The sequence below is a fragment of the Lottia gigantea genome, assembly GCF_000327385.1.
Source record: "Lottia gigantea unplaced genomic scaffold LOTGIsca_35, whole genome shotgun sequence".
NCBI lineage: Eukaryota > Metazoa > Mollusca > Gastropoda > Lottiidae > Lottia > Lottia gigantea.
The window spans coordinates 1,412,427-1,467,324 of NW_008709190.1; the positions used below are offsets into that span (position 1 = coordinate 1,412,427).

At 31.6% G+C, this 54,898-nt stretch overlaps 4 protein-coding genes across 4 annotated transcripts; 3 read left to right on the forward strand and 1 right to left on the reverse strand.

Moving 5' to 3' along the window:
• Nucleotides 1–2,234: 2,234 nt before the first annotated feature.
• LOTGIDRAFT_162697 (hypothetical protein) lies at nucleotides 2,235–4,126 on the forward strand (the record flags this gene model as incomplete). Its single annotated transcript, XM_009058697.1, has 4 exons — nucleotides 2,235–2,286; nucleotides 2,542–2,598; nucleotides 3,213–3,407; nucleotides 3,879–4,126. 4 exons carry the CDS (start codon nucleotides 2,235–2,237, stop codon nucleotides 4,124–4,126), a joined length of 552 nt encoding a protein of 183 aa, XP_009056945.1.
• A 6,058-nt stretch (nucleotides 4,127–10,184) lies between these two features.
• On the forward strand, nucleotides 10,185–12,285 carry LOTGIDRAFT_162698 (hypothetical protein; the record flags this gene model as incomplete). The annotated part of the gene is made up of 4 exons (XM_009058698.1): nucleotides 10,185–10,211; nucleotides 10,626–10,944; nucleotides 11,479–11,673; nucleotides 12,038–12,285. 4 exons carry the CDS (start codon nucleotides 10,185–10,187, stop codon nucleotides 12,283–12,285), a joined length of 789 nt encoding a protein of 262 aa, XP_009056946.1.
• A 2,764-nt stretch (nucleotides 12,286–15,049) lies between these two features.
• On the forward strand, nucleotides 15,050–28,030 carry LOTGIDRAFT_162699 (hypothetical protein; the record flags this gene model as incomplete). The annotated part of the gene is made up of 12 exons (XM_009058699.1): nucleotides 15,050–15,133; nucleotides 17,257–17,260; nucleotides 17,649–17,851; nucleotides 18,328–18,432; nucleotides 18,848–18,989; nucleotides 19,376–19,454; nucleotides 19,943–20,132; nucleotides 25,403–25,496; nucleotides 26,361–26,566; nucleotides 26,946–27,089; nucleotides 27,297–27,449; nucleotides 27,980–28,030. The coding sequence occupies 12 exons, from the start codon at nucleotides 15,050–15,052 to the stop codon at nucleotides 28,028–28,030; spliced, it is 1,455 nt and encodes a 484-aa protein (XP_009056947.1).
• A 4,081-nt stretch (nucleotides 28,031–32,111) lies between these two features.
• Nucleotides 32,112–35,212, reverse strand: LOTGIDRAFT_120770 (hypothetical protein; the record flags this gene model as incomplete). Its single annotated transcript, XM_009058700.1, has 6 exons — nucleotides 32,112–32,233; nucleotides 32,772–32,894; nucleotides 33,316–33,432; nucleotides 33,640–33,762; nucleotides 34,531–34,647; nucleotides 35,092–35,212. Coding segments are annotated over 6 exons (723 nt in total), but the record flags the coding sequence as incomplete, so codon positions are not given.
• Nucleotides 35,213–54,898: the final 19,686 nt, after the last annotated feature.

The following is a 54,898-nucleotide window of genomic DNA, read 5'->3' on the forward strand; positions in this document are numbered from 1 at the left end:
CGAATGACACAACATGAACCTTTGTACTCTTTTTATAATAATGCTATCGTCTTTCTTAAGTAAGTTTAACGCTTCACGTTCCACTCGTGTGAGATTAGGCTTTTCGTGTGTTATGGAAAGGTTCACTATTTGGCTATTCATACTCGCAAATGCTTTCAATATTTCAGGATGGATGGCGGCCTGAGGGGGTGTCCACGTGGATTTAGGAATAAACATTGTTCTAGCACCACGTGGGGGGTGGTTTCGAAAAAAATATTTGCAGCTAAGATTTCGTTGAAATCGTTCAATGGATGGTCGGAGATAATTCAAGTTAGCTATCTTTGTTGTGGGAATAAATTTAAGTCCACGGTCTAAAATTGAATGCTGAAGGGGTGTGAGAATTTTGCGGCTCAAGTTAACTACAGTTTGGCCTAGCGGTGGCCTCTCAGTATTTTTATCCCCAGTAATTAGTTTAAAGACTCAAAACAGTCCAAAATGGCGGCTTAACATCCATGCATAAAATAACAAGGTTATATATTAGGTTTTAGTTTGCTTTTCATAAAATTCATCAAAAGCCGGTGTCTTCTCACAAAAGAATTATTTCTTAAGACCTTCTTAATGGTTTTCTTGACAATAGCATGATAGATTTCTAAACTATAGACTAATGGATCTGATTTACCACCAGGCATTAAACCCAAATTAGAATTACGATGATGTTAGAATATATAGGTCTATATATAAATTTTCTTAAGTTTTCATATAATCCTTAGTTCTTTATTTTCAAAAATTCTATTTACAATATTATGCATTTCATGGAAGTTTATAACTTTTAGATTTTATAGATTTTACAGTAATCTATAGTTAGGTTTTTATCCTTTACATCAATATGTTTATAATCAACATTTTACAGTCATCTTAGTTAGATTTATATCCTTTACACCAATGTTTATAATCAACATTTTACAGTAATCTTAGTAATGTATATCCTTTACATCAATCTGTTTATAATCAACATTTTACAGTCATCTTAGTAAGGTTTATATCTTTTACATCAATCTGTTTATAATCAACATTTTACAGTAATCTTATTAGGTTTATACTTTTTACACTAATCTGTTTATAATCAACATTTTACATTAATCTTAAAATATCTGAAATTGTCCGAATTTCTAACCTTTGAGATTTTTGCTTTCAGGGTTGTCCCTCTGTCTACCCCCTATGCCCCCTCCACTTTGGCTTCGCCACTGGCAACGCTCTGTTAATAATCAACATAATACAGTCATCTTCTTTAGGATTCGGATAGAAGTGGATTGAATGGAAACTACCGTTTAGAGTGAAAAGCAAATTTACTCATACTTGGCCGATAACCGATAAATCTATAGACAAAGTAATCATTATCCATACACTAAAAATATTCTTCAATAATATTCTGGTGAATATAATCTACTCTTGTGAGCCAAGTTTGAGAATTAAAATTTTATTTTTGTTCTAAAAAGGTAGCATTTCTTTAAAATCAATATTTTAATGATCAATATTATATTCTAAGTTCCTTAGTACATATTAATCTGAAAAGTCCATTATCATTTTATAATAGTTCTGGGTGAATAAAACAATTGCTGGAATTATTATAATTTACATAGGCTTTGACTAGCTTGGCAGGTAAGCATGTCTATGTAATAATTTTAGTGATAATTAAGTTTCATTACGTCTGTCATCTCACAAAACTTTTTGATTTCTTTGCATTGTAAAGATGAAAATCGGAAAACGTATAGAGCAAATGTTTTGATCCGACCCTTCTGCTTATAGTCTGCCGATCTGCAAATCAAATAAAATTGCATATTTTTCGTGAGATTTTTGGCAAGATCGTCCTCAAGTCTATAACTGGAACATTTTAAATTTCGACCTAATTTTTCTAAAATTTGATTTGCTAAAACTGAAATTTGGTGTGATACATTGCTAATTTTAATTGAACCGTATTATATAGTAAATTTAGTAATTTTTTTATACGCCCACATCTCTCTATGTGGACGTATATTGTCGGCACCCCTGTCGGTCCGTCCGTCCGTCGGTCCGTCCGTCCGTCAACATTTGCTTGTAAACGCTCTAAAAACTAGATTTTTTGATGGAATCAAATGAAATTCGGTATGTGTATACATATTCATAAAACGAAGATCAAGTTCGAATTTGAGCTATTTTCGACCGTAAGAAGCAGAGTTATTGCCCTTGCCCCAAAATCTTTATTATTTACCATTCGCATGCCGTGGTGGGCGTATATGGCTGTGGTCCCCTATCTTTTTTATTTTTCAGGTAATATGAAGTTAATAAGTGAAGTGTTGTGTGTTTTTATTTTGTCACTGGTACATTTATGCTCGTCAAACCAATTGACAGGCCATTATTTCAAAATATACCGCAGAGATAAACTTATACAAAAGTTTTATGAAAAAAGTGTTAAAAGGTCGAAACTAGAGTGTGATTTAGTTTGTTCGAGTACGACTGGATGTTTTGCGTTTGGATTCCATAAAATAAGAAAAGATTGTTTCCTTTATGATCATTTTCCTGCAGATTGTGAAAACGTTTCTCAGGACAGTGGTATGTTACTCTTTATACCCAAAGAAGAAAGTAAGTAGTATTTACAGTGTATGTAATCTTCCGAAAGCCTGCGAGTACTCGGACAGTTCGACAGCTCACTTTAAGACTTGATATTCGCAAATTTGAAATCGCGTTAGTAGCAATAAAAATTTGGAATGTTCTTATTAGGTATGATGAAACGAAACAAGAAATAAATGTTGTCATTTTTCAATATTCACGGTAACCTAAGTTAAAATTGCCAAATTGTAGAGAATTGTATATTCTACTTATTTTACGTGTTTTTAGGGCGTTAACAGCCAGTTTTACTATAATTAGTTTAAACTGCTTAATATTATCTAATAAGCAATTGGTAAACCTATGATTTTTAACTTTATTTAAATACGAATAAATTTTATATCTAAGAAACCTTGTGTAATATACAACGTTTTCATCTAAAAACATACATAGTTGAGTTAAAGTTGACAAAAAAGCAAGGTATCCCTTCTTCTTTAGACTATTTATGTCTAGTTCTTCGTATGTCTCAAATTTTAATAGTAAAACGTCCATGTGGAAGCAAACATTGCTATGTTGGCATGAGTTATCTTGTCTGACAAGCTAATTATTACACGAGCCTCTGTGTGTAATTTTTATTTCTATCTATTCAGATAAAGAAAATGTAGCCATAGGAAAGCCAACAGGGATATCTACTATAAAACACAATATGCCGTCATGCAGAGCCGTGGATGGTGATTTTACGACCTTTTTTCATACTCATAAAGTAACTTTCTCTTGGTGGTGCGTGGATTTATTGAAATATTATGATTTTACAAAGATCACCATTTATAACAGAGACGATCCAAGTACGTTCTTTTTTATAGATAAAGTCATTTTTAATTCGCAAAGTTTTTTCTGAATGTAGGTAAATCTGTCACAAAGTAAAACAGTTACGGTGGTAAATTGGTCACTGTCGTCATGAAGTTGTGAAACAAACTTCTGTGCCTATAACACAAGCATAGCCTAATAAGTGAATAGCTAAACAAGATCTGTATACAAATAGAAAGTCTTCTAGTATCCAACATTATTTTACAACTTGTTCGTGACCAATTTACCATGAGGCCGATTTGTTTTGTGACTAATTTACCCTGCGACCGATTTACCTGAATTCAGACAATATTTTGCAAGTACCAATTTGTAGTATGCATAAGAAATTGTTTCTTTCCACAGCAATACACATGTATATGTTTAATTTTTCTTTAAAAGTTTAGCCTTATAAATCAAATTAGTTTTACAAATGTTTAATGCATCTGTTCAAAGACTTTTTTCTTTTTTAGATACGGAACCTAATAGAATAAAAACTTTTGAAATTGGATTTAAAAACGAAGGAAGCTGTAACAATGCAACCTATCTGGCAGCTACTTGGTGTTATAAAGACGACCAACAAGTTCAAACAGTTTACCATATAACCGGATGTAACATGTCACCAATCCAACCTTTTGGTTCCCGCTTCATCTTTGTCAAGTTAGAAAGAGTTCCAATATATCCTTTACATTTTCGGGAGATGATTGTTTCAGTTTCTTAACTATATTCCAATCAAGCGGTTGCGCCTGTGGGGGCCAAGTGAGTGAGGAGGGTTGACATTGTACCCCCATTTCCTTTCCGAGAATATGATTTTTTACCCTTTCCCCAGATATGAGTCCAAATGCATCAAATCAATTTTATTTTTCCGAGTCAAAACCTCCTCAGAACCTCCTTGGTGGGTTTCAGGCTAAGTGACTCCCTTTTTGGACTCTCAATCCTTACATTAACCCCATAAAGTCAGTCTGTGCCCTTATTTGCACCCCCAGTTTCAGATGGTGGGCGCCGCCACTGATTCCTTCAAGAGAAATGGGTGCAACTATATTGTTGTTTTGATTATTTGTAACTGTTTAAATCACGAGAGACTATGTTATACTGGACTACATGTATTTCTACAATCTAAAATTGTAGATATAATATATTATATTATATTGCAATTATCTTTTAAGTGTTTACGAACTAATTCTAACGTTACCATTACATGTGGAATATACATCAAATTTATGCCCCCTGCAACGCTGGGATTTTGTGACGCGAACAAATGGTGCATAATTCAGTGACTATTGCTATTCTCGGAATACACCTTTTGTTCGCGTCAAAAAATCCCAGCTTTGGAGAGGGCGGAAATTTGATTGGCTGGCAGTATTATCAAACTGACCAGTGTTCAACAGGCCTGTCGTTAGACCCTAAAGAATTAAAGTGGTTGGATTTTAAAAAAAACACTAATAAAAACGAAATTAAAGTTTGGTCTAGTTTTAATTTGACTGGTTTATAATTCTTTCCAAATATCTCTATATATATTTATAATTTTATTATTATATTATATGTAATATTTTTAATGTTTGTATAATTGTATAATGTTTCTATAATTGTATAATGTTTGTATAATTATATAATGTTTATGTAATTGTATAATGTTTGTATAATTGTATAATGTTTGTATAATTGTATAATGTTTGTATGATTATGTATTGAGACTGCTAATTAATTTATATATTATTAAATTATTTATCTATATCTTCATTATTTACCGTTTGTGATCTATTTAAAGGAACAAGTGGGCCATTTTGGGGGTTGATTTTAGTCTTGATTATAATGCAAATAGTCTTCAGAAGTACTAGAAATATACTAAAATCACATAATTCCTTTAAAAGTACTTCAAACTTAGGAAATTTTACTCACTATTTCTATATATGTCTTTTCTTTATATCACAGAGTAACTTAAATTGACGAGTCGTCGTTTTAACATTCAAACGCAGATAATTTTGGACAAACATGGATTTGAAGGCTCGAATTTCGACGGTGATCTGTGAATACTATTACTGATTACCACAGTTTCTGAGACTGAAGTATGATTCGTCCAAAAATGGCCTGCCTGTCCCTTTAACTATATCTATTTATATTTGATATGTAATCTTCATTTTTAGATGAATAAAAGAGTATAAATCAGTAATCTTAGTAAAGTTTATATCATTTACATCATCTGTTTATAATCAACATTTTACAGTAATCTTAGTAAAGTTTATATCCTTTAAATCAATGTGTTTATAATCAACATTTTACAGTAATCTTAGTTAGGTTAATATCCTTTACATCAATCTGTTTATAATCAACATTTTACAATCATCTTAGTTAGGTTTATATCCTTCACATCAATCTCTTTATAATCAACATTTTACAGTAATCTTAGTTAGGTTTATATTCTTCACATCAACGTTTATAATCAACATTTTACAGTCAGCTTAGTTACGTTTATATTCTTTACATCAATCTGTTTATAATCAACATTTTACAGTCATCTTAGTTAGATTTATAGTCTTTACATCAATCTGTTTATAATTAACATTTTACAGTCATCTTAGTTAGATTTATATTCTTTACATCAATCTGTTTATAATTAACATTTTACAGTCATCTTAGTTAGATTTATATTCTTTACATCGATCTGTTTATAATTAACATTTTATAGTAATCTTAGTTAGGTTTATATTCTTTACATCAGTCTGTTTATAATCAACATTTTACAGTTATCTTAGTTAGGTTTATATTCTATACATCAATCTGTTTATAATCAACATTTTACAGTCAGCTTAGTTACGTTTATATTCTTTACATCAATCTGTTTATAATCAACATTTTACAGTCATCTTAGTTAGATTTATAGTCTTTACATCAATCTGTTTATAATTAACATTTTACAGTCATCTTAGTTAGATTTATATTCTTTACATCAATCTGTTTATAATTAACATTTTATAGTAATCTTAGTTAGATTTATATTCTTTACATCAATCTGTTTATAATTAACATTTTACAGTCATCTTAGTTAGGTTTATATTCTATACATCAATCTGTTTATAATTAACATTTTATAGTAATCTTAGTTAGGTTTATATTCTTTACATCAATCTGTTTATAATTAACATTTTACAGTTATCTTAGTTAGGTTTATATTCTATACATCAATCTGTTTATAATCAACATTTTACAGTCATCTTAGTTAGGTTTATATTCTTTACATCAATCTGTTTATAATTAACATTTTATAGTAATCTTAGTTAGGTTTATATCATTTACATCAATCTGTTTATAATCAACATTTTACAGTCATCTTAGTTAGATTTATATTCTTTACATCAATCTGTTTATAATTAACATTTTATAGTAATCTTAGTTAGGTTTATATCATTTACATCAATCTGTTTATAATCAACATTTTACAGTCATCTTAGTTAGATTTTTATACTCTACATCAATCTGTTTATAATTAACATTTTACGGTAATCTTAGTTACGTTTATATCCTTAACATCAATATGATTATAATCAACATTTTACAGTAATCTTAGTTAGGTTTATATTCTATACATCAATCTGTTTATAATCAACATTTTACAGTTATCTTAGTTAGATTTATATCCTTTACATCAATATCATTATAATCAACATTTTACAATCATCTTAGTTAGGTTTATATCCTTTACATCAATCTGTTTATAATCAACATTTTACAATCGTCTTAGTTAGGTTTATATCCTTTACATCAATCTGTTTGTAATCAACATTTTACAGTAATCTTAGTAAGGTTTATATCATTTACATCAATCTGTTTATAATCAACATTTTACAATCATCTTAGTTAGGTTTATATCCTTTACATCAATCTGTTTATAATCAACATTTTACAGTCATCTTAGTTAGATTTATATTCTTTACATCAATCTGTTTATAATTAACATTTTATAGTAATCTTAGTTACGTTTATATCCTTTACATCAATTTTTTTTATAATCAACATTTTACAGTAATCTTAGTTAAGTTTATATTCTTTACATCAGTAGCCGCGCTTAGACAGCCATAAAAACTGGCCCACTTGAAGTGAACCGTACTCGGTCCGGACTCGGCCCGGTTGGCCTGTACCGTTTACACAGCACTGTTTTCAGAGGGCCAAAATCAAAAGTAGACCTGCTCTCCAGTCAGAGGAGGCGAAAAAAACACAAACATACAAAATGGCGACCGCTTTAAACAAAGCTATGATTTTGAAGTTTTTGTTGAATTTGTCTCGTTTAAAGCGCACCTTAAGAATCTCCAATTTTTTTTTTGAGACACACAGCAATCTTGTGATTATGACTGGCATCTTCCAATTGAACTTGGACGATCTCGTCACCCCAAATAGCGATCAGAGCTTCGGTCTCTTCATCACTCCATGTAGCTCCCCGTTGGCACGCATTTTAACAGTAAGTCGATCCTTTTTTGTCAAAGTTTAGCCTAGATTGTTGTTCCCGCGAATAAAGTAACAGGGTCAAGGTCATTATTGCGCATGCGCACAAGCCCCCTGCTAAACATACTAGGTCCGGACCTGGCCCGGATAAATTGTGGCTGTCTAAACGCGGCTAATGTTTATAATCAAATATAGCATATCAAATATCTGAGATTGCCCGAATTTCTGACCTATGAAATTTTTGCCCGTAAAACTTTCAGAACTGTGACGGGGTGGGGGCGCTCCCTCTGCCGCCCCTCTGCCCCTCAATATTTTAATGATCAATATTATGTTTAATTAAGTTCCTTTGTACTTATCAACATTCTGAAAAGTTCATTATCATTTTATAATAGTTCTGGGTGAATAAAACAATTATTATAATTTACATAGGCTTTGACTAGCTTGGCAGGTAAGCATATCTATGTAATAATTTTAGTTATAATTAAGTTTCATTACGTCTGTCATCTCACAAAACTTTTTGATTTGTTTGCATTGTAAAGATGAAAATCGGAAAACGTAGAGCGAATGGCGTTTACATGGTACATGTTAAACTGCAATCTTAGTTTTTGATCCGACCCTTCTACTTATAGTGTGCTGATCTGCAAATCAAATAAAATTGCATATTTTTCGTGAGAGTTTTGGGCCAACTCTCGGTGGTCTGTCTCAAGAGCTAGAGTCGTTGGCAAGATCGTCCTCAAGTTTACAACTGGAACATTTTAAATTGCGACCTAATTTTTCTAAAATGCGAATCAAAATTTTACTTGATTTGCTGAAACTGAAATTTGGTGTGATACATTGCTAATTTTAATTGAACCGTATTATATAGTAAATTTAATACCAACTAATTTTTTTTTTTTTCAGATAATATGAAGTTAATAAGTGAAGTGTTGTGTGTTTTTATTTTGTCACTGGTACATTTATGCTCGACAAACCAATCGACAGGCCATTCTTTCAAAATATACCGCAGAGATAAACTCATACAAAAGTTTTACGAGCAAAGTGTTAAAAGGTTGAAACTAGAGTGTGCTTTAGTTTGTTCGAGTACGACTGGATGTTTTGCGTTTGGATTCCATAAAATAAGAAAGGATTTTTTCCTTTATGATCATTTTCTTAGTTAGATCTATATCCTTTCCATCAATCTGTTTATAATCAACATTTTACAGTAATCTTAGTAAAGTTTATATCCTTCACATCAACGTTTTTAATCAACATTTTACAGTAATCTTAGTTAGGTTAATATCCTTTACATCAATCTGTTTATAATCAACATTTTACAGTAATCTTAGTTACGTTAATATCCTTTACATCAATCTGTTTATAATCAACATTTTACAGTCATCTTAGTTAGGTTTATATTCTTTACGTCAGTCTGTTTATAATTAACATTTTACGGTAATCTTAGTTACGTTTATATCCTTTAAATCAATATGATTATAATCAACATTTTTCAGTTATCTTAGTTAGATCTATATCCTTTACATCAATCTGTTTATAATCAACATTTTACAGTAATCTTAGTTAATGTTGATATTAAATCTAGAAGATTTCACTAAATGCATATATACTCTTATTGACCACGTTTGATAATTTGAATTTTAGTTTCATTCTGAAAGATTGTATTTCTTTAAAATCAATATTTTTAATAATCAATATGTCCCAAGTTCTTCAACAATATTAACAATCTTAAGAGTTTATTATCACTTTAAAATAGTTCTAGCAGAAGATGGGTGTATAAAAAAAATTGCTGGAATTATTATAATTTACATAGGCTTTTACCAACTTGACAGGTAAGCATGTCTATGTAATAATTTTAGTAACAATTAAGTTTCATTACGTCTTTCCTCTCACGAAACTTTTTGAAATAGGCCCACGTACGCAACCTTTTGCCTGGTTTGCATATTTACAAACAGTGGAGGTACAGGGTGAGGGCATTTGCCTGCTAAGAAAAGTGGTTTGCATCCAAACTTTATTTTTGATAAATTTAAAAATATTATTTTATACGTTTTTTTTTACCTTATAAAAAATGTGTCTGAATGCACCAAATCATTTTCATTTTTCGGAAATTTTCTTGGGAGAACCCTCTTAGCACAGACGCTCGGCAAGAGACTTTTAATCTATAACGTCTCCACAGAGTTGCTTAATTTTTTCCTCAATGTTTATCATGTACTCATTAAAATTAAAAAAATTAAAAATCATGTACTCATTAAAATTAAAAAAATTAAAAACCAAATAGAGTTTTCTGAAACAAATAAATACATTATATTGAATATTGAAATGCTTTCAAGATACAGCCAATTTCAACAATGTCTTATATATCTGTGATTACATGGGTAAGTAACTCAAACACAAGCACAAACTCAAAACGTGATATATGTCCGTGTACGTTGATTGCGCAAAACCGTCAATGTATATTATTCATTTATTAAATGAAAACCGCGTGTTATTGGGCCAGGAAACGAAAGAGGGAAGGATAAATCGCCCACAGTAATGATGCCATAAAGGGGATTCCCAAATATTGGAACTTAGACAGCTGTCAGCCACCCGCAAACGCAAAAACCGAATCGAAGCGTAAAAAGGTATGAAGACTAACAGTGCATCTGGGAACTAATAGCGGAGACACAGGCCTGATTTTTTGGGGTAATCAATTTTACTTTTTATGAAAGCATGATAGCTTTAAGAATATTTTTGATTCATTTATGATATATTTTATTTTAGTACATTTAAAACCAACTTATTACTTTTAGTTTTCAGATAATATGAAGTTAATAAGTGAAGTGTTGTGTGTTTTTATTTTGTCACTGGTACATTTATGCTCATCAAACCAATCGACAGGCCATTATTTCAAAATATACCGCAGAGATAAACTCATACAAAAGTTTTACGAACAAAGTGTTAAAAGGTCGAAACTAGATTGTGCTTTAGTTTGTTCGAGTACGACTGGATGTTTTGCGTTTGGATTCAATAAAATAAGAAAAGATTGTTTCCTCTATGATCATTTTCCTGCAGATTGTGAAAACGTTTCTGAGGACAGTGGTATGTTACTCTTTATACCACAAGAAGAAAGTAAGTATTATGTAACCAGTTGTAGCGCCAGTTGGGGTACAGGGAACGGTGGGGGTGGTGCATTTGATATACGCGCTCTTAATATTCGCTTTGTGTGCCCCTTCATGATCGGTTGTAAAAATTCACTGACAATTTTAATCGTCGTGACTGGACGAAAAAATACATCCGTCTCCCCTTCGCATTCAACCAGGACGTGTTTTAGCGCACTCCCAACCGTTTAATTAGTTTAAACTGATCAATCAGGAATTTTTTTCACCCCTTCTAATACAAATTTAAGTTGATGAAGTAGAAATATTTTATGTATAATTTACAACATTTTTAATAATAAGCTTTGCATAGGCCTACTACTGTATATATAGAAGTTCAGTTACCGGATGCAATACAAGCAAAGTATCTCTTCATCGTATGTCGCAAATTTTTATGATAAAACGTTCTTGTTGAAGCAAACATTGCTATGTTGGCATGAGTTATCTTGTCTGACAAGCTATTTATTACATGGGTCTTTGTATGAAATTTTTATTTCTTTCTATTCAGATAAAGAAAATGTAGCCATGGGAAAGCCAACGGGGATGTCAACTTTAAAACACAATATGCCGTCATGCAGAGCCGTGGATGGTGATTTTACGACCTTTTTTCATACTCATAAAGTAACTTTCTCCTGGTGGTGCGTGGATTTATTGAAATATTATGATTTTACAAAGATCACCATTTATAACAGAGACGATCCAAGTACGTTTTTTTTTTAATGTCAATAGAAAAAGTCAAAACGAGCCCTTGTAACTCGCAAGATATGTTCTGGATTTAGGTAAATTGGTTACAAAGTAAATTGGCCAGGTCACAAGCTCACAGTAATTTGGTCACGAGGTAAATTGGTAAATTGGTCACACAGTAAATTAGTCACAAATTAAATTGATCATAATTTAAATAGGTCATAAGATAAATTGGTCTAAAAAAAAATATTGTGACCAAATTACCTTGAACAGTACCTACTATCTAAAGCCTAAGAGAAAAACAGTTTGGCCTTATAAACCAAATGAATTATTGAAATTAAAGATGTATTTGTCGAATGGACTGAAAGCCTTTTTTGTTTTAGATTTTGAACCTGATAAAATAAGAAATTTTGAAATTGGATTTCAAAACGAAGGAAGCTGTAACAATGCAACCTATCTGACAGCTACTTGGTGTTATAAAGACGACCAACAAGTTCAAACAATTTACCATATAACCGAGTGTAACATGTCACCAATCCAACCTTTTGGTTCCCGCTTCATCTTTGTCAAGTTACAACAAGTTCCAACAGTACCTTTACATTTTCGAGAGATGATTGTATCAGTTTCTTAAGTGTATACCTTCCAGTGGTGGCGTTAGTAGGGGTATCCCCACCCCCTTCCCTATATAGATATTTTGTAAACCCACTTCATTTCTGCGAAATTTCCAAATATGATAATTATACTCCCCAAACTCCCAGATCATAACCTCCCTGGCAACCTTAAAGTTCATTCCCGACAGTAACTCCCATTAAGTCAAAATCAATATGTTTATCTGGGTGCAGCTGTTTGTTAAATACCAACCGATGAATATTGTTATTGTAATCAGTCAATAAATTGATGTTTATTTCACTACATGCGAAGTCATTTACCGGGATTGGGCATAAGTGATGTATAATGCTGGTGCAAACATTGATTTATAGAATTTACATGGGGCATCTTAAACTGCACCATTTGAAGGATCAAACTGTTCAATCACACATTATTTCCTCATCATGTCCACCTGATGTATTACAAGGTCACAATGACAAAAGCTTTACAGCGGACATGGACAGGTTCGACATTTTCAGTGGTTGATTTGGGTCTTGAATATATATAAATAGTCTTCAGAAGTATGAGAAATGTACAACAATGGCATAATTATTTCAAAAATATCTCAAACTAGAAGTTTCACTTTCATGTCTTTTCTAGTCTCCAGAAAAGACGAGTCGTCATTTTAACTTTAACGAAGATAATTCCGGACATGGATTTGAAGGTTTGAATTTCCACGGTCAAACATGGACACACAAAACGGACGGTGAATCTGTCCTTTTAACACAATGTGTCGTTGATAGTGGCCTTGAAAGTTTGGGAACTGGGGAGATTTACTTCCAAAATGTGCAGAACCACTCAGTTATGCACATGGATGGAAAGAATTACCTGCATGACTTACATGGAATTTATACAGATGGGTATTCGAGTAGGCCTACTTAAGCTAACCCTGATCCAAGTACTTATTTGATAAATAAGATATTTTTTGTAAACTTATTCTTCGACTCTTTCATCGAATCAATGATTTAGTAGGCTACAAAGCTAACAACTATACCAAATACCCATTAAAAATAGTATTGATATACCGGTAATTGAAAATATCCAATGACCCAAAACTGAAATAAATGGATTAATAAATAATAGAACTTAGACAAAATATCAAGTATTATATCTTGTTAATTTGATCAAGTCTACCGTGAACAAGGATTTCGTTAAATTTCTATAACTTTTTTGTATAAAATAGTTGGAATTTATTTTGCAGGTCGGAAAAATGCGTTTAGCAATCCAAGAAACTTAGTAAGTAATATTTTATAGCGTGACAAATGGTAAAATCTGTGAATTATATTGAATATTTAATCCAGATGCGGAGAAACGGTTTTTAACGAATTGATCATTATATAGTCTTAATGACTTGGGGTTGATTTATTCTTCAAAAATCGATTCGTGTCATTTTTATATCACTAGGTGGAGTTAAAATGATTTTCAGTGGTCTTATCTAGATGGGGGTGATATTGAATCGATAGCCGTTTATTGGCTCCCTTACATAGTTTTATGTCTCCCTATCATTATGTATGCTGCCCAAAAAGGGCGAACAATACAATAAATATCTATCTATCTACACATAGCATAGAACAATTGACATTAAGTATCTATATCTTTTTGATTTCGTACAAAGACACTGTAAATGAATCAATCTTTACTGAATTTAAGAAGAATTTGCTGGATCTTAAGCCTAATGCTCACTTGCTGGGCCCACCACCCACAGACTCTTGCCTAACGACGGACTGATTATAATATATTATGTTCTAAACAATGATGTACGGTGAATTAAGAGAAAGATATAGAATTATAATTTATGATGTTTTAGATAGATATTTATTGTATTGTTCACCCTTTTTTTAGTTTTGCAATCCAAGAAACTTAGCATATATTATATGAGGTAATATTTTATAGCGTGACAAAATGGTAAAATCTGTGAATTATATTATTATGTATTTTTCGTTCATATCGTTTATTATGTTTATTTTGTATTATTAAAATAGATAGAATCATATGTTCTTGGTATCGTACCACTGGTACGGTTATAACGACCTGATGGTACTTACAAAGTATCTGGTCATTCGATTCGTACCATTAGAGGAGACAAAATAATCTGCATTTATTCTACTTTCGACAACTCTACAATCCCAAATGGTATTCCAATGTCGAGTCTAATGCACCACTTATCTTATGAGACAATACGGAAAGCCCAGAGCCCAATTCTTTGAAAATCTCAGCGTTAGACGCTAAGGTGGTACGATAACAGCAACTCTACCCTATAAGGTGAATTAAGAGAACTATATATATATATATAAGCTAGGCTTACACATAATAATGTATCATGTTTTAAACATTAATATAGGGTGAATGAAGAGAGCGATATATTCACCTTAATAATGTATCATGTTCTAAACAATATCAACAATATGTGGTAGAAAAGAGAGCGGTATCACCCGATAATATAGGGCCTATCATGATTTGGAGGATGATATAGACCCAGTAGTAGTGAGAAATTCCCAAATAATGTTAAATGTCCAAAATGTAGGCTAAATTTATAAAATAATGCTTTACTCGTATTTTAAACATTGCATATGCTACAGTATTTTTTTTTAATGCTGTTGGTTAGGTCTAGGCTATCACTAAATATAAATGTGTCGTCGTTGGCAGAATGATCACGTTTACCAAAAATAGCTAAGGACACTAAAAGTGGGTGATATAAGGGAGGCAACTCCATTCAACCCGGCGAAGTAGTCACGTGATAATACAACATGGCGGACAACACAGCACCACCCCCATTTGACGATGAAGAAGAACAAAAAGACGATGAAGACCTATTTGCGGATGCAAACGAGGTGAGATTATAATAATTTTGTGATCCAACGTTCAGTGTAGGTTTCAATCCCAAATTCGTGCTATTTTTATTTAATATTGCTATGGAAATTTCGTATAGAAATCGGACAACTGTGGCTATTTCAATTTAGTTGACAGTTTTCAGTGTTGAATATTTTTGAGTCATGATTGATTTTGTCAGTCCTATTATTAGAATTGATAAATGGTCATTAGGATATCAAAAGATGAAAAGTTTCGAAAAGTTTTTGTTGCTACCCAGATGTAGCAATGGACAGAATTCTGTTTGTCTGCTTTACTGGTAAAGTTATAACATATTTAGTTAAAATCAAAAAGAGACCTGTACCGGTACCACAAATATAATACAGTGGTGTAACCTATTTTCGTGGATATAAGGATTCAACTCCGAATTACTTTGAAGTTAAAAAAACGTAATTTTTATTTATGTCTTAGGTGTTTCCTCAGATAATCTACCAAATAATTAAAATCGGTTTATTTCGATTTTCTTTATGAATCCTTCACTTTGACCCATATTTCATGAGCAACCAACTCAGCAACGGCGGCAGAATGCGTCACCTATTTTCGGGTACAATGTTTGATCTATAAATAAGTCGAGAAAAACACGTTGTATGGATACCGGGTGGTATAATTAATTTCTCTTAGTATTTATCTTTAATATCAATTCATTATAACTAATGACTATTCCTTCAAAGAACCATGATTTAAAAAAAAAATTATGACTGACAAAATAAGATACGTAGCGTGATTTATTGCTAAAAGTCACTGAAACAACATAAGAATATGGTCCACTTTGTGTTCCATAGAAATTTTCTGCTTACACGGAATCCGCTAGTTGATCACGTGACTTCATTCGTTGGACTACATTCTAGCAGACGACACTTGGAATTCCGATTTCCGCTTGGGATTGTAAGGAAATTCGGCCGATAAAAAATGGTGACGTTTGGTAATAATTGAAATCCGCCATTTTGTATTTGTCAAAGTATACATTAATACATTTTACCTTTCTTGAAACTATTGGATTCATTCTACTAGCTGATATTGTAGAGAAAACCCATGTTTATCAAAACAAACTAATGCGGAGGTTGCGCAAGGTCGCTCATGTAAATTATTAATCATTTCCGGAAATCCACGAATAATAGGTTTCCACGAAATTAGGTTACTTGACTGTACATACTACCTAAATTGATATTTCTTGATATCTAGTTTTGAAATTATCAAAAGGTATGACTTGAAAATTGTTTGGGTGAAGCTGAAATAATTTAAAGTTCTTCAATGTCACATTAAAAGGATTGTTTCCTCATGTGGGTGTTATTTTCCATAGAATTACTCATAATTTCATATAACTTTCTAGATATTTCCTTGTTATAGGGTTTATTTAAGCTATCTATCCATAAAGCATTTTTTAAAATAATAATCTTTTATGTATCATGTTTTCCTACAATTCATTAAATATTCCATGAATGTAAAGAATATCATTACACTGAGGCCATTATTATCATTATCAGGCCCTGTGCACTTTAAAGAGCCCTCAACGGTTGAAAATCTATAAAAATTAGTGCTTTCCTGGCAAGGGTTCCCCCATTGCACACTGCTTGGCATGCCTTAATTCATAAGAATGTAATGGTATATTTGGGTTATTTTCAAGAGAACCAAATGCTTGATTTTCCAAAACTGTGTTAATTACTTTGTTACTTTTTGTTTGAAACTTTTATGTATCAAGCAATTTTGAGTGTGAAAATTGGAATTTTTCTTATAGTTTCTATGTCATATATAAATTTACAGAATATTTGTAATGTCTGACCAAAAAGGATATAATGACATTCAGATATTTGACCTGGAATCCATTGTGAATAGGCTTACCTACCTTCATTTGATTTTCATTAATTTGAAATTTTGTAGTCCACTCAGAAGAAGACTGTTGCCACACCAGCCGAGATAAAGTTAAATGATGATGATGATTCTGATAAAGAAGAAAAGAAAGCAGACGACAATCCACCAGCTGCAGAAATAGATTTGAATGATGAAAGTGAACTGGAAAAAGATGATGACTTGTTTGGAGGTACCATTTTCTTTGATCAATTTCTAACTTTCCCTACCATATTCTAAGCGAAGTAACCTACCCAATCCAGAAAATTTACAAAATGCATTGCATTTATTAAAAATTAGTTGAATTATTTTAAAGGGAAACTTTCAAATACCAGTAAGCTTATGCCTTGAAAGACATAGTTCACCATAGTTTTCTGGGGGATGATTTTGATAACTCAGTTGAACTAGACCAGCACGAAAATTGCATAATCCCTTCAAATATACTTAAAACTAGGAAATTCAATTTCTATTTCTACAAGGGAGTCTTATGAAAAGACCTGTCTTCATTTTAACTTTCGAACGTGGATGTTTCCAAACACACATGAACTTAAAGGCTGAAATTTCAACAGTAAACTGCAAATGTTCATTAGTATTGATTAGCTGAGCTAAAAAGAAAATGTTTATCTCGTGCAGGAAAAAGTTCGGAGGTGGCTCTTGATTCTGATAGCGAGTCGAAACCAGCAGACACCAGCAGTTCCTCCAATACAATTATACAACCTATTATAGAAGCACCAAATTTAGTTAGTGGTAGTGTTGATAAACCTCAAATAAAAGTAACACAATCTTCAACCTCATCCTCTAAAACGGAATCTAGAACTACTAATTCTCATGATGAGGTAAGAATATTTTTCTTAGAAATGATTTTTTTGTTTTTGTTGGCTCATTGATGTGGTATATTTTTATTTTGATCTTAAGCATGCTGTGAAAGCACAGGCATGTAGACATAACCTCAATTGAGATAAATATAAATGAAATTATATATTACCACCTAAAATTCCCCCAATTCTAGAAGTATTTGAAATATTACTTAGCTTTGATTTCTACATTTTTAGTTTCATCTTGAAATACACTAGAGAAGTGGTTCCCAACCTTTCTCAGCCCCATCCCCCCTGGAGCAATCACCTGGACCTTTCATACCCTCAAAAAATTGTTGCATCCACATTTTTAGCATGTGTTGATGTGAGTTGCTCTCTCAATTTAAAATAAATTCTTCTCCTACACCAGTTGGCCACACCCCTGACACCCTAGTTCCACACCCCCAGAGAACCTTTATTTTGTTCCATTTACCAGCTGTCAATTATTTTACTCTCAGATCGAAGTAGAAGATGATGAATACTCTATAACTATTAAAGTAACTGATCCCCATAAAGTAGGTGATGGTATGTCAGCATATATAGCATATAAAGTTTTAACTAGAGTAAGTATACAATTTTAATATTTGATTGGCTTCATCTGTCATTTACCTTGAAATCTTCTGAAAGTCATTCTGCTGTTGGTTCTCTTCCCCTCCCATCTATCCATGCTACCGATTTGAATTCCTCTATGATGGAATAACAACTTTTGAACTATGTGAAAGACAAAACATCCTGAACTCAATCTGTAGCAAGTTGGATTGTTGTCTGTCAGACTGTCATAGGTTTGAATCCAAGGCCAGTACTCTTGAGAGTTGGTCGCCCCTAATACTAATCTGTTGGTCTTTCATATATATATTTTAGGGCATAAATGATGATCAGGTGCTATGAATGAGGATCATTTCCCCTAATAAATCCTTCTATGCCAAAGCTTATATATTTTGATTGTTAGTTAATTCAGGAAAAATTCTCCATTTTCAGACAACAATTCCAGCATTCCGTAAAGCAGAATTAATGGTTATAAGAAGATTTAGTGACTTTCTAGGTATTCATTCAAAATTGGCTGATAAACATGTCCATTTAGGTATTGTTGTTCCTGCTGCACCAGAAAAAAGTGTGCTAGGTAAGTTTAGTTATTTTATCCTACATATATATTAACATTTAAAATGTACATTTTTTGGTAATTAGATGTGTCCAGAAGCACAACTCAACACATGCTTCCATTTGTCTGCACTTGGAATTCACAAGGGAAGAAAATTACGTCAGTGTAAAAGGAAGACCAAGAAGTATTAGGTCAGAAAACAAAAGAGAAGAGAAGAAACCCTTCAAAATAAGATCCCACTATTTTGTCACCTTGCCATCTGTTCGTAGCTGTTTGCAAACGCAAAAAATTGCTCACTGAGTCGTCCATTAGGCTTATGTGAGCACAAAATTGGATTTGCTTAGGGTTTGGTTAGGATTTGCTCTGATAATAGGTTAACAGTAATAACTTCATTCCATTTATTCCAGGAATGACCAAAGTTAAAATGTCAAAGGAAGAATCTGGTTCTGCTGAATTTATAGAAAAACGAAGAGCTTCGTTAGAAAGGTAAGGCTGATAGGCTCATATTGCTGATAATGTAATTTTCTTTCATTTGAGCTTTCTGCTTAGTATTTAGGCACTGAGATGCTTGATTTTGGAAATTAAATATGATTTGGAAATGATTAAAGCCCATGTGCATCAAAGGGAGTTCGATTTGGGTTTTGAATATATGAAAATAGTCTTCAGAAGTACATGACTATCCCTTCAAAAATAACCTTAAACTAGGAATTTCACTTTCTATTTCTATATATGTCTTTTCTATATGTAACAGAGTCTCAAGAAAAGACGAGTCATAATTTTAATTCTCAAACTGGGATAATTCTGGATACATATGTATAGGAAGGCTCAAATTTCGATGGTAAGCTGTGAACACCATTACCGATTAGCTTAGCTAAAAAATTCTATGTTTCTGAGACAAAGATATGATGAACCTCTCACTTTAATGTTCTAGTTTAATATTTAACAGAGGAATGACATGAAACATTCTGTTTAAGGTTTTTAAATAGAACAGCTCAACATCCTGTGTTGAGGAATGATCCTGATTTCCGTGAGTTTCTAGAGAGAGAAGATTTACCTAGATCTACTAGTACATCAGCTCTTAGTGGTGCTGGTGTTATCCGTCTGTTCCATAAAGTTGGTGATGCAATGGAGAAGATTACATTCAAGATGGATGAGTCAGATGAGGTAGGTTCATGGTTTTTTTTTTTTATTTTAAGAAAGTCCTGAAAGACATTTCGATGAATAAAAATCAATTTTCATATTTTCAACATTGCTTGTGTCTGCAAGAGTTTTTGAATTTAGTCTTAATTTAATTTTTGGGTCTTGATATATTTGAGGTAACCAATCTCATAAAAAAATATTTATCAAATGAGTTCACTTATGTTATTTTCCAAGCCTTTAAGCAATGGTAGTAACATAAATTTCACATTGTGTTAACATGTGTTCATAATTACTGACACATGAACACAAGGTCAAGTAGTATATTAAATATGTTATGATAATGGTATTAATTAATTGTGTTATCAATCTTGATTTGATAATTGATTTTTATTTGTTGAACTTTTGTATTCAAATGGACATTATTTTTTGTTGTATTAGACAATCTTTCATACCATGCATGTACACAAATGTGATGCAAACAAGCTACTTGTTGCAGGGGCTTCAAGCTATTTGCTAATTTTTAAGTCAAACGCTGTTTGTAGGAAACTTAAGTTATGTTTTTACCTAATTCATACAAATTTGCACTTTCCAACCTTCGTAAAAGAAACCTGAATTTTGATTTTCTGAACCACTTTTCAGAATGTGATTCTGACGTGCGAGTTTATATACCATAAAATAACCAAAATTTGATATTGCTGTATTCATGCTAATAAGAAAAAAATATATCCATTCAAATTAAAGGGATTGTAAAGAAGTTTTCCTAAAATTTTGTGTGTATTGGGGAGACTGATGTCATCAATTGACACCATTCCAGTTTTCAATCAGATGTCTGTGGTTCTTGCAATTCCACTGAAACTAAGTTTTTAATGTCATCACTAAACTCCAAATATGCTTTATCACAAAAGATTTTTAGCGATTTGTGAAATCACTAAACACTTGGTTTTAGTGGAATTGCAGGAACCACAGATGTCGGATTTGAAACTGGAATGTTGTTAATTGATGCTATCAATGTCCCCGATACACATAAAAGTTTTATAAAATCTCCTTACAATCCCTTATTTATAGAAGTTCGATATTCATTCTAAAAAGCTATTTGGTATATCTACTGGCATGACTGAAACTGACAAAATTTTCACATCAACAACTAATATTTTCAATCTGATCAAAATTATACTCTAGATATTTTGTTTTGCATATTTTCTGTGGGTTATTTTAATCATACTGCGTGTTTGGTCAGCAAAAATTATCAAATCATTTGAAAGCATCGCCATGGTCATTCTGAATGTAAAGAAATTTGTTGTAAGATAAGATGCCCTAAGCTAAACATGGTGGATCGGAGAGCAATTGCCTCGAAAAATAACTTGATTATTAGACACTAAGTTGAAGAAGGTAATCTTCACAATGATGATAAGGTGACTAAGGCCTGTTTATGTATGGCGGACCAGACGAGCTAGGTGAGATGTCCTGGTTTGCCGGGTATCTTGGGTCTGACGTCATGTACGTATTTACTGACACATATATAAAGCGGGCCAACCTGAGTATCCAAGTTCCTCATTAAGTAGACAGGAAAGCCCAGCTATCAGGGTCAAACCAGTATGCATATAAGCCACAGCGCATCCTCCTGGAAATAAAATCCCAAGCCAGCACTCACATAACGAAAGGCAAATATTTCAACCTGGGTAACTAAGCTAGCTCTGGTTACAAGGATGGTCTGTTACATATGACCAGGCCCTAAAGCATGAAATATAAGTTATACATAGTAAAGATTATATAAAAAGAAAATATAAGCTATATATGATGTTTAGGTTATCTATTATGATCCTAATTTTTTATTTTATCAGTGCTTTTTCTATAGCTGAGCATTACTTAAAGAGCTGAGTTTTTAACCTAAGCAATATCAATGTTTTACGCTATATTTTGAAAACAAAAACGGGGTCAAAAATAGGATTGGTGAATAAACCCACATATGAATGCAACAAAATATCTAGAAATGTATTTTAGTCAGACTGTCAATATTTCTTTCTGAATCATAACTTCATTCTCATCAAATCATCTCTTCATCTGCCCATTTTCTGCCCTTTTTGCTGCCAGTGGGTAGGAATTTACCTACATACTTATTTCTGTTCAATTGTCCCGCGATCTCCTTCTGAACAGTGGGAAAATGAAATGGAGGTATGTTTGAATGTGTCTGTTGTCTTCTTTACATATTGTTTTATTCAATCCCTTTGTTATGCTTTTATAGGGGGCGCTCAATTGGTGGGGTTTTTGCACAATCAGAAATCTTGAAACAGGGTTCAGAACGCGTTCCTCTTGAGCTGAAAAAATAGGTGTAGACAGAATTAAAAACGGCAGAGTGAAGATTAGAAGAGAAAATTTTGAATGTGACATATGTGTACCGTTCGATTGAAGCCCAAATTAGAACATCTGCCTGTTCAGCACTAACCAATCGAGCGCCACCTATGTTTGAATTGCTTTGAATACCCTTATGTAAGTTGTTTATAGATGTAGGTATGGGCTTGATCTAATTAACAGGCAATCAATATGTACAGCTCAATGAGATGTCTTAATTTTGATCTTTGACACTTTAGAAAACATGTTGAAATCGTTTCTACTTACAGAGATAGGTGTGGCATTTTTGGGGGTTGATAATTGGTCATGAATATATGTAAATAGTCTTCAGTTTTACTAGAAATGTACGAAATCACATAATTCCTTTAAAAATACTTTTTACTAGGAATTTTACTCGCTATTTCTATAAATATCTTTTCTATATATCACAGAGTATCTTAAATGACGAGTCGTTTATCAAACGCAGATTATTCTGGACACACATGTCGCATCTGTCCCTTTAAGGCAGTTATAAATTAATTCTTATATAAAAGAACTTCAAAAATGCATAGAAATGTAGTGTGAAAGTCATATTAATATGACTAGTTATACTAGTCCTTAGATAGACAATTCATTTGAGCTTCATTTATTTTGAGCTTCGCTTGAATCAGAGGCCTGAGTGTAGTATTTGGCCTTCAGTTAGTCATAGTTTGTTATTGATTTTTCCCTATCATGTTGTACAAGTCTTGAAATTGTGTTTTGAAGAGATTGTAATGAATTCTTCTATTGTTTGGTTTGCTCTCCCACCCCCAGTAATATGAGAAATTTTGTGTTTGAGACACAGATAGACATAATTAAAATTCGATTACAATTCGTATCTTTTTTGTTTTGTGATATTTTTAGTCTGAAAGGTAATCTAGCAAGTTTTTTAACAAAGGTTGTCCCAAAGGTAATATATCTAACCAATCATTCTGACCAATTCGTGATGAACGAAGGAATTGTGGGATATCGAAACCCAAATTAGATCAATAAGATAGCCTCTTTGAGTCTTACTATCCCACAATTCCTTATTTTCATGAAACAAGTTGTAAATGGCATGCTTTGATTGGTTAAAACTAACATCATTTGGACAGACCTGTAGTAGAAAACTATTTAGATTCCACTGTGGACTAAAAATGTCTGAGAAAACAAAAAAGATGAGAAATGGTAATTTATTTTTAACAAGATAGTAAAGAGGTTTCTAAATGTTGTACGTGTATCAGAGACACTGATATCATCAATTTGCACCATTCTAATTTTCAGTCAGATGTCTGTGGTTCCTGCAATTCCACAAAAAACAAGTGATTAATTGCAAAATATGGGGTGTATCACATAATGTCCTTCATTATAAGTGAAGTAATCAAACACTTAGTTTTAGTGGAATTGCACTAACCACAGACGTCTGATTGAAATTTGGAATTTTGTAAATTGATGGCATCAGTGTCCCTGATACACATAACAATTTTAGAAAACCTCTTTACGATCATTTTGATAAGATTGACTTATAGAAAAACCTCTTAACAATCTTTTACTAGTATGCTATATCAATTGTTATATATTTGATATCAATACAGATATAATTAAATTAGTAGGTGTATATTGTACTTAGAGCTAGATAACATTTGTGTACATGCATGATATATAATTACATAATTTATATATAGATATCATATCACTTTACAACACTTAACTCACCATTATATTATAGAAGATATATAGTCATTATAAAATTATTATTTTACTAGCTGATAGAACTCCATAGCACAATATCAAAGTTTTAAAATACATTAGTGTTATTAAAGGAATATTATTTCTTAGGATGACCAAAAAATTCATCACTGGACCTACCGTGTGTCTGATTATACAACAGAATCCCTCTATAATCCCAAAAATCCATAAAAAAAATTTTGATAAAATTACAGGTAATTATTGAAAAACGCTTAATTTTTAGAAGCTTAATGGATTTTTCGTCTATGAACATATATATCTTGGCCAAGTTTGAAACTTTTAATCTTATGTTTATTCTAAGAGGTAGTATTCCTTTAGAGTCACTAAATTTTTGCTTTATCTGCTGATAGAATTCAATTTAAATCTATCTGCTGTGCTATTTAGAATTAAAATGAGTTAAAACTCACATACAGTTCATTGTTCAAGGACAGGAGAATTTGATGCATAATCTTTGCTTAGAGCTCTATTTGCTGGTAAATGAAATAATTACTTTGCAAGATTGTTGGGATATCAAATTTTGACCATTTTGTTTAGCTTCTTAATGGCACTGAAAATCTTTCAATGACTTTGCGTTGATAGATATAAAAAGTTTTATAAGTCATATTTCTTCATCAGAATTTCAACATATTGTCCCAAATTTTGTCTGCAAATTATCCTCTGTTAAAAACAAATTTTTAAGACATAATTTGTACTCATGTTTATATTTTTATCAATGCAAAGACATTCTAAGACTTAGAGTAATATTTTGAAGCTGTTATTCCAACTCTTATGAAAATAATCTGTAAAATTTGATGGCCTTCCAATGCACTTAAAAAGAAATTAGGAATCCATATTCATTGATATTAGTTGCAGGCTGTCCATTGGTTCTAAAATTCCTTAAAAATCCAATATTTTTAGTTTTGTTATATTTGTTTAAATTCAAGGGAAAATCGTTTATAAGCCTTATTTTTTATATCATGACAAGAATTCTGTCGTGAATGGCCTCAGATGCAAGCAAAACAAACTGTATTCAATATTTTCATGGGCACATTTTTGTTACATTTCTTTAGTTTCAAATGGTCAAAAGTAATTCATATGTTTAAAATTGCTATGACTTGGATATATAATTCCTTAATTAGCCAATGTTGAAATATATTCAATGTTGAAACTATTCAATACAATGGATAGTCTGAATAATTTTATATGTTTCTGTTTTATAGTGGTTTGAAGAAAAACAGTTACAAGTGAATGCATTAGATATTCAGCTACGGAAGTTACATACTAGTGTGGAGACATTAGCAATGCACAGAAAAGGTATGTCAACATCCAAAAATCTTTTTAATAGCACCAGTCTAGTTGTTTGAGGTATTAAACTGCAAGATTTGGCCCTGTATCTTCATCAAAATACCTAGGCCCCGTGTGCTACAGGCTGTGCACGTTAAAGATCCCTCGACAGTTGGAAATCGAAAAAGAGCAGGCTAATGCCGCTGTCCTGGCAAAATTTACCTCATCGCACCCTGCATGGCGTTGCCCGTCTTCATTAGCCCACATGGTGCAGAAAAGTAGGACGTAAAACTCCATTCATTTCATTTTCATTTCATCAAAATAGATAAACTACTTAAATAGAACGATATTTCTAGAAGCTCTACTAGCAGTAGCTCTACTGGCCACATGATTTCTGGTGAAACGGCCATTACCAATAGATGTTAACATCAAACACTTTAAAGGAACACTGCTTCTTAGAATTAACATAAAATTTTAGAATTTTAAACTTGGTGAATAAGAGCCAGTAGATATACCTGGTGTCATAAGTAACATAACAGGATCCTTATATAATCCGATATATCCAAAAAACTTAATAATTATCATAAATATGCAATTAACTATTGAAAAACGCTTAATATTAAGATTAAGCATTTTTAATAATTACTTAATTTTATGAATTTTCCAGATTTTCCAGGGATTCGGTTGTAACTTTATGACACCAGGAAAGTTCACTGATGAATATATACTCATATTGATCATTCTTGATAATTAAATTTTATGTTCATTCTAAGACGTAGTATCACTTTAAGTATGGCGTATAACTGGAGTTTTATTTTATTTACATTCAGTAATCAAGAAGTTAAGACAATCTCTTTTGGATTCAGGTATTGATTTTCATGCTTTTACTTTCAGATTTAAGTGTTAGTACAGCATCATTTGCTAAAAGTGCAGCCATGTTAGGAAATATAGAGGAACACACTGGGTTATCCAGAGCTCTGTCACAGTTAGCAGAGACAGAGGAGAAAATAGAACAGCTACACAAAGACCAGGCTGACCAAGACTTCTTTACTTTAGCTGAACTTATTAAAGATTATATTTCTTTAATAGGCTCGGTTAAGGTGAGTGTTTCTTTTTGCTTATTTATCTTTTTGTTTATTTTATGATCGGCCATGTTGAAACCAGAATGAGGCTCATAACACAAACAAGAAAAAAGGTCATGTTGTGTTACTGCATAAAATGGCAACCTTCACATCTTTAAGCTCTTCTTATCAAATCCTAACAACTCAAAACTAATCGTATTTTACATCATTAAAATCAGAATCCGTGAGCCATTTAATGATACTTTTAAATAAAGTTTACCTTCATAAATTTCTGAGGCCAGTTTTAAGCCCCTTTTCGCGTTGTTGATGAGGTGTTCAGTGACGTCACTATTCATTGAAGTTAGCTCAACATTGTGAATGTATGCTTTGGCCAATATATATCCTTGTGTATTTATAGGATGTTTTCCATGAGAGAGTTAAAACATACAAGAATTGGAAAGAAGCTGAATTAACATTAACTAAAAAGAGAGAAAATAAAGCTAAATTAGAAACAAACCATAAAACAGATAAAATTCAACAAGCACAAGAAGAAATTACAGAGGTAAGTACTAAACATTTTCCCATTTTCTTGTTCTTTGGTTTTGAATCTGTCCGGTATTTTTGTTGCATATAAATATAGTTTTTCCTGAAGCCCAAAAAATTAATATCATGAACATTAAATTCTAGTCATAGCCAATAAAGAAAATGTACTGAAAAGCTTTTGTTATCTGTAAAGCTAATTCTGATTTCAATTATTTTTTTAATGCAGTGGAGTGCCAAAGTTGAAAAAGGTCATGATGATTTTGAGAAAATATCTGACAATGTTCGTAAAGAAGTAGCAAGATTTGAAAAATATAGAGTCATTGATTTTAAAAATAATGTTGTACAATATTTAGAGGCATTAATGGACAATCAACAAAAGGTAAGGTTTTTTCTGTTCTAAGTGCTTCTGGGCAATACTAAACTAAAAACTAATAGGATATTTTACAATGATGCCAACTTCTGTATCTTTAGAATTAGGAAATATAGGTTACCAGATTTTCTCATTTTGACAGATAAGACTTAAGATTTAAACGAAGCAGACAGAATGTCATCTTCACAGTGTCAAGCCATGAGGAACTAACTCTTATACCTTGACATCTTTTAGAACTTTTCTTGTATTGTAAAAGTTTGTAAATTCAGTGATTTGATTGAATTTTACACCAATGAATACGTCAACCATAAGGCTTAATGTTTAAAGTCTTTTGGTGTATCTGTTAGCTTACAATCCAATCAAATTGCATCATTCGATGACATCAAAGTACAGGTATTCGACATATTTTGTAATCACCTTGCATTGTGAAGATTACAGAATGTCTGTTAAACAATTCCAATAGATATTTCCCCAAATTTGATATGAATTTTTGACTTGCAAATCAATTATTATTGTAATGTTTCTTTTTGTTTTTCCAGTTAATAAAATATTGGGAAGCATTCCTACCAGAAGCTAAAGCAATCGTATAAAAACCCTGCTCATATATATTTCCTATATAATTATTTTTATGTATTTAAAACAAACCCTTGTATAGACCGATCACTGTTTGTATCTCAGCACAGAAAAGTCTAACTATATATCAACTACTGCATGAAATTTTCACTGCATCTCTGAATTTTGTGTTGGTTTGAGATTAGTTAAATAAAGAAAATTAAGAGGTCAATAATCTATTCAGGTACAATCAGTAATAATCTATTTTGATGATCATAGACTATATATGATCTAAGGATGAGGACTTAGTTATTATGATCATAGACAAGATATATATATTTTGATGATTTATGAACTAGAATGATAATTGAGTTTTGATAATCATAGTCAAGATATATATTTTGATGATTTTTCGAATAGGAATGATGATCAAGTTTTGATGATTATAGACAAGACATATACATTTTGATGATGTATGAACAAGAATGTTTGAGTTTTGATGATCATAGACATAAAAGGCATATTTTGATGATTTATTATTTAAGGATGAGGACTTAGTTATGATGATCATAGACAAGATATATATATTTTGATGATGTTTGATTTTGATGATCATAGACATAAAAGGCATACTTTGATGATTTATATGATTTGAGAATGAGGACTAAGACAGAGATTAGTTGCTATTTTATTGGTAGTAGTCAGGGTTAAGAATCTGCTTAGATTACATGGCTATTCTGATTAATTTGTATTCTATTTCCATAGGTCTATTTTGATGATTTTGATATCAAGAAGGTAGTTTGATGATCATTGCAAATGTCTTCAATTTCATCACAAAGGCATTGCTATGACTTCTTTTGGTCGAAATTTTAGCTGGATCATTTTGGTAGAATTATGAGTAGTTAGGTATAATTTTTTTATGGACTATCTCTAACATTCCTTTCAAATATCTGGATAAATTCAAGCAGTTTATGTAAATGTGTTACATTTAAATGTAGTGTAGACTGTTAATAAGTTACTTGAAAATAGTGCTCCTGAAGACCTTACACAATTATTCTTTGAAAAATATAATGTCTTTGTTCAGTACTTTTCGTTTTCCTTTGCACTAGGCAAATTACTTACACTTTTCATTTTGTATTCCACTTAGTGCCTAAAACCTTTTCTTTTTTTGTTTAAATGTTGCCTATTTGTGCGATATAGTTACATATGATAATTTTGGAAGAATTTACATACAAAACAAGAAATACATGTATCTTTAGATTGACTATTGTGTGACTATGTGTATGTATCAAAATGTCTCTTCTACATTAACTGCTGAATTACTTAATCTATTAGGTTTTTTTCACTTTTGTATTTCATGAAGTAATTTTTCATAAATTTTCATCTTGTTAAACTCTAGAAGACTGATGTAAGAGCTATTTTTTTTTTTACCAATTTTGTATATGCAGTAAAAAACATAATCATGTAATTTTATTGTTAGATATAAGTAAGATTATTTTTGCAATACTTTTTTTTGTTATGTTTTTGTTTGTGAACTGTACAAGATGGATATAAATACTGTATAACACAAAATAATTGTTACTTTTTTTCTGTGAATAAAATCTGTTTAAATTATCGATCAGTTAAGTGAAAATTTCTTTATATTCTTTGCATTGAAGAAAGTAGGTATGTTATGTCATCAGAAACATTTTTCATTGGCCATGATAGACTTTTACCAGACTTAGAGATATTTGGAGTCATCAGATGCAGTAGTACACTTTTTATTACCTCTTTCAGGATCCTTGATCGATTGTATTATCCCCTTCCCCCTATAAATCCTTATAATTTAGTGATCTGTTAGGTTTTCTCTGCATAGAACAACTTTAATTATAATTGTGCTTGACTGCAAAGCTCCTCATTACCACCTTCCACCAGTTTGACAAACCCTGAGAAGGTTAACAAATCTTCAACAAAATCTTACATATTTAAATAGAAAAGGTCAGTATTTGATGGTTTGGCCGATGTTAATTGAGATCGAATGCAGTGGCGAGGCCGGTCTCTTGTACCTTGTGTTCGAATAGTTGGGCAGACTTCCCTAATGGGGGAGGGGGTCAACACTGTGGGTTTGAGATTCCTAATGTCCAAGTCAGTCTGAAGCATCCCATCGAGGGTCTGAGGGAGTAGTTTTCTTCCAAAGGCCTGTACTTGTGACTCTTTTTAAAGCAATAAAAGTGTCATGTAATACTCGGTCTTGAAAACTAGACGGATTCTTTATGTATCACTATCCCACGATTTGTCTTTGTTATAGAAGAGGAGGCAAGATGACCAATTAATAATTACATACTGTTCTTGCGCTAACAAGGAGCTATAGAAAGCCCATAAGATGGTATATTAACCTTATTTTTTACATTAAATTAACGACACGATTCAGTCTCTTGTCGATTCAAGGCCAAGAAAGTTTGGGGTGGTCCAGGGCCTTGGAGCACGATATAGATAAATACAATGTTTGAACTATTTTTAATATTTTTTTTGTAATAAGGTTTCAATTTTGTATACGAGTTTCTTCAATATTTTCAAGTTCTATGCTGGTAACTGAATAATCACTTGTGGATTCTGTTAAAGGCTGCGTTCCCTCGTTTGAGCGTTTTCGACAAAACAACATATTTGCACCGACTAATAAAGCCATTAGGACCGAAAGCGCACCCAACCATGCTACAACTCTAAAATCGGTAGTTGCGGTAAGTTCGTCGTCTTCTATAGTATTGTCTTTTTCACTATTTAATTTTGACTGATCGGCAAATGAAACGTTGAGCGATGCTTTAGCATAACGGAAATCATCCTGATAACCTGAAAAATAAAAAGAACAAATATTCCTTGGCTGAAAACAAAAATAGTACTGTCGATATCTTGAATATAGAAATATGGTAGAAATATTACTCGCTTAAATATTTTTATACATCAAATCAGAGCCATTTACCACTATATAACACAAAATGTTCAGCAAGCAATTCCCCTTGACCCAACAAGCAATGTATTTGTTACCAAACAGGCAGACTATAACGAGCTCTAGTCAAGTCGTCGATGACTGTTCTCTAGTGCTAGTTTCTTTGTACAGATAGAGAGTGAATACTCACCAGAAACATCATTTAAGAATTTCAATTCTACACATCTATAACCACCAATAGTATTTACACAAGTTTCAGTTCCACATGGCTTTTTTTCTTCACATTCATCAATATCTGGATATATCAAAATATCAACATTTCATTATTACCCAATTTACTGAATTTCTTAATTATATCACAATAGGGGCTAATTGCAAAATATTTTTTATGCTTTATCACACAAGGCCCTTTATTGACGTAATTAATGACTTAATTTTAGTGGAATTGCAAGAACCACAGACGATCGATGGAAAATTGGAATGGTGCAAATTGATGCTAAGAGTGTTCTCGTTTTTTTTTTAGAAAACTTCCTTACAATCCCTTCAAAAACATAGATTGCACAACTGAACATACCTATGCAGTTATGATTGTTGGGTGAAAGTCTGTAACCATTTCTGCAACTACATCTGTAACTACCATCAGTATCATCACAGTTCTGACTACATAGACCATTGTTGTTTGAACATTCATTTATATCTGAAAATAAAGAACATATTAAATATTAAATGTCCTACGAAGATAGCTAGCCAGGCTTGGTAATATACGACCACTGGAGGCTTTGATATTGAATAAACAATATTTAGAAGTACAGTAACAATTACCAGTATGAAATATCCAACATTCAATCATACACTTCTTTTGAACCTTTGCGGTAATACCGAACAACATTACCAAATTTTGTCAAAATCTTAATCGTTTAAAGGCTAAAAATTGAACGCTTTTAAAGAACATGGGCAATAACTCATACTACAAGTTTTTCTGATTTTCAGTTGGCAACATCCTTGAGTGATTACAATGACCCACACCAAGTCTCGTCAAAATCCGCCACGAAGTGTGCCTTTTGGAGTGTTTATTATGAACAGAATAACGGATGGGCATGGATGACGCCAATATACACTGCACATCGGAGTATAAAAAGGTGGAAAGTCCAGGACTGATTTCAGAATGAAAATATCTGGAAATAGTATAAGAAATACTAACTATCACAATTTCTACCATTGCCATTCAGTGAATACCCTGTATCACACTGACAGTAAAAACTTCCAAATGTATTGACACAACGATGTTGACATCCTGCTGTCGGACACTCGTCAGTATCTGAAACGAAATCATTTACAATAAATAACATATCTTCATATCTTCAATTATATTATATCTTCCGTTTATTATTATTTTTAATAGAATTTGGGCAGCTTGATGGAAACCGTTTTACTCTCCACCTGATTTCGTAAGACTACATAAATAGTATTTACCTCTGGCAAAGTCACCAGGTGGACCAGGTGGTCCCCGTGGACCTTCTGGACCTCTTTGACCAGTGACACCAGTCATTCCATCAGGACCAGTTATAAACTGAGCTTGATTTTCTGAAAATTAAAGTTATTCGTTAAAATCATAAAAATCTATAGCATCTTACCCCAAAAAAGATGTTAAACGTAAATCGAATCCAAAATAAAACTTAAAAAGAATAGTGGCGGGGCCAGCTGCTTGAACTTGCGGTTAAAATAAGGGGGCAGCGACTGTCAAGAGTTCGGATTCAAAATGCGAAAACACTTCAGAAACGCGAGTTGCCCATAAAGGTCTGTGGTTGTTCTGACAGCTCACGGCTAAGCCACTGCAGATAATACAAAAGATATACCTCGACAAGTCCTTCCATTAGATTCTAGAGAAAACCCACTTCTACAACTACAGGTAAAACTACCTTCATTATCATTACAATTCTGATCACATCCTCCATTATTAGTTAAACATTCATTGATATCTACAATATAAATATATTACATTATCATTACAATTCTGATCACATCCTCCATTATTAGTTAAACATTCATTGATATCTACAATATAAATATATTACATTATCATTACAATTCTGATCACATCCTCCATTATTAGTTAAACATTCATTGATATCTACAATATAAATATATTACATTATCATTACAATTCTGATCACATCCTCCATTATTAGTTAAACATTCATTGATATCTACAATATAAATATATTACATTATCATTACATTTCTGATCACATCAACAGTTAGTCTTGCACTTCGGCAGTAAGTCTTGGATTAAAAGTAAGCCATTGTACCTCAGAGATAAAAACCGTTCCAAATGTAAAATTATTGTCTGTACAGGCTACTGTTCCGGAATGGATAAACCTTTAATTAGGGTCTACTTACTATTGCAGGTTCTACCATTGCTATCTAATGTATAACCATTAAAACATTCACAAAAATAACTATTACCAGTATTCACACATCTATGTTGACATCCAGAGTTAACACATTGATCATTACCTGTAATAAATACAATTTTCTTATTACCATTGATACATACGTACCAAATCCTACCAATTATACTAGCTTGTGTGAATGCAGTTAATAATATCAATCAGCATAGTCAAATACTGCTTCAGTTCCGCAATGTTTTACAATTACATGTACACTTTTTAGAGTGAATGTGAAATAGTGGTCTACTTGCAAACTAAATTCACACCGACTTACTTTGACAAGTCCTTCCATTAGATTGTAGAGAAAATCCACTTCTACAACTACAGGTAAAACTACCTTCATTATCATTACAATTCTGATCACATCCTCCATTATTAGTTAAACATTCATTGATATCTACAATATAAAGATATTACATTATCATTACAATTCTGATCACATCCTCCATTATTAGTTAAACATTCATTGATATCTACAATATAAATATATTACATTATCATTACAATTCTGATCACATCCCCCATTATTTGTTAAACATTCATTGATATCTACAATATAAATATTACATTATCATTACAATTCTGATCATATCATTAGTTAAAATTTCATTGATATAATTAAGATACTACCTTGCCCCGACTGACGCAAGACTCGTACTCAAAACACAATACTGTACCCCAGACGCAAGACTCGTACCCCAAACGCAATACTGTACCCCAGACGCAAGACCGGTGCTACAGACGCAAGACCTGTGCCCCAGACGCAAGAACTGTGCCTCAGATGCGACTTGTGCCTCAACGCAAGACTCGTACCTCAGAAGCAAGACCCGTACCTCAGAAGCAAGACCCGTACTCCAAACGCAAGTCTCGTGCCTCAGACTGTTATCTCAGGCGAAATTGTGCCTCAAAGGCAATATTCCTAATACAGTACGTGGCCGGAGTAGAGGTAATTACTGAATATACATGTATCCACTTGCAAGTTAGAGGTTGAGATTTATAAATTCACGAGAATTGTCATATCTTTATATAAGTATATTGCATTCCATTAATTATATATGTATGGACCTACAGTGTCCACACACAATAGAACTATGGTCAGTGGTTTAGTCTCAATTATTTCGTCTGTGATAGGCCACTGTATATAGGAACATTAATTACTACTTACTATTGCAGGTTCTACCATTGCTATCTAATGTATAACCATTAAAACATTCACAAAAATAACTATTACCAGTATTCACACATCTATGTTGACATCCAGAGTTAACACATTGATCATTACCTGTAATAAATACAATTTCCTTACATACATAAATGGTGCATTTGGCCAACTCTCTCCACAATCGCATAAAACAAATTGTATGCTCTCCAGACTAATAGGAACATTAAGAGGTCCCGAGTACCAATCAATGTACTAATTATTGAAGTATACCTACTTAAACTCGCAATTGCCAATAAATGGTCCAAAAGTGTCCAAGGTACATAACAAAAGTTCATTATTGGACAGTAAACAATGCATATGAAAATCTATTGAAAATTGATGATTATCATTCAAAAGTACATTCATCTCTCCGGCTTACCAAACATACAAGAATGCATGAACGCAGTATAACAATAACATACGCTACATTTCTACATCAGCTGCGTACCTATACATAAACATATACACTTCGTAGTGAGCAAAGACTTTTCCTTTTACTTGCAAACTAAATTCACTCCGACTTACTTTGACATGTCCTTCCATTAGATTGTAGAGAAAATCCACTTCTACAACTACAGGTAAAACTACCTTCATTATCATTACAATTCTGATCACATCCTCCATTATTAGTTAAACATTCATTGATATCTACAATATAAAGATATTACATTATCATTACAATTCTGATCACATCCTCCATTATTAGTTAAACATTCATTGATATCTACAATATAAATATATTACATTATCATTACAATTCTGATCACATCCTCCATTATTAGTTAAACATTCATTGATATCTACAATATAAATATATTACATTATCATTACAATTCTGATCACATCCTCCATTATTAGTTAAACATTCATTAATATCTACAATATAAATATATTACATTATTATTATAATTCTGATCACATCCTCCATTATTAGTTAAACATTCATTGATATCTACAATATAAATATATTACATTATCATTACAATTCTGATCACATCCTCCATTATTAGTTAAACATTCATTGATATCTACAATATAAATATATTTCATTATCATTACAATTCTGATCACATCCTCCATTATTAGTTAAACATTCATTAATATCTACAATATAAATATATTACATTATTATTAAAATTCTGATCACATCCTCCATTATTAGTTAAACATTCATTGATATCTACAATATAAATATATTTCATTATCATTACAATTCTGATCACATCCTCCATTATTAGTTAAACATTCATTAATATCTACAATATAAATATATTACATTATTATTAAAATTCTGATCACATCCTCCATTATTAGTTAAACATTCATTGATATCTACAATATAAATATATTACATTATTATTATAATTCTGATCACATCCTCCATTATTAGTTAAACATTCATTAATATCTACAATATAAATATATTACATTATCATTACAATTCTGATCACATCCTCCATTATTAATTAAACATTCATTAATATCTACAATATAAATATATTACATTATCATTACAATTCTGATCACATCCTCCATTATTAGTTAAACATTCATTAATATCTACAATATAAATATATTACATTATCATTACAATTCTGATCACATCCTCCATTATTAATTAAACATTCATTAATATCTACAATATAAATATATTACATTATCATTAAAATTCTGATCACATCCTCCATTATTAGTTAAACATTCATTAATATCTACAATATAAATATATTACATTATCATTACAATTCTGATCACATCCTCCATTATTAGTTAAACATTCATTGATATCTACAATATAAATATATTACATTATCATTAAAATTCTGATCACATCCTCCATTATTAGTTAAACATTCATTAATATCTACAATATAAATATATTACATTATCATTACATTTCTGATCACATCCTCCATTATTAATTAAACATTCATTGATATCTACAATATAAATATATTACATTATCATTACAATTCTGATCACATCTTCCATTATTAGTTAAACATTCATTAATATCTACAATATAAATATATTACATTATCATTACAATTCTGATAACATCCTCCATTATCAGTTAAACATTCATTAATATCTACAATATAAATATATTACATTATCATTACAATTCTGATCACATCCTCCATTATCAGTTAAACATTCATTAATATCTACAATATAAATATATTACATTATCATTACATTTCTGATCACATCCTCCATTATTAGTTAAACATTCATTGATATCTACAATATAAATATATTACATTATCATTACAGTTCTGATCACATCCTCCATTATTAGTTAAACATTCATTAATATCTACAATATAAATATATTACATTATCATTACATTTCTGATCACATCTTTCATTATTAGTTAAACATTCATTGATATCTACAATATAAATATATTACATTATCATTACAATTCTGATCACATCCCCCATTATTAGTTAAACATTCATTGATATGAACAAAACTATTATCTTTTGAAGGAAATGTAACTAGAGTTGCCCCTCGAGAGCAAAGACTTGCGACTTGCGACTCAGGTGCTTCCATAGTTGTGACATTACATGTGCGTAATATAGAAACATTACTTACTGATACAATTTCCATTGCTGTCCTTAGAATATCCAGAATTGCAGGCCACAGCTGAAATATACAATTATGTTAGAGAATAATATCAATGAAGCGGATACATGCATGTTGAGCGCGCATTCATCTTCAAGACATTTCACATTTTATGAACAAAAGGAGTGACTATGTATGAAGATATGTCATTTCGTGGGAGATATCTATTGTATGTTATACTCACATGCACCATCGTCAATTATGGCTTGCATTGACATGACGTTGAGATAGTTTTCCTGAATAATCACTATTTCATCATTTGTATTAGGTAGATTATCATACACAGCTGAAAACATCAGTTTTCCTTGAGCATCAACTTCTCTTGTAACAGTACCAGTTTCTTGTTCAAAGGTTACCCCAAAATAGTCTAATTCTGTTGTAAACACTTCGTCGTCTATTCGTGTCTGAAATCACATTTGTCAATCTTACTTGATCTCATTTTAACTATTACAGATTACTACATAAAAATCATGTGAAACAGTGGACGCCGAAATGTATTGCACAATTAAATATTAAAAGTAAGCATCATAGGTTACAACAAGTATAACAATACAATTATTGTCTGAGCAAAGTAACAAATTTTTTTTAATTTTCTCATTATTTTTAAGAGAATTGGAATAGCAGCCTCACAATAGTCTTTGCGTTGATAAAAAATATAAGCATGAGCACACAATTCTTTTTTTGGATTGAATTTTCTAGGATTTCTTTTCAAAGTTAACTTACAAAAGATTATATTTTTATCAACGCAAAGGCATTCTAAGAACATCAGTACTATTTTGAAGCTGATATTACAATTATCGGAAAACATCGAAAAAATTCTGAATTTTGATTTCCTCGGACAATATATAACTTACTGGTGCAACTACAAACTCGCAGTTTCTTAATTCTATAATTGCATAGCTTATTTCTCTTACTGAAAACCTTTGAAAAACCGAATCAAAAGCATAAATTTTGAAATTGACAAAGAAATTGCAACTCTCGTGGTAAGAATGACTGAAAATATGCAAAGGGCCACTTCAACAATACTTACAGTAAATATACCTTCTCGTTTTGGAAATCTAGCTGCAGTTTGATATTTTAATTTAAAGGTAGTTTTAGCTCTATTAGACAACTTCGTCCAAATACAAAATCTTGCATAATGGTCCCTCTGGTAGTTTGGTATTGGTCTCACATACATCGAATATCCACGGAGTCTACCACCATTTGGTAATCTATGTTGAACATCTATAAACACTCTCTTAGCATCCTCAAAAGTAAAGGTTCTGTTAATCAATTCACTACCAATCATTTTTTCTGCTGCCCTTGTAAATAAGAAGCCTGAAATCCACAACAAAATTAATCAGCTGGTGAACTTGATTTTATCCAGAAGGTTAATAATTAACATCGTTTTTTAAATTTTAATACTCACATTGAAAGATAAAGGCGATTGTTATCAAACTGAATGGTGTTTCAGCCATTTTGAGAGCAGCGCAACTATGCTGGTTCCAGTAAACTCAACAACGAAACAATCAGTCACTGCAATCAAAAACATAATTCAAGATTTTATTGCTGATGCTCTTTAGACTTCGTCGTTGATGTGTGGACAATTTTCAGTGCAAAATCTGGGTCTTTTTCATGTGTAATTGTTGAAAATGGCGTGCGTTCATGTTTAATATAAAATGATCACACCTATTTATTTTTGCTATAGATCTAATGATATTTTAAGACCAATACAATGTACGACAACATGCACTTTGAGGACCTTTTTCTGAACACCATTGATTATTGAAATGAAAACAAAGAATCGATTCAGATATCAAAGAATACTCCTATAGGCCTAATTATCGTAAATTATAACAAAGATGCAGCTAGTACCTCCACAGAAATCAAATCATTTCCTTATTCTCTAAAGATGCATTACCTGCAAAACACCATTAATTTTTCACAGCCGGCTCAGTGAAGACTCATCACGTATCAAAAGACAAGTGACGCAATAAAGCACGTGCACACAACCATTGGCCTCGTTTCGACTTAATCGATTTAATCCGAAACCCAGTTCATACTTCTGACTTCAGTATGATCAAATTTTTTAAATAACTATGGTACATTGTTTCTTTTCCAATATGCATGAATTTAACGTGTTTATACTTTTGTAGTCTTGCTGAAGCACACAACTGTATATCTATTTGAATTTCCGTTTTAAAGTATGTCCCATATTGTTAAAATTATTTCTATATAAATGCCAATAGAGGGAATAATTCTTGTTTTATGTATTATTTTCTAGTAAAATTTTCTTAAATTGTCAGATTTTCACTTGGCATTTTTCATTAGAATAGTCGATAGTTGGTACAGTCTCAAACAAAACTAAAAAAAGTATAGTTTATCTATAGTGAAATATAACAGAAAAAAATGAGACAAACTAGCGACTAAAGTGAATTTGCATGTGAAAGCCTGGTTTGCTGAAAACTGTTAAAATAACCAAATGGAGGTTAGGTTAATATCCATACTGTGGAAGATGGGGACGGATATGACTGGGCTTAACCAACGTGCTCTCTAATGTTTATAATCCCAAACTTTCACGGGAAAAGACGTTTCTGGCAAAGGGGTGCAACTCGTATCTCCAAATGTAGCCAATTCAGTCAACGACCAGTGAGCTAGCCTCTACTAGAATAATAATCCAAACAATAGAGAACTATGGTGGAGATGGAAATGGACAGTAGACAAAATTTTGGTATCGGAAAGTAAATTATACATGAAAATACTTCTATATTGTGCTTTTAACATCTATCTATCTACTTGATCAAACCGAATTTACTTTAAAATGATTAATTAAAAAACGAAGCGTACTAATTGTTAATTAATTAAGTTTTGGTGTTTGGCTTTATAATGACTCATATTATTTAATAAATGAGCATAAAACAAAATCCGCACTTAATCTGCCATACGTCTTTTTTAGGGATAAAAACTGAAGTTCTTCTCTTGGATAAGCCTAAAAGACTTCACTGATACTAAAGACTAACACAATAAAATAGTCTATCTTTATTTTCAGTACATACATAAGACAAGAATATCTATATCAATTTTACTGTATGCAGTAAATATCTAAATTACAAAATACAGAAATAAAACAAATATCAAAGAAATAGTCTCAGAGAGAATAGATGCCAATAAATTTGTTGCACTATAGTCTAGTTCTCTAAAATTGATAGAGTTAATAATCCAGCTAGCATATTGATTCCAATAGCTGCCTTTTTTGAATGCAGCCATTTGATTGGATTGTATACCAGCGAATGCAACCAATCAGGGCTCTTGTCTAAACAGAAAGACAGTAACCGTTATGGCTTAGTGTTTACAAAACTTTTGTCGAGGCCTTTGATTGGCTGTATTTGCTAGCGTACAATTCAATCAAATCACTGCATTTACAAACTTTAGTGACACAGGAAAGGTGGCTATTGGAGTCAAGGTATAGGCTGAAGATCAGAATGACTTGACATTGTAAAGATGCTGGGTCAGAGCTAGCACTTACTTGACATGAGCAAATATACTTTTGTTCATTGTTTTGATACTTTTGCTATCTGAGACTATTATATTATATTTTGTGGAGGGAATATTTATCACAGATCTCTCTAATAACTCAACAAATAAATAAACAAAATACATAGAAATTCTGAATAAACATATACAAATAAACCACATTTAGAAACAAATAGAAAAAGATCACATTTAGAAATTAAAATTATCACATTTAGAGAGATAGAAGCTAATGGAATCACACTTAGATGCACATTGGAAAAGATATTATTACATTAAGAAATTAAAAATCATCACATGTAGAGAAATATAAGTTAATGCTATTACATTAAGAAATTACGAATCATCATATTTAGAGAGATATAAGATAATGCAATCATATTAAGAAACAAAAGGGAAATAAGTTATCACATTTAGAGAGATATAAGATAATGCAATCACATTAAGAAACACAGGGGAAAGATGCTATCACATTTAGAGAGATATAAGATAATGCAATCACATTAAGAAACACAAGAGAAAGGATGCTATCACATTTAGAGAGATATAAGATAATGCAATCACATTAAGAAACACAAGGGAAAGATGCTATCACATTTAGAGAGATATAAGATAATGCCATCACATTAAGAAATTACGAATCTTCACATTTAGAGAGATATAAGATAATGCAATCACATTAAGAAACACAATTGAAAGATGCTATCACATTTAGAGAGATATAAGATAATGCAATCACATTAAGAAATTACAAATCATCACATATAGAGAGATATAAGATAATGCAATCACATTAAGAAACACAAGATAAAGGATGCTATCACATTTAGAGAGATATAAGATAATGCAATCACATTAAGAAACACAGGGGAAAGATGCTATCACATTTAGAGAGATATAAGATAATGCAATCACATTAAGAAACACAAGGGAAAGATGCTATCAAATTTAGAGAGATATAAGATAATGCAATCACATTAAGAAACACAAGGGAAAGATGCTATCACATTTAGAGAGATATAAGATAATGCAATCACATTAAGAAACAAATTGAAAGATGCTATCACATTCAGAAATTAAAATCATCACATTAAGAAATTAAAATCATCAAATTTGGAAAGATATAAGCTAATGGAATCACATTTAGAAACACAAAGGAAAAGATGCTATCACATTTAGAAATTAAAATTATCACATTCAGAGAGATAGAGGCAAATGCTATCACATTTGGACGGATAAATACAAACAAAATATCACATATAAAAACTTAAATTATCACATTTAGATACCAACAATATAATATAGAAACTAATACTACTATATTCATATTTGGATTTCTAAAGAAATATGTTGTTATATACTTTTTACTGAATATGTCGTAAAGGTTTCAACCAAACCTTACTTGCCAATCTACATTGAAAATACCTATAAAAATACTTATATTGGAACACTAATTTACTCTGAAAATTCTAATAATATTATGCGAAAGTCTGAGAGACTATTCCCCTCTTTTTATAAAGAGCATTCATTAAATGCCACATTGCCAGAGAGCTGAACACTTTTCAGTGTAATAAAAATTAGACCAAACTTTCGTTCTGTTTTATTATTAGCTTTTATTTTTAGTATAGCCACTTCAGTTAGGGTCTTATGACAGCCCCATTGAACATCAAATCAACCTTTTGACCTCACTTGATAACATCTGCTTTAACCATTAGATTTCTATCATCTCCAGCACTGGCATTTTGTGACAGTGTTTATCAGGTTAGGACATCTGAGAGGGCTACAGTTAGACCTTAACTGAGGAGGTTATATTAAAAATAAAAGCTCATAAAAAACGGAAGAAAGTGGTATAATGTGGCATTTATCTAAATGTCCAAATCACTATATCATATCTGGCTATTTGCTTGAACAAGACATTTGTCACGAAAATACAAAAAACCTTAGGCAATTTAAATGATAAAAATATTTTTTGGATGGAACACAGTTCTTTTTGATTACAAAAGTTAGCACCAAATGGTAGGAAATAAAAAAATTTTGGAAGAAAAAAATAAATGCTTTAAAATGGACGCGAGTGATAAAATTTTGATTATGGACTTGTGTTTGATTATAAATATATTGCAATAAATTTCATTAATATAAGAGATCAAAGTGAAATGAAACTAAGATATCCCTTTGAATCAAACACTAAAAACCTTTCCTGCATTCTTCAGAGTTTCTTTTTCTTTTTTTGAATCAAAAGCCACAGAAAATAGAAACAGTTACAAAAGATATGAGCTAGAACTAAATCGAAAATTCTTGTTTTTTCTCTATAAGAAGGTCTTTTAAAAACTTTGAGAATTCAAACTAAACAAACCAAAAGGTATTTAGATCTAAACCAGTCTTTCTAATTTTCTGGAAATAAAACTGAACTGAAGTAGGTCTCTTAAAAACATTGAGAATCCAAACTAAGCAAACCAAAAGGTATTTAGATCTAACCTAGTCTTTCTAATTTTCTGGAAATAAAACTGAACTGAAGTAGGTCTCTTGAAAACTTTGAGAATCCAAACTAAACAAACCAAAAAAGGTATTTAGATATAACCTAGTCTTTCTAATTTTTCAGAATTCTTGGAAAAAGAACATAAAAATACTGAAAACAATGGCATCATTTCATTTTTCATTTCTTCTAGAAACATTCGAAAAGAATCAATACACAATGCTTCATCAAAAAAAATAAAATTACGAGGGAAATATTTTGGATATTCTTGTCGATTCAATTTGATCTCTTAATTAAAATACAGTTTCAAAAGTAGCACCAATTTGATTTCACTTCTGTTGAGTAAAAGAGCCAGGCTGGAAAGTTCCTGACATGTGAGTGAATGACGTGTTGATTCCTGCAGCACTTCCAAACGAGCAGTCGCTAAGTTGTGAGGTAGTATCAGGTGATCTAGCTCGATTAGTATTGATATTATAATCACGACTTGGAGTGAGATTTTTAAAGGACGAGTCTAAATAACCAGCACCACTAGCCATCATAGACTGAGCCTGTGTCTGGGATCTGACAATGATTTCATTGATTTCTTCTATTCTACTCTTCTGTTTTCTGAAATCAGAAAAAAAAAACACCAATTTGAGTGGTTGGCTCATAAAAACCCAGCCCTAAATATTCCAGCCTCTGATAGCTATTTGGACAGACTTCAGCTGGTGTAGAGACAGAAATAATAAGCCCTATTAAATGGGGACATTCCGCATCTCTGCAAGTGCAGGGTTTTTAAACCTATTTAGATACCTTGGGTCTGCAAAACCCAAATATATTTGGAAATGTCATGTCTCAGGTTCCATCAAAGTTTTTTGTGGCGAAACTGATCTAGCATTGGACATTGAAAACCGTTCAAGAGTCACATGATACTAACAAAACAAAGTTACGGTGATGCCCAACACTAATTTATAATCATCTCAAAGAACGCATTTTTGTAGGTGTGGAAACTGGTGTCAGCTATCAAACAAAGCTAGATAATTGTTGGTAAGCTTAAAATTTGTTAATTTACAAGATAAAAAAGTCAAAAATACCAATTGCGTATATATTTTTAACAAAAATATCAAGTTGGATTATTGTCTTTTTTTTATCATGATCAAACCTCATTTATAATCATCTCAAAGAACGCATTTTTGTAGGTGTGGAAACTGGTGTCAGCTATCAAACAAAGCTAGATAATTGTTGGTAAGCTTAAAATTTGTTAATTTACAAGATAAAAAAGTCAAAAATACCAATTGCGTATATATTTTTAACAAAAATATCAAGTTGGATTATTGTCTTTTTTTTATCATGACCAAACCTCATGATGACCTCTTGTGAAGATTATTTCTGAACTCACTTGTCAGGAGATCCACTCTTTCTCCTCACTGTGTGCATCAATTGACGTAATCTGGAGCAGTCCTCTTCCAAAGCCTTGAGAGAGTTTTTAGTAATTTGATGTAAGGCTTTCTCAGTATTTAACTGTGATTGGAGATCTAGAATCTGTTTTTTGTAGCGATGGATCACTTTATTCTCTCTTTCTTTAGCTTCTTTATCTTTCAACAGCTGAGTATCATTACTGGCTTGTATCTGTTCGCTTAATCCTTGTATCACTGAATTCATTTTCTTCCTGTATAAATTAGATAATATTATTCGATCAAAATTTGGTGATATAGGCTAGTCCTTGGCCAAACCACTTGGCATTGATCTTTTCCGGATTATCCGTACCCATTAACAGCTGGGTTGACTGGAATAATGCGAAAAGATGAACTATTCAAGATCTTAAGACTTTCAGTGCCTGATACTTCTGCTTCTTGCGAAAATAATAATGATAATGAACTTGGCAAGTGCAATCTGCCAAACAAAATTTTTTTTTCAATCCTACGCCTATATGGACTTACCACATTAGTTTAGGATCTCCATCACTATCATCATCTTGTTTTGACCACATATTACGCAATCTTTTTAATTCTTCTTCTTGTTCACTGAATCTATTACAAAATGGCAGAAATCAAACTTAAGATATCTTACACAGTAATATGGCATTTTAACCATTAAAGGAAAGATATCTCCCCAATAACCTAGCATATCTTACAACTGGATTCAAGAAGTTCATAAGTAGTATAGCAAAGCAAAATAACTCATTAAGAAATACTAAAAAAACATTTTCAAATAAGTCGGCCATTTTGTAAATATAATAACAGCAATAAGCCACAATAAAGAGTTGCCAATAAGGCCAATGTATTCAATAAGTTACTCCTTTTTGATTGATTGATGAGACTAAATGGTTAAAAAAAAATGGCTGCCTCCATGAACAGAAGAATTTGATTTGTATAAAGAAATAAGTTACTACTTTTTGATTGATTGATGATACTATATGGCTAAAATAAAATGGCTGCCTCCATGAAAAGAAGAATTTGATTTAGTATAAAGAATACGAAGTAATGAAGTAGTAAAGCAATAAATAGTGAATATTACTTGGTAACAAGTTTGGATTGCATCACTTCCTCTGTCTTCAGATTATCTCTAGAAGCCCGTAACTCTGAGTTTATAGTTCGTTTCTGATCTTCTAATCCTAAAATATCTTCTTGTAACTGAAAAAATTACATCACCTATGATAAATGTTAAACGCATATAATAGCAGAAACAGCAAAATATGAAATAAAGTTTACAGCCTACTTTTCTGTGCCTTGTTGGTAGTGCTGAATCGGTGTATCACCATACGACATGCCACGATACGCGTATCATATCAAAATGTCGTGTATCGACACTTGGCAATACCTTTTGTTACATAATAAAGTGGGAATTTTTTAAGTTGTTTTTTTTTTTATATTAGAAACTTTTTATAAGACAGTGTATGCTGACCACTTCTATCAACTATATTACCAAATATAACAGTTATAAAGTTATAAATTAATATACATATATAGAAACTTAAAGATAAAATGTTAATTTTTATCCCATATCTCGATACGTATCGTATCGTAACATTGATGATATCCAGCACTACTTGTTGGTCTAATGAACACAGGCAAATCCATGTAGTATTGTTTAGAAGGATACTCTGCCAGGAGATCAGCACTAATCTACCGTTTTCAGCTAAAATTTAAAAGACTCACTCTAAGGTTTTCTTTATTTTTTAAAGCTATTTGTTCCCTAGCTTGTTCCAAATCCACTGAAAGTTGCATAGCTTGTTGTGATAAATTCTGTTTTTCTTGTTTGATATTATCTCTGAAAAAATCGATAGGAGATTTAAAAGAGACAAATTTTTTATTTTCGAAATGACACATTAATAGGATGAAAGCAAGAAATGCCAGGCAGTGTGCAATGAGGGAAAAATTTGCCAAAATTACAGTGCGAGTCATTGCCTTTATCTTTAATTGAAATAGAATAGATTTGGCCAGTGAAGATGGGCATGCAGAGTGCAATGAGGGGAAATATTGTCAGAATTGACAGCTGGAAACCAGGTTGAAAATATCCAGTGGTATTATCTTGACCTTTGCCAGGATTGAACTCTGGATCTTAAGTTTAATGAGTTAGCCTAACTAACTGAGCTATTGCGTCTCTCTCTTTAACTCAATAATACTTACACTATAAGCTTTTGTTCCAGTGTTTGTTTACGTAATTTAGTATTTACTTGTTGTTTTTGAGTTTCCATCATCTGTTTTAATTTATTATTTTCACCCTGAAATAAAGTTTGTACATTTTATTTCTATGCATTCACTTACTCAGTTCTCACAATGAGAAATTTTGAAATTACAGAATTTTGGTGTTAATTTTGAAGAGAAAATTTAATACGGTTTTGAAAATACTTGGAGTTGACTACAGATGATCATAATGAATTTTCGAACAAAGTTGGTTTTTTTTGGCACATTTGAGACAAAGTGAATGGGAATTCAAAATTATGTTAAAATAATAATGAAAATATAAGGGAAAAACAAATATTTAACAGAACTATGATATTTAACAAAACTATGGTGAAATGTAACAGAAATATTGTAGTATTTAACAGAAATATGGTAGTATTTAACAGTAATATGGTAGTATTTAACAGTAATATGCCATATGGTAGTATTTATAACAGAAATATGGTGAAATTTAATATTGTAGTATTTAACAGTAATATGGCAGTATTTAACAGAAATATGGTAGTATTTAACAGTAATATGGTAATATTTAACAGATATATGGTAGTATTTAACAGAAAATTGGTAGTATATTTAACAGAAATATGGTAGTATTTAACAGAAATATGATAGTATTAAACAGAAATATGGTGAAATTTAATATTGTAGTATTTAACAGTAATATGGCAGTATTTAACAGAAATATGGTAGTATTTAACAGTAATATGGTAATATTTAACAGATATATGGTAGTATTTAACAGAAAATTGGTAGTATATTTAACAGAAATATGGTAGTATTTAACAGAAATATGATAGTATTTAACAGTAATATGCCACACGGTAGTATTTATAACAAAAATATGGTGAAATTTAACAGTAATATTGCAGTATTTAACAGTAATATGCCATATGGTAGTATTTATAACAGAAATATGGTGAAATTTAACAGTAATATTGCAGTATTTAACAGTAATAAGGTAGTATTTAACAGAAATATTGTAGTATTTAACAGGTTAAACTTTGTAACAAAAAAAGAAAGAAAAATAAATACTTTTCTGCTCAATTAAATAGTCATTGATCTACCAAGCTTTGAGAAAATCATTACCATTTGAGATGTTATTAAAACAGTTACCTGCAGTAGTTCAATTTGTTCTTGTTTAGCTCGAACAGTACAGTCATTAACTTGTATCATAGCCTCTAATTCTTGATTATGATGATTAAATTTCTTTACTTTCTCTTTCTGTTGATTGACTTCACCTTCTGTTTTAGTTAACAGAGCTTGTACTTCTAACAGCTTCTTATCTGTATCACTCTACAAGAGACAGACATATTGACATGATTAAACAAGTGTCACTGATTAAACAAGTGTCACTGATTAAACATGTCATTTGTCACACTTAAATGAAAAGCTTTTTATAAGCTTGGCTCCTGCACTTTCATTTAAACTAAGTGTTTGATGACGTCACTAATTGCAAATATGCTTTATCACATAAGGCCCCTCACGATTAGTGATGGGATTGCGAAAACCTCTTTACAAAAATATGGTAATCTGATTGGATAATAAAGCTAAATTCAAACTTGATATTTTCTGATTGAATAATTTTAAAAAAACACCCACATCATTTCAACACTCTAATTGACTGTGCTACAGCCAGTCCTCAAGGTTCTAGATTTGCGGCATTAATATCTTACCTTGGTATTTTTGATCTCATCTAAATTAGCTTTAAGATTATCAGCTCTCTGCTGAGCTAGTTTTCTCTCTGTAAGCTCTGTAGTTAATTGTGATTTGATATCATTAAATGTAGCTTCCAATGCTCTGTACTCATTATTTAACTGTATTTTACTCTCTGTTAATGTTCCTAAGGAATTCTCTGTTGCTTGCAGCTTAGCTTCTGACTGAAAGATAATAATCCAAGAGAAAATTAAAACAAAACCAGATAACTCTATTTGTGAGTACAGTAATACAATGTCACCAACTTCATTTTTAATTTACTAATTGAGCCATCATCAATAGCACCTCGGCTTTTTCTTCCAGGCAAACCACTTCATGATTTTTCTGTAAGCCTGTCAGACCTGCATCACTGGCAGGATGGAATCTGTTGAATGTACTACTACAACTATAAAAGGAATGGATTACTAAGAATGGCAGTGCCAGCCTTCCGAGACTAGGGGTACAAATAGGGGGCCTCAATGGCTATTTCTACATTGTATATCATCATTCTTAGTCTGATTTTTTTTTTATGATCTTGGCAGGGTTGTTGATTTGGCTCTCTATACCGGTACTGGATTTGACCGGCAGGGCAGCTCAAATATCCAACGGTCAATATCCTCTACTGGATATCAATCATAGGTCTGTGACGTTTAAAAAAATTCACCTAATCATCTGGGCTTACAATCTATTGAACTCTATTTGTTATCATAAAAATATACAAATATTAACTAACCCTAGCTAAAGCTTCTCTCAGGCTAAATTTCTCAGCATCACTCTGATCTTTTTGAGCAGCAGATGATGTTTTATACTCTGTTAATTGTTGTTCTGAAGATTCTTTGATTAATCTTAATTCATCTTGTAAAGTATGACAATTAATTTGACTCTTGGCAAAAGTTTCCTAAAATTTCAAAAAGTTAGGATGACTGGGATAATTTTTTTTTTTTTCCTCAATCACAAAGTGGTCATCAAGGGGCCCTGTTTTGAAGAGATGGACAATATCAAGAACAATCCCAGGAAAATCCTTCCAGAATTGCATAGAAGGATAGGATGGTGCGTCAATCTAAGATTCCATATACACGTCATGCGGACCCGTCATCCGTCATCCGTCAAAAATCGAAATGGTTGGTTTAAGAGGGTATGATTCCATATATGCGGAAGCGGTATTCATCAAAAGGTCTCTGTCATGCGTCAAAAAAAAAATTGCCGGGTGTAGCGATTTTTGATGCATCCAGACGCCTTTCCGTGCGGAGATCTCACAAATGTGACGTATTTTGTGGGGATTCCCTGTCTTTTTTAAGCACCAAAGCATCCATCTGTCTAGAAGTCTGTGCATCAAAAGAAAGATAACGAATACGTTTAACGCACATATAGAATCATATTTGATGAATGATCCGCTAGGGCCATTTATGTCTACATGACGCGTATATGGAATCTTAGCTTTAGACTCCAGGGCTCTGTTCCACAAAAAATCTTACAATCAATTTTGTCCTAAGTATGTTATTTCTTAATGCAAAATTCCACTCTTGCAACAAATTCCTGTAGTTTGTATTCAAAATAAATCTTTGACACCATTTCTGAAACTTTTCTGATACATTTCATCAAAATGGGCAGGGAAAAAAACCCCTTTTGATGGCAACAAAAGAGTAAATGAAGGCATACTTAACAAAGACTGCCTCCTTGACATAGAACCTATCATAAATAAAGATTACACAAGATTTAAATAACTTACATGAAGTTTGCTGTTCTCTTGTCTTAATGTTATCAATTCTTTTCTCTGTGATTCAACCAATATCTTAGAATCCGACACAGAGTGTTGTGTTTTCTCTATTTGACTCTCTAATTCATACTTTTTTCTGCAAACAAAACCAGTAAGCTTATCATTTAAAGGGACAGATAGGCCATTTGTTTACCTAACATACTTTAGTCTCAGAAACTGGAATTTTTTAGTTTAGCCAATCAGTAATAGTGTTCACAGCACACTGTCGAAATTTGAGCCTTCAAATCTATGTGTGTCCAGAATTATCAGCGTTTGAAAGTTAAAATCTTGAGACACTGCCATATATAGAAAAGACATCTACAGAAATAGAAAAAGAAATTCCTAGTTTAAGATATTTTGAACTGTCAAAAGGGCTGTAGTGAGACAGAAGTGGCTATATTAAAAATATAAGCTAATAAAAACATGGAACGAAAGTTTCAGTAAAATAAATCTCAATGTAAATGCACAAATACCTATTAGCTTCATCCAATTCTTGTAATGCTCTACCAAATGCCTGCAACTGTAGTTCTTTCTGTTGAACCTTGTTATTTAAGGCATTAACTTCATCTCTAATACAATAAAATATAAAATTGTTATTTCAAATTGTCCCAAACATAAATGGTCATGGACATAATAAAAATAAAGTTATAAAAATATGGTGTATATGCCTCACATCTTCAATCATATATTGATATCTATTTCTTTACATTTACATTATGAGGAAAAATGACTTATTTCTATACAATCTGGTTGAAACATTCTCAATATCTCTGAGGGCAGTACAGTAGTATAGTCAGTTTGAGTGTTAGAATTTGGCCTCATTTGATTGGTTATACTGTACAAATGGTGGTCGTGGGTTTTAATCTCAGTCGGCATGTCAGAGTCTGATGACCTTGAATAAGTCATCGTTGCCTTATGCTAGTTGAACAAGCTGTTAATGGGTACGAAAAATCTGAGAAAAATCAATGCTAAAAGGTTAGTCCATGGACCAGCTGGTAGAAAGGATCCTCATGAACCTGAGTTGTTATCCTTGTAAAATATAGTGTATGTCGTTAACATTACATGGTAACAGCCCTTTAACCAGCAGTTCATATACATACTGCATAATAATGAGACTAGTAAACCAGACGTTAAAGTTGGAAAGGTTTAAGTGGTGTTAAATTCTATACTCACTTAGCAAACTGTAGCTCTCTTTCAATAACAGATTTCTCTTGTTCAAAATGAGATTTGTGAACGGAAACTTCTTTTCGTATTGTTTCATCAACAATCATTTCTTTTTCTCTTAATTCAGATATTTCACGATCTTTCTCTCTTACTATCAAATTCAACTCATTTTGTTCTGAAAGTAGGCACATGAAATAAATAAAATTTAACTACTAAAACTGCACGAAAATTTCATAATTCCTTCAAAAATACCTCAAACTGGAATTTCACTTTCTATTTCTATATAATTACGTCTTTTTTTTTATATATATATATCGCTGAGTATCATTTTAACTTTCAAGTGCGAATAATTCTTGACAAACATGGATTTGAAGGCTCAAATTTCAATGATAAGCTGTGAACACTATTAATAATTAGCTAAGCTAAAAAAAATGCCGGTTTCTGAGACTAAGGTACGATTTGGCATACAATGACCTGTGTCACTGCAAGAAAAAATGGATTGTCTCCCTGAAGAATTTCTGACAAACGATCAATTCTTTACTGAAATTAAATACTATATTCCATATTTCCTCCAGATATATTACTTGACCCTGTGAACAACCAAGTCTGGCTACATCCTTACCTTGACCAACTTTACTATGATTTTTCTGTAGTTGATCTATTTTACTCTGGCTATCAGATAAATTACTCTCTAAACGGTTTAATTCTTTCTTTAATCCAGTGATTTCTTGATTTAAATCTTTAATATTAGATTCCTTCTCAGCTAGTTGTTGCTGTAATAAAACAAAATAAAATAATTTTTGACTTGAGTGAGGTTTTCTAAACTATTTATTTGTATTGGAGACACTGGAACATTGATTTGCATCATTCCATTTTTCAGTCAGATGTCTGTGGTTCTTGCATTTCCACCAAAACTAAGCGTTTAATGACGTCACTATCATAAAAGCTGCTAATAAGGGCTTTTTTAATAGCCACTGCAATAGGCACTGACGCCTGAATGAAGATGAAAATCAAATGTGAGTATGTCTCATTTGTAAGGTTACAGAAATGTTCGGTTAAAATCAGTCAAATTTTGTAGATCATTGCTTAAAAATCTGTTTTCAGCACTAAAATCAGTCAGGAGTTGACTGTCAAAATCATGGGCCTAAACATCAGAATTTTTTGTTCAGCCAGCAACTGAGTTAGCCCACTATGGGTGTTATTCACTTAATACAAACAAAATCCAACAAAGTACAACTGAACTGAATATTTTTTCAAATGAGCATTGTTTGAGGAATATTCAAAAAGACACACTATACACTATGGATCACTGGTAAAGAATCAATCTGGAAGCCTTTTTTTTTTATTGAATGGCTCTTTTGGCTAATGAGAATATTTGCAAATAATAACTTACTGTTAATTGTTGTTTATCTACTCTCTCTTCTTGTAAAGCAGTTAATAAAAATGTTTGTTCATGTTTGATAGCATCTACTCTTTGTTTAGCTTCATGTACTTCTTCTTTCTTCTTATCATTTAATGATTTCTCTTTCTCTACCTATTTCAACACAGAATGAATGAATGAATGAAAGAATAAGTGAATGAATGAATGAATGAATAAGTGAATGAATGAACGAATAAGTGAAAGAAAGAATGAATGAATAAGTGAAAGAATGAATGAATGAAAGAATGAATGAATAAGTGAAAGAATGAATAAGTGAACAAGGGAATGAAATGAAAGGAAAGGAAGTGTAACGTCCTACTTTTCTGTACCTCTCTGGAATTATGAGGATGGGCAATGCCACGCCGTATGCAATAAGGAGAAATTTTGCCAGGAAAGTGGTATCGATCTACCCATTTTTGATTTCCAACAGCTTGATTAAAACTTACGGAATGTTTCTCTTGAGTAAGTTGATTCTCTAATAATGATTTTATATTAGTTACATTACGTAGTTCAGTATTCAGTTCCTCTATTCTACATTTATGATGGTTGAGTTCAGTTTCTAGTTGTTTATTAGATATCTCTAGATGTTTTATCTCTGTTTTATACGAAGCTATATCTCCATCTTTAACTATCAATTCAGATTGTATAGCTTGTTGTCCCATTTCACTCTGATCTACCTATAAGGCAAAACCACACATTATTTTTCTTTCCTTCTTAAATTAGAGGATCTAAAACTTGTTGATCACCTTTGTAAGCTTATATTTATTCCAAGCAAACTCCAACAGGAGCACAAACAAAACAAGAATATTCTATAGCAACAAAAGTTTTTAAACTCAAATCTAATTGCAAGAGCTTATCTTAAAATATTAACATGAGTTTGTGACTTTTAAGATATGAAATTGAATTGACAAGAGCTTATCTTAAGATATCCACATGAGTTTGTGACTTTTAAGATATGAAATTGAATTGACAAGAGCTCATCTTAATGATATTCACATGAGTTTGTGACTCTTAAATAAGAAATTTAATTGACAAGAGCTTATCTTAATGATATTCACATGATTTTGTGACTTTTAGATATGAAATTTGATTGACAAGAGCTTATCTTAATGATATTCACATGAGTTTGTGACTCTTAAATAAGAAATTTAATTGACAAGAGCTTATCTTAATGATATTCACATGATTTTGTGACTTTTAGATATGAAATTTGATTGACAAGAGCTTATCTTAATGATATTCACATGAGTTTGTGACTCTTAGATATGAAATTTAATTGACAAGAGCTTATCTTAAGATATTCACATGAGTTTGTGACTCGTAATATATGAAATTTAATTGACAAGAGCTTATCTTAAGATATCCACATGAGTTTGTGACTTTTAAGATATGAAATTGAATTGACAAGAGCTCATCTTAATGATATTCACATGAGTTTGTGACTCTTAAATAAGAAATTTAATTGACAAGAGCTTATCTTAATGATATTCACATGATTTTGTGACTTTTAGATATGAAATTTGATTGACAAGAGCTTATCTTAATGATATTCACATGAGTTTGTGACTCTTAAATAAGAAATTTAATTGACAAGAGCTTATCTTAATGATATTCACATGATTTTGTGACTTTTAGATATGAAATTTGATTGACAAGAGCTTATCTTAATGATATTCACATGAGTTTGTGACTCTTAGATATGAAATTTAATTGACAAGAGCTTATCTTAAGATATTCACATGAGTTTGTGACTCGTAATATATGAAATTTAATTGACAAGAGCTTATCTTAAAAATATTCACATGATTTCAATTGAAAAATTTAAAAAATTACCTTGAGCAAAACAGAATTGATTTCTGCTTTCATTTTTTCAACATAATCTTTCTCTGTTTGTAAATCTTTCTGTAGATGAATGATTTCTTTCTGTTGATAAGCTTTCTCTTTAGTTAAATAATCATTAACTTCATAGGTAGCTGAGTTCTCTTTCATCTGAAACAGATATTGCACTTTCATGACTCTA